Source organism: Vigna radiata, unplaced genomic scaffold (genome assembly GCF_000741045.1).
Source record: "Vigna radiata var. radiata cultivar VC1973A unplaced genomic scaffold, Vradiata_ver6 scaffold_215, whole genome shotgun sequence".
NCBI lineage: Eukaryota > Viridiplantae > Streptophyta > Magnoliopsida > Fabales > Fabaceae > Vigna > Vigna radiata.
In genome coordinates, this window is record NW_014541783.1 from 472,752 (window position 1) to 544,840 (window position 72,089).

The 72,089-nt window shown below is 28.9% G+C and overlaps 5 protein-coding genes across 19 annotated transcripts in view; 2 read left to right on the top strand and 3 right to left on the bottom strand.

The window, feature by feature from the left end:
- LOC106778150 (B3 domain-containing transcription factor NGA1) overlaps positions 1-1,553 on the bottom strand; it is a 2,673-nt gene extending 1,120 nt beyond the window's left edge. The window contains exons 1-3 of one of the 5 annotated variants that reach the window (XM_014666071.2): positions 1,461-1,544; positions 1,176-1,239; positions 1-982 (exon numbers count right to left, since the gene is read on the bottom strand). The exon at positions 1-982 is cut by the window's left edge and continues 1,120 nt beyond it. In XM_014666071.2, coding sequence (XP_014521557.1) covers positions 1-937 — 937 coding nt within the window. In that variant the 5' untranslated portion in view covers positions 938-982; positions 1,176-1,239; positions 1,461-1,544. The other 4 variants (XM_022776066.1, XM_014666072.2, XM_022776067.1 and 1 more) reach the window with 4 other exon arrangements.
- Positions 1,554-34,533: 32,980 nt separating this feature from the next.
- On the bottom strand, positions 34,534-36,670 carry LOC106778166 (soluble inorganic pyrophosphatase 1). Its single transcript, XM_014666094.2, has 9 exons — positions 36,527-36,670; positions 36,194-36,329; positions 36,075-36,103; positions 35,759-35,824; positions 35,520-35,627; positions 35,313-35,378; positions 35,126-35,246; positions 34,853-34,934; positions 34,534-34,690 (listed from the first exon to the last, which is right to left on the bottom strand). The coding sequence occupies exons 2-9, from the start codon at positions 36,318-36,320 to the stop codon at positions 34,648-34,650; spliced, it is 642 nt and encodes a 213-aa protein (XP_014521580.2). The 5' UTR covers positions 36,321-36,329; positions 36,527-36,670; the 3' UTR covers positions 34,534-34,647.
- Positions 36,671-39,491: 2,821 nt separating this feature from the next.
- LOC106778181 (serine/threonine-protein kinase ATG1a) lies at positions 39,492-44,839 on the top strand. 2 transcript variants are annotated; one of them, XM_014666115.2, is made up of 13 exons: positions 39,492-39,905; positions 40,242-40,359; positions 40,661-40,719; positions 41,137-41,201; positions 41,478-41,571; positions 41,662-41,742; positions 41,826-41,937; positions 42,038-42,092; positions 42,203-42,303; positions 42,389-42,753; positions 43,283-43,577; positions 43,669-43,739; positions 43,895-44,839. In XM_014666115.2, exons 1-13 carry the CDS (start codon positions 39,669-39,671, stop codon positions 44,123-44,125), a joined length of 1,884 nt encoding a protein of 627 aa, XP_014521601.1. In that variant the 5' UTR covers positions 39,492-39,668; the 3' UTR covers positions 44,126-44,839. The 2 variants fall into 2 exon arrangements, with proteins under 2 accessions (XP_014521601.1, XP_014521602.1); XM_014666116.2 differs by having other exon boundaries at positions 42,203-42,276.
- A 58-nt stretch (positions 44,840-44,897) lies between these two features.
- LOC106778180 (protein LHY) lies at positions 44,898-54,548 on the bottom strand. Of its 10 annotated transcripts, none has more exons than XM_014666110.2 (9): positions 54,248-54,548; positions 54,008-54,123; positions 53,872-53,897; positions 53,429-53,626; positions 53,231-53,342; positions 53,006-53,067; positions 47,152-47,373; positions 45,622-47,055; positions 44,898-45,544 (listed from the first exon to the last, which is right to left on the bottom strand). In XM_014666110.2, the coding sequence occupies exons 4-9, from the start codon at positions 53,465-53,467 to the stop codon at positions 45,161-45,163; spliced, it is 2,253 nt and encodes a 750-aa protein (XP_014521596.1). In that variant the 5' UTR covers positions 53,468-53,626; positions 53,872-53,897; positions 54,008-54,123; positions 54,248-54,548; the 3' UTR covers positions 44,898-45,160. The 10 variants fall into 10 exon arrangements, with proteins under 10 accessions (XP_014521596.1, XP_014521595.1, XP_022631790.1 ...); XM_014666109.2 differs by having other exon boundaries at positions 54,003-54,123; XM_022776069.1 differs by having other exon boundaries at positions 53,855-53,897; positions 54,003-54,123.
- A 13,846-nt stretch (positions 54,549-68,394) lies between these two features.
- On the top strand, positions 68,395-70,794 carry LOC106778177 (protein DMR6-LIKE OXYGENASE 2). The gene is made up of 4 exons (XM_014666105.2): positions 68,395-68,653; positions 68,737-68,984; positions 69,914-70,235; positions 70,330-70,794. Exons 1-4 carry the CDS (start codon positions 68,420-68,422, stop codon positions 70,570-70,572), a joined length of 1,047 nt encoding a protein of 348 aa, XP_014521591.1. The 5' UTR covers positions 68,395-68,419; the 3' UTR covers positions 70,573-70,794.
- Positions 70,795-72,089: the final 1,295 nt, after the last annotated feature.

Sequence of the window (72,089 nt, forward strand, 5' to 3'; positions counted from 1 at the left end):
AGAGTGTGGCTGAAGGGTCAGGGCCATGGTGGTGATGGTGATCAGGCCTTCTCCTCCAATCTATGTACAACCTATGCCTATACAAATCCCCTACACCACGCTGGAAGGACACAATGTCACCGGCATCAAGCTTCTTCTCCTTCACAAAACGGCTCCACCCTTTGGTCATCACATAGCTCTGGCTGCTGTTCCAATAGGAGTACCTGAACCTCCATGACTTACCATTTCTGTCCTCAAAATTGAGCAGCAGCCCCTTCTCATTGGCTGAGGAATCAAGAGGGAAATACTTCTCAGCATGCTGCTTTGGTATAACCAATCGGTTCAGCTTACCCACATCACTTGGTGTGACAACTTTGTCAAACATGTGCTCCTTCTCAGAAGGCTGCTGCAGGTTGTTAACGTTAGCATCGGCAGAAGAACTACCACTTGCATGATGACCAAACACAGAAGAAGCAGCAGCTCCCGATCCTTGCAAATTCCCCTCATCCTTGCTGCTCCCCAGTGTCAAGTCCATGAAATCTAGCTGCTTTGTTGTGTGGTGATGATGATGATGATGATTATGATGATTGGCGATGATGAAATTGGAACCTGCTGCATCCTGGTGTAACAACCCTAACCCAGATGATGAATTGTGAGATTCAGTGGTCTCTGGAGACTGAAGATGATGATCATGATCATGAATATTCATCCCCAGCCATGGATTTTGTTGGTGAGGAATATTTATTACATGATGATGGTGATGAGGACGTGCAGCAGAAGTAGTAGAAGTATAATTTGATATTGAAGGAGCAGGAGATAAAGACAAAGAGGGAGAAGAAAAGGGGTAGTGGTGCTTACTGCTGCTTTCTTCTCTTGTGACGATTTCTTCTGCTGTCTCCTCTTCCTCTTCCTCCTCTCTGCTATCGGAATACCCTTTCACTTCTTGCATCAACTCCATAAAATTACACACGGACCCCACCTTCAATTCTGCTAATTATAACCTCTGGATCTCACCAAATTAAACAATGTCACCAAATAATTGAAAAAATATGAAATCATAAAACAAGAAGAAGAAGAAGAGGAGGAGGAGAAGGAAGAGAAAGAAAAGAAGTAAAAATAAAAAATAAAAATGCAAAATTTAGAGTCTGAAAATTGACAAGATTATATATATATATATAAGAAATAATTAAAATTACCAAGAAATAAATATATAGTTGAAGAGCTGAGAAGATATTTGAGTAGGCAGATAGATATGTGAGGCTGTGAAGAAAACAAAGAAAAGCAGGTGGTTATTTAGTACTAGAAGAGAATTGTAAGAGTCGGTGCCTTCATATTTGACCATGAGGCATCAAACCCTAAAGAAAGAGAAGGCATGGAGGATTGAAAACGGGGTTATTGTTGACCTAAACAGCTGAATATGTTAGAGAGATGGAGATGGGAAAGAGGGTGATGTGAGTTTTAGCTAACACAAGTGTAGTTACCTCAAAGAAAGCTTCTTTACAAGTAACAAAAGAACCAAATATATTTGTTCCAACCCAGTTTTATTCTTAAACACATCAACAGAGAGAGAGAGAAAGAGAAAAAAAAAAGAGAGAAGAGGAAAGAAAAGAGGGTTACTACACTTACGTGGGGGGCCCATGAATAATGTGCGTATTGGGGTCATGTGAGCAAGTAGTCATTTTCATGATATTTGGGATAACAATAATAATAATCTGTACAATATATGCTTCCGGTTCTACACTAAAAGGCCACTTGTTCCAGAAGCAAAGACCTTCACTTTGTTAAATCTGATCCCACCCCATTTTCTTTTAGTTTCTCAAAATTATTAAATCTGGAAAAGGGAAAGGATTTCTATGACAAGTTGTTGTTATTAGACAGAACACAAGTAGAGGGAGATGCAACACAATGCACTGCCAACGGTGTAGTATAGGAGAGAGAGAGACTCTGTGTACAGTGTTAGGTTGATTTGAGTTTCTCTTTTTTTTGACTTTTGGTGCCATTCATTGTGTGCTATCTCCCTCTCTCTCTCTCTTGCTGGTCCCTCCCAGCCATTATGTTTTCACAATTACAACACTGTCAAACACTACACAATCAAATGTACATATGTTTCTTTCATAACAAAACATCAGTTTAACTCATAACAACGTTGTAATCCTTGTTTTTCATGGTTTTTTAAACAAGAACATGAGTGGTTTCGTTTCTTCATTCTCATTCAATTATCATCTCATTTTCTCAGCTACACATACATATATGATTCCCTCTTCAATATTCCTCAACTGTATAAATTTAAGGGAAAAATAAATATATTCCAGACCAATAACTTCTTCTTCAAAACTTCCAACTCCCGAGCTCAGTCATAATTTAATGTCCCGGATCCCAAAAAACATGCCAAATATCACCTTTTAGTTCTTTCTGGCTTTTAATTATATTACTTCTTCCTCATTGTCATTATCATCACGTATGCATAATTTATTTTCCTTTTCCAATTTCTTCTCTGCTTCATTTTATTACTTCTTCACACCACCTCAACTTTCATTCTTATAAATTCATCTTTATTGTTGTAAGGGAAAGTGGTGAACCAAAACGAACCTACTTCAATTATGAAATATAATTCTTTCTTCAATTATTAATGTTTTTAACTCATAAAAAAATATACAATTTTCATGTCATATTTAATTAATAATTCCACTAATTTTAAATATGACAGTCTATTTATTAATTTAATTTAAAACAAATAAATACCTTTTAAGGCTAAAAACTTATGTTTGTATTTCAAATATTGTCGCATTTGGGCTGCTTTTTATTTTTAGTTTTAGTATGAATATGCTTTGACAAAACAAGAAAGATAATTCATTTGTGTTTCCCTAAACACTAATGATTGAAATATAAAAAAACATGCACATGGGATGATATTTAACTAATAATAAGAAGTAGCAGGTAGCTTGGAGGTTGTACACAACAATTAATTCCTGGTTTTTTTATTTATTGTTGATCAAATTATCTAAATAAGACAAATTTCAATAAGCAGCTTTTGAAAGTTAAAAATTTCCTTAAGAAAATTAATAGCTGGTATTTTCTAAAGAATATGGATAATGTATTTAAGATAGGGAAATAACTACAAAGTTGAAATTGAACCAAGTTCAAGTGTGTAACGTATTAAAACAAGTTCACATAAAATATGCAATTAAACATAACCGATGATTTAGCTCTCCTGCACATGGTTCATCCTTTCTTCCGTACCTATTCATCAATTCAATTACAGTATTAAACAGTGTTTTCAAAAACAAATCACTAACTCATTTAAGATTTAATTATTCAAATACAATAAGTAAATCTGGTCAAGTTTTTATATCAGTAAAAAATACTAATAAAATGGAAAATATAATAACATGATTTAATAAACTTTTACAAAATTTTAATGAAATATCTTATTATATTTGAGTCTAATTTCAAGAATACATTATCCATGAATAACAACACGTTTAAATTTAAAATTTATAAACAAAAATAATTTAGTTTCAATTTTTATCTTTGTAAAAAAAAAATAAAGAATGTAATGAAACCCTTTTTTCACTAATTTTAGATTTTGGCTCTTTCACCAATTTTTCTACATTATTTTTTATGAAATGTTTGAATCGAACACTTGATCAGTTTATTGATTTTCTACTTCGACCAATCGATTCAATTTAATTTTCAGAACAGTATTCTTATATGCATATGGAAGCCAAATAAACGAATTAATTAATTATTTCAGATTTAAGCTTAATATATAATAATATTTGGTACAACGTGTTTAAATTTTCAGTGAAAGATTATTTTGTGTTTAAAGAGGATTAAACGAGTTTTGTTTTATTGTTTAACTAAGAATTGGTTTAGATACCAATCTGTCAATTTAAACTACTATGTTAATTAATGAGACACAAAACATCAACTTGGTTATTTTAATATCAATTTTCACATGATTAAACTTGGTAAATAATAACTCCTTAAACACGTATTAATATCTGTACTTTAAATTTATTATAAATTTATATTATTTTATAATGTCAATAAATATTAAATACTGCTGGTTTGAGGGTAACTTAGCCATGATTGAAGCAATAAATTGTAGATCATTGCTTTATAAATACTTGACGTAGTAAAACAAGATGGTAAGGTTTTATACTCTCTCTAAGTAGAATTTTTACACTTTTGTTTTAATTAAAAAGTTAGTTAACATTATTCAATTTTGCTAATCACATTTATCGAAAACAAACTTGAAATTTGATATTTTCCCTATATCATCTGGAGACATATATAAACTTGGAAGTTTTTTTTTCACCTCTTTGAACATGCACAACACACAAGAAAAAAATAAAAAATAGTATGTAATGTTTTAAACCCTCCTTACATGACCCATCATAATAAACCCATATACCTAAAATATTCAAACATCACCTAAGTCTTTTATACCAAAGCAAATGTAAAATATATGCTTAATTAGTGTCAATCAAAAGCTCAATGAACTACTAGCAAATCACCAGCTACTATCCTTCTATTATCTCATTGTACCTTTATTCCTAGTCCATTAGAGATATAATTAAAATAACAATTCAGACTTATTTTTAATTTTCTTTTATAATTTTATACCTTGAAGAAGTTATTAATACCACTTATTATCGTCATCTTCAATTAAAAAACCTTAATACCTTGAAAGCAGAAAGTAATAGGAAAGTGTAGTGAACAGAAATGATAACGTGGAGAGAAGGTAGCTGGTGTAAAAAAGTATAGTAAAAAAAAAAAGAGTGGGAGTTTAGACATTTCACCTATGGATAGATGTATGTGTGTGTATGGTTATGGTTGTTGAAAGCAGAAAGCAAAGATGTCGTTGTCTGTTTGATGGGTGATTATATTGTTGGGAGAAGCAGTGGATTTGAATACTGTAGACTGTACAATAAATTGAAAATGGTGCTAGCTAGCTCTATACGAAATAGATGGATGGCTATGTTTATGAAAAGTAAGTATCATGTGGTCCAGTGTGTGATCTATGTGCCTATTTCTATGGGTTTGGGCAAAGTCTCCAATCACCATAAATTGCACATTTGCATCTATGATATAGACAAGCAAAAAGATTAACATTGTCATACTCAACTTGTAGGAGAGGTAGAAACATAAATACTATGTCTTTGCAACAACACCATTTCTCATTTACTACCATCTCATTGCCACACTCTTTCAACTACTTCTTCTTCTTCTTCTTCTTCTTCAAATCATATATATATCCTTTTCAAACATCAGTTTAATTTTCACATCAACAAATTATTCTAACTTACTTTATATATACTTCTCAAATACTTATCATCAAAGTCAACAATCTTAATCATAAAACATGACCATCTTACATATATATAATACTATATAGTGTGCTTTACTCTAACAAAACTTTTCAAACATTCTTCTACACATTATATAACAACAACTTTGTATATTAGGATTAGTATTGTTTGATCTTCTATATGGTGGTATCTTTTACATTTTAAAGTTAAATTTCATTGATTATATATATATATATATATATATATATATATATATATATATAGAGAGAGAGAGAGAGAGAGAGAGAGAGAGAAAGTAGTGAAAACATGTGCAAATATGTAAATGTCTATTTTTTTTTTTTCATGATAACAAAAAAAAATATAAATATATTTTTTTTTAATTTTATTGTGGATAGTTTTTATTTATTTTGTAGGTAATCTTTTTATCTAGACAGTTATTTTAGTTTTAAAAGTAGTAAAAAAATTACTTAAAAGATAAAATGGGTAAAATTTATGTATATCAAAAGAATAATTTTCTTTATTAATGTTATATATACACTATCAATAATTAATATAATATCACATCATAAGTTATTCTTCTAAAGCAGGGAAAATAATTTATATTTTTCAAAGGTTTATTCATTACTAATGTAATAAAAATATATATTTAATATGAATTATAATGATTGCATTTAACTATTTAGCATATTCAATACACATGTTGAAATCCTAATATGTACTAAACAACAAACAATATGTACAAAACAGACGTGCCGTTTATTCCTTTAGGGAAAACAACATTTTGAAAACTTGTAAGTAGTCATGTTTATTTTTTTTTCTTTCTTATATTAATATTTTTGTTACATCATCAATCAATAAAAATCAGGTTAAGAATGTAACTTTTTTAAGCAAGTTACATTACAATACTATTTAAGTAAATTCCTCTAAAAATATTTATAGAAAAGTAAAATAAATTCAATTTTCCTCATTAGTTAAAATCTTACTCAAATTTGAAAAAAAAAAAAAAACCTTAATGAAACCTCTCTTATTTAAATTTGATTTAATAACTAATGAACTTAACTTTTCTTCATAAATAATGATAAATAACTTAAATAAATGGTAATCAGTATCTAAAAATAGATTAAAAACAATTTACAGAGAAGATATATATATCGAAACTAAAGTGATAAAAGTGAAGAAAGAAGAGTAATTTCCTGAAATAACACTATCCTTGGTTTGAGAGAAGAGATGTGGAAATGCTATGAAAAGAGCAACACGGAGACTGATTTGAGTTTCCTTTCTTGTTTGTTATTCGTTGGTGGAAAGGTGGACAACGCAATCCGGGAAGCGATTGAAATTCAAATTTACTAACTAATCCGAAGTGTTTGAATGTGAAAGAGGAAATACATGTTTCATACCCGAAACAAATAGGTTAATATGTGACTGTGTCTGTTACAGATTTGAATTAATTGTAGTAATCTACCACAATATTTATTTTACTTTTGTTAGATTCTGCAAACAGTTGGTAACACTTACCAAGAATTTCCGAGGAAATGTCACAAACACATGGTGTGGACAGATAGAAAGAAAAGAACTGCATACCTAGATTCCATTTAAGGCCTAGCTAGGGCAATCGGAAAGAGCAGACTGAGAGAGAGAGAGAAAGAGAAACAAAGGTGGTGCCGCCGCCCTCAACCCTTCTCTTTTTTTTAGCTTCTAACACAAATTTAAAGCCTATAAAGCTCAAAACCCAATCAATAAAATAAAATATCATATCCATTGGGGACCCTCTCTTTCATATTTCAATAAATTACATCCCATGCTTTTCTTTTCTATCATCAAACAGATGCATAAATTCTTAATAAATGTCTCAACAATTCTATCAAATTACTTTTCAGTTCATTTCAGACCAGGAATTATATACATATATGTACCTTTCAGTATATATATATTCACGCAAATCTCTTTAGTATAAGTATGCAGCATGGAGGGAAAAATTATATTGGAATTAGATGTCAAGTTTTATAAAATAGCATATTATTTAAATACAGCAATTGATTTTTTTTTAATGTGAAAGTTGAAGAAAAAAACATGTGAGTATTTAACTTTTTATTTGTTTTTTTTAATTGAGTGATTATATATATTATTGTTATTTTTTATTTTTTCCTTATATATATAATATCAATTAACACTATGGGATTTTAACTTTGAAAATTAATATGACATGTCTTGAATTGAAAGAAAGTATACAAAAATAAATTAAGTATATATACAAAAATGTTCATAAATTAATTTATACTTTAATGCATAATTCTATATAATATTTTTATGTAAAATATAAGAAAATGCTTACATTTTGATTATACATTTATAAATGTTTACTTATGCACATATAAATCAATATTGGATTATATATTTATAATAGTAAAATTTGTTTTGACAAAGAAAATGTTAGTGTGGAGGATGTTGTTTACAAAGTTTCCCTTTTTACATACAATTAACTCAAGATATTTCAGTGAATATATTAACATTTATATTTTTACTTCTTACATATTTCCAATATAATAATTACTAAACTTTATTTTACTGCTTGGACATATGTATTAATTGTTTATTTTACTAATTATTTAATTATGTAGTCACATTTTTTTATATTGCAATACTTATGATGATAAACGAAACTACATGGACAAATAATTTAAATATTTTAGAAATCTTAAAAACATAGTGTATTCAATTTATTTCTTTGTCTCTATATATATATTGTTTGAAAAAAATAGTAGGTGAAACGTCCTTGTTTAGAGTTCTTAATGTCTTAACAAGAAGACATTAAACTCTACCAATCCAATTAGGTTTTCTTGGATAACCTACACCCTCATTCTCCTTGTCATCATCACATTACCAATAATTCAACCTCCTTCTCCAAAATCTGAAAACCTAAACTTCATGAACAACTTCTTCAATTTCAATCTATGTTTGAATCCTTGAATATTTGAATCTTTCTAGAATCTTGATGTCATCCCCATTGTCTAGTGTTTGAGAAGGACCTATAACTTCTATAAGTGAATCATTTTGAGGCTAAGTTGTCGTTAGGCATAGCTAACTTGTAGAATATCTAAAAGTTGAAGCTGTTTAAGGACTATATAACTTACCTTAAAGTTGTCAAAAATCTCAGGAAGTGTTTCCTTCTGAGGTGGTCTCACTTTCTGAGTAATCAATTTCAACAATGCATTAGTAATGCCCTACATGATCTTAGGGTGTCGAAGGAGCATGTTGATCTTATACAACTTCTTCTTTGGTATGACTATCTTATCAATTATTGATTTTGTTGTCCACTTAAAGTAAGAAGGAACATGAAATTGATAAAATGTTCTTTATCTCTATCAATAATTCCAAAATCTCATCTTATTTTTATTTCTTCCTCTCTAATATAGTTTTTATATGAAGAAAGTTCAGAAAAAAACATCGAAAAACAAAATCACAACAGAAACAATATTGCATTTTAAATGATTCATAAAAAAATTATTTAAAAAAGTACTTTTTATAGGAACGAAGTTTACATCATAGTATGACATCAGTAAGTAAGTGTAGACATTCAATTGTATTAAAGTTTCACATTAGTAAGATGTAACTTATTAAAATAACATTATATGCTTAGATAATAGTGGATATGTTTGTAGTTAAATTTGTTTTCTTTTCCTAAATAAAACATGACCTTATAATAACTATTCTTTGGATGATGTTTTCTTTCTAATTAACTATTAACACTAACTGAAAAGAGAACTATAAGTAAAAAGTGTTAAAAAGGAAACTTTACAACATACAAAATAACAATGTATGACAAATGTTTTCTTTCTCAATAATTTATACAATTTGGATTAATTCGTCACTAAATTAAATATACTTCTATTTTGTTTTTACATTTTAGGAAAATAATATAAAATCTTCTTCCCAAACAAAGCATGAAGTGTTTTAAATGTTGAGTGCTTATTATATTACTTATAATATAACTTACCATGTGACAAAGTAAACTTGAAGTATATATCATATTATAAACAAAATTTTACAATAAATTATATTATAATATTCACATGAAATTTTTAAAATATGTATATATCTGATTTAGGAAGAAATTATAATTTTTAAAATAATTTGGGAAAAAATATATATTTAATCCTTTGTAATTTGAGTTACTTGAAATGAATGATTATGCATGGTGTTAAACAAAATTGAGCTGTAAAAATACAGTTTAAGTAGAAAGTTGAAAAATTTGATGCAGAGAGAAAGATTTAGGGTTGGAGGGAGTAATAGTATAATAGATAGTGGTAGATATATTATGAGGGTAGAGTGATATGAATGGTAAGGTGCATTACAGCAACCAGGTAATAAATGGTTCCACAAGAGACGAGAATTGTGTAACACTGGCATGGATGACAATAATTCGAGGTACGGGGCAACTGTTGTCTTCTCAAATATAGCTAGCTTCAGCTATGTGTGTAGCATTTCGAGTTTTTGGACCACCTCCTCCTCTATGTACTCCTTACCTACACCTCAACTCTACAATATTACATACACCCTCAATCCTATAGGATACCCTTACAAACTCAAACTCCACTTATTGCTTCAATAAATCATAAACCTAAACCTAATCTCATATTATCAGTGCTATGATTTCTCAAAAAAAAAAAAGTTTGATTTTTGGCTGAGAAACCTAGGTTTACCAAAAATACAATAAAACTGAGATTGCAGGAAAATGGATGTCAGCCTTAATAATGACAATATACAACATTTTCTTCTGGCTATGTTTAGGTGGGGTGATTAACTGATGGACTTGATATGCCCACATCCACTGATCTACTATAAGGTCTTTAATTATCAAAGTCTAATTCTTTCCCTGACTTCAGGTTTATACCACTCTGTGACAGTAATGTTTTCCGAATCATATGCAAATGACATTTACCAAAATAGATAATATGTATGGAAAGTAGACTTCTGCTGTAGCTATTATATATCCTATCCTATTGCAATCACCACGTGGCTCTTCGTACAGATACATATATAAATGTAAACTATTATTTGTCAGCTGTGAGTTAATGATCATAAAAACTGTACAGTAAATGCTTTTAACAGCTAATGTAAGAATTAGCGATGCAAATTATATTGAATATATGCATAGATAGTACAGGAGTGCATTTATAGAGTTTGATCATCGTTCTATATGGTATATCATTTTCCAAGTTCATGGTCAGGAGGACTTTAGGTGGGGCTTTCAATTTTCAGATTTCCATTCTTGGAGTTTGGAGGACCAGTTTTTTTAACCATCTAGCACTGCATCTGTGAGGGTTTTCAAATTTAAAGGAATATGCAAACAATTAGGAGTTTTCTACAGAGTATATTTCCTGTGAAGTACTTTAGAGACAGTTATGAGTCATTATTATACAACAAAAGAAAACCTCAATAACTCAACATATGTATATGCTTTCGATTTCGTCCTGAATTAATTTCTAGCCCCNTATCTAGTATTGTTGCTCACTGCTTTCTCATCAATTCAATGTTTTATGGTTGACAATTCAAGTAAAATTAAAGCAAACGTATACCTTAGACAAAATTTTATGATCTATCACACCTATACCACACACCCAGTTATGACTTCTTTAATCTTCTTTCAACTATTATTTTCCTTTATAATACTTCATCTACANCTACACCATCTAGCTTTTCTTGTGATTATTATCGATACAATCCATGCATATGTAATTCCAGAACAAAATTTTAGCACTTTATTAATGATTATCAGGATTCGTTTGATCNGGGAATTCTGTATTAATTATTATAAAATTGATTTTATGCGACTTATTATATGGAAAGTTTTACTTTTTTTTTTCTTGATTTCAAAACTTTGTACGAGAAATAGTGATTTTCTCTAATAAAATAAGTATTAATTGCTCTCTTTGAACAAACCCTTTTCATATTTCTCTCTTCTTTTTANACTTATGTTCTTCCTCAAGCTTCGAATGACTTTTAGTACCTCATGAATATGTGCCCTAAGGTAGTCTACTGTTAGGGCTAAGTCAAAGTAGCTCAACTTTTATTTTAAAAAAGGTTAGTGTCCAACTCAATGCAAGTTGGGGATAAACTTCAATTATAGAAAATCAAGAATTTTTTTTTTTTTTATGGTTTTCTCAATAGACTTTTTCAATTTCCAGCTCAGAACTTTTTTAGTTGATAACTTCTATCTCTAGCAATTGGCTATTTCTCCCTCGTGCTTCTTTTTCGTCTTAGGATGTTCTTATCTCGGATCTATGATTCAAAATTTTCAAAATTACCAACATAAGATATATTTTCCTAATTGTATAAAATAATGACAGAATTTTTGTCTGAGAATTTGAAAGGAAGACTTGAGGAGAGTTTGCTTTGTCGGTGACATGAAAGTGTATAATAGTTAACAAGACAAAATTAAGAGATAAGACGTGTTTAATATTTAAAGTTTATTAGTGTTATTACTATATTAATATTTTCACATGGTTAGAAGTTGATGCTTAATACAATTTAAATAATTTTTCATTTTTCATTTTTTTTTCTGCCTTTTAACAATAAAACCGTCGGACAAAGTTCAGAAACAAATTTGTGATTATTGGTCTTAATTACTTGACAAACTTAAAATCAGAACAATTGAAAAAAAAAAAAGAAAAACATCCAAACTTGAGATTAGACAATTATAAATATTGAAGTTTCTTATATTACGTTGTGAATCGTATGGGTAGTGTTTGTTTATAATACATTATGTACTTTATTTTCGTGATCATAGTATAGGAGAATTTATCAAATCTTTATCATTCCTTAACGTAGAAATAGGGTCATATTATTGTTTATGTGTTATGGTATTTTGGATTTATTATTAAGATATTAAAAAGGAAACTAGTAAAACAAGGTAAATTTTGATTATCTCCATAGGTAGCTCATAAAAACAAATCTTCCGAAGGTAATTAATTTCCCTTAATGTATACCTTTTTGTGACTAACATCCTTTTTTTTTCTAATTTAGTTTAATATTTAAAACTTATCTTGTATTTGGATAGAGAATTTTATAATTTTTAAAATATATAGAGGTATTAAATTTGAATTGATTTTATTGTTAAAGTTTTGTTAAGTTTATTGAATTTTAATTTTTTTAATAAAGTAATTTCATTATCACCAAATACAAAAAAGTTATTGAAACATAAAAAAAAATAATTAACAATTAAAAAATATTAATATTGATTTTGCGTGATTTTATTTTTTTTATTAAAATTCATCAAGAATTTTGGCATGTGATATTGACAAGTTTTCTCCATATATGCAAACAAAATTGTTAATTTTTGTCGATCATATATGATTATTTAGACTAGCGTTCATCAAAATTATTTTTAGAACTTTATTAGTTGGAGTTTTTTTAATCAATGTTCAACAAAATAAATCCTCAATTCACATTAAGAAAAGATTATTGTTCACATTAGAAAAATAATTGTGAAAAACTATTGATAAAAAGTAATATTGGGGTTGATGATAGAAAAATAATCAATGTAAATACCAACAAAATAATAACCACCATAGATATTTTGAAAAAATGTAATTCACGTCTACCAAAAAAATAGCCTTTCAGACATTAATAGGGAAAAGTCTTACTAATATCGAGTGTGAAATATTTGGATTTTTAAGAAAAGTAAAAAAAAAAAAAAAAATAATCAATCCTAATAATTTAAATATAAAAAATATTTTGTCAAAATTAATAGAACAAACTAATTGATATAAATAAATAAAAATTATCATCTCAACTAATTGATATTAATCAAATTGACAATATTCAAATTAAAGTCGATTTAAGAAGAGAATATGAAGATAAAACACATCAAATTTAAATTTAATGAATTCCGAATTCTTTTTTAAAAAAAAAATTAAAATTTATAATTTTATATCAAATTCTAAAAGTTTATTTAAAATTGTTTACCAGAAAAACATAATTTCATACTCTTTCTAAAACGAACCTATTCTCTTCATATGCAATTAATAATAACAACTAAATTTGTTTAGTAGATATTATTCGTAATTGTCCTTGTTTTAACATGTAATTCTCACGTTAGATAACCTAATATATATATATATATATATATATATATATATATATATATATATATATATATATATATATATATATATATATATAATCTCTTAGTTTTATAATTCTTTTTTTTCACTGTATAATTTTCTTTTTCTCTTATCCAATTGTTTGATTTATTTTACATTTACAAAATTCACATACATTTTCAAAATATTTTTTCTCTAGTCATACTTATTACACATCATGTTTCTTTTTTTTTAAATGATGTATTATCAATTTTATTAAATCAAATAGATTTTAAATTGATTAATTTTACTCGATTTAAAAAATTTATTTATTATTATTTTTATATGAAAATGTTTATCTCTCAATTTCAAGTGGGCAATAACGTAAATCATATACAAAACTTATTATTTTATTTTCCTTTATCCTTATTTTTATATCATTTGAAAAACTTTTGTTTCACCAAAATAATTTTCATCAGATTTAAACCTTTGAGTCGCCCTCATATTTGTCGGAAAATTTCAACTGGGTCCTCGTTTTTTCAAGTGTCTCAATTGGGTCAATATACTTGTAAAATTGAGCCAATTAAGTCATGTTCGTTAAGTTTTCACAAACAGTGTTAATAGATGCTGACGTGGTGCACATGTAATATGCTGATGTATACATCTTATATTACGTGAAATTTTTTATTTAATTTGTTATTAAATCTTGTATAACAGTTATATGACATGTTATGTTATATTATTTAATTGTTCAGATTATGGATTTCTTCCGATTAAGAGATTTTTAATGAAATAAGGTTAGAGAAAGGGAATTAGGGATTTAATCAGTATGAGAAAATGAATTGAGATCTTAGAAAGGATTCTCTTCAACTCTGATGAACCACTCATTTGCACCGAACACACCCCAACTAGAGGAAGATTCATTGGATGACCAGGTTGGAAAGCTCAAGCTCAAGTCTTGATTAGGGTTCGCGTTCTGCTATGGTTGCAATGGATTGGGACTTTGATTTTGTACTTTCATTGATTAGGGTTCGCGTTCTGCCATGGTTGCATTGTATTTTTTTTTAATGTATATGAAATCATTAATAGAAGATATTTGATTATTTTTACTTTTTTATATTTTTTTTATTATGTAGAATATCGTTTAGATTATAATTTACGCAACTATTTTTATTTTCTAACTAAGTGTGATTTTATCACTAGAATATTATAAATATGAATATTGTTTTCTCCACGTGATTTTATTCAAGTATTGTAATATATTTATAAAAGAAAGATAATTCATTAAAATATAGAGAAAAGAATTAAAGAGACATTTGAATTATTTTTATACATGAAATGTTGTTTACTTTTTATAATTTTTTTTTTTTTTTTAGCTTTATGAAATTTATGTGTACAAAATTAATAGATATTTTAGCTATTGCGAAATTTATTTATGTTTAATTATGTAATACTTTATATAATTCTTTTTTCTCTATCTAATTATTATTTTTTACTATGATTTCAAAATTATGTAGTTATAATTTCTTTTTAAATATTTGAGATTGAAAAAATAAAATTAATGATTTTAATGATGAATATTAAATAATATCACTGAAAATTAATTGATTAATATGATTTTTATTTACTTTATTTGATTTTATATTTTTAGCGTGATTTTTTTAAATAATTAATTGATTTTGAAATAATAAATAAGTAAGTGAATACGAAAAGTTACCTTATGAAAGTAGAAACTAGACACAAATTTTATAACTATTGAATATAAGAATAAAGACAATAATAAACTTTTACTTCAAAGATAAAAATAAGATAATAAAGTGGTCTCCACAATGTTGTCATTCCTAACTAGTAAACTATTTATTCTTGCTATATAAACCTATTTATTTAGGTAAGCAAAATTAGTAACAAACATTACGGTAGAAAATTCACATGAATGCATTCAATCCATTTCTAGGAAAGGGTCTCCCATGATTATTGAGTTGGAATAATCTAAACCTCAAATTTTCAACTTCAATATTGGATTACGAATCGATTTCTTAGTAAACGACAATCATCAGAAATTATTAAGCATTGATTCCATAGCTTAAGATTCATAAGAGAACTCAATTACAAGAGGATTGGAACAAAATTCATCCTAATCTATTGAAAATGAAAAAAGTCGTCAAAAGAGAAAAGAAAACGAATATGAAATAGAGATAAGATAGCCATGAATTCTATATTTGGTCATTTCCTTCAATCTTAAGTGAAGGACAACAATTCTCAACCTTTTCCTTCCTTTCAGTCCTTAAGAAAAAGTAAAAGTATTATCCAATTATATATTACCAGTACAAATATATGTTGTTTTTTCACCTTTCACATCGAATTCGAGGTCGACGTCATATCGGGAGACGTTAAATTGATGTCGAATTTAAAAAATTTGACATTAATCAAATTGAAGTTGAATTTTGTTAATATTCGATGTTAAACAATTTTTTTGTTTTTTTTAATTAATTGTGATCATTTTTTATAATTATACGAGGCCTGAAAAACAGAAAAACAATCAATTTCAATTTTTTGTATTTTATAAAGCATGAACTATAAATGTATAGCATAGTATCAACAACAAACAACAATAACAAACAATAAACAAGTTCAATCAAACAACAACAAACAAATTCAATTAAGTAACAACAACAAACAAGTTCAACAAAAAACAACAAACAAGTTCACCAAATAAGTTCTTCAAAATGAAAACGAAAATTTACCTTCAGTGGGTTCGTCGGAAAAAGTGTTTCCACCAGTGAGAGAGAAAACAGAATGCGCCTATGAAGGACAAGAACACGAAAATAATCGGTCAAAACAAACGAAAATCGTACATAAAGTAATTAATTAACATGCATTTGTATCAAACGAAAGAAAGATTACATGTGATGGTCGTCAAACTTCATTCAAGAAATGTTTGAGAAGAGAAGAAGGTCTCGCACGCTAAGATAAAATGAATGAATTTCCAATCTGCTCAAATTAAAACGGGGAAATTTTGGTTGACAAATAATATGTCAAAGTCCCTACAGATTCGACATATGGGCTTCGACGTATTATTAGTGGTTTAAAAGAAAAAAGAATTAAAAAGGGGTAACTCTTTGGATTCTGGCTGAAAAATAATACGCCAAAGCTCTCTACAAAATTCGACAAGGTTACTTTTTGGCTTTTGGTTGACAAATAATACGTCGAAGTCCCTACAGAACTCGACCTACTATTGGTGGTTTAAAAGAAAGAAGAAAGAGAATGACGTGCTGATTTAAATAATTACCATAATAGAAGGTCGAATTCCATACAATTTGACGTTCTACAATTGCATTTATTTACATAAATGTCACCAATCATTTTTAACTTTGGCTATTAAGTGGTTGGACGTTGAACAAGTCACGTTAACGCTAATTTTGCACTAGTATATATATATATATATATATATATATATATATATATATATATATATATATATATTCATTTTTATTTAATTTTTTTCGAAACCATACCCACCAAACGACTCAACATTACACCTCAAATTCCTAGTCTAATTTGTGTAAGGTGCAATTTTTTTTCTTCTATTGCACTCTACCAAAAAAAAAAAAACTAAATCTCTTTATGTCTTCACAAAATTATGGATATTTTTGTCCTTAAAATTTTGGTTATAATCTATAACATTTTTTATATCTACAACTTGAAATTGGTAAAATAGCATTTATTAATGAATTTAACTGATAGAAAAAATTATTGGTAAAATAGACTTTTCTCAATAATTTTACTAACGAATTTTAGAATCTCAATTATCATAGAAATATTCATTGGTAATTGATTCGTTTGTAAAATTTGTTGATTAAATTCATCGCTAATTCATAACTTTTAGGATTAAATATGTTTTTAATCTCTAAACTTTCACATAAAATTAAAATTTATTTTTATCTCAAACTTTGATAGAATAGGATTCTCAAACTTTAAAATTGCATGGATGTATTCATTCACACAACTTCGTGAAATTTTTTGACATGTTAAATTGCATTTGAAGTTCCGTGTGAACTGTTTAAACCATTTGATACATTCCAACTCAATGTCAGCTTAGAACAACATTAACACGTTAAAAAAATATTAACGTTTTTGGTTTAAAAGAATTATTTCTATTCATTTTTAATATTTGAAGACTAAAACATATCAAAATCTAGGACATGGACTAATTCCAATTTTCATGTCCAAGTTTATAGACAAAAACATATTTAATCTTAATTTTAATATTGGCAAATATTTCTAGTAAATTTCATCAATAAAATAGGTCCTAAAATTACCGCTTTAGCTTGGACCATGTCGAGAAAAAATCCATCAATAAATCCATTTATAATTTATTTTTTAAAATTCATTATTAAATTTGTCAATAATTTTTTTTAAAAAAAAATTAATTGGTAAAATCAACGCTAATTTTCCTACTAAATTTAAAAAATTATTTATTATAAATTAAATGAAGATAAGAAGAAGTGGAATAGGAACGACAACAATGGTGACAATAATAGCGGCAACGTCAACAACAGTGAAAGAGGAAGAGAATGAAGAAGAAGATAAAAAAAAAACGAAAATTAAATCACGATAGATGACATTTTCAAATAGAAAAAATTCATCGATAATGATTCACAATTCGTAGTTATCAATGAACTTTTGACCCGATAGATTTTTTTATTAAATTTGTGAATAAAATTTATTAATTAATATTTTACTGTCATATTATTTGTTATCATTAAATAATTAAGATTTTTACTTTATGGATGGATTTTGAGATTACTAACATATTTTGATTATTGATAAAACCAGATTTTCTTGTAATATAATACTGACATGTTTCTTTTTGTAATTAGAGTTAATCATAGTTCTTCTTTAGTCATCATCATTAAGATTGTTTTTTCTTATATATATGATAACGTATTTCTGAGTTCAGGATTTTCTTTCCAAATTCAACACTATGTTTTAATTATTTCCAAACATAATTTATCTTTAGTTGATGTTCGTCAGCCAGAGTTGTTTTTGGCTATCATTAATTAAAATGTAATTAAGGTTATTTTTCGATCAACAACATTAATCTTATCTTGATTAATATTGACACGATTATTTTTCAGCCAATACCAAGTATTTATTTTTCTTCACGCTAATAGGATTATTTTTGGACTAATGTAAGTTAATGCTTTTGATTAATATTAATGTAAATTATTTTCTAGTTGATATTAGATTACTTGTGTATCGTGAAGGTTAAAGGTATTCCTTAATTTATGTTTTTCAAAAAAATAAAAAAAAAATCATTTAAGATTATTTTTCGAAAAATGTCAACTATATTTTTTTGGTTGAAATTTTAGTTATTTTTTCAATATTTGCAAAGTTTATAAACTTTTTTATTTGATATTTCTGCATTAGTGATAATTAAAATAATTTGTTTAAAAATAAAATAAAATAAAATAAATATAATTTATTTTACTCAAATAAAATATTTAAAAAATAAATAACTTAAAATAAAACAATTCAGAATGTATTTCAATGTTATAAAAAAATATAATATTCCTTATCCAAATTCAAGGAAATCTTTACGTAAAGGAGCATCAAAATCAAAGATGAGTTAACAATGGAATTTGAAGAAGTATTGCATCAAAGAGTATTTAAATAAAGAATCATTCCACAACATTTCATCGAATGGAAGGCGAATCACTACACTTATTGAGTGATATTTGCCATACCAAAGTGAACTCTATCATAATCCTTGATACATTTTTCTTCTTAATTTAAATGTGATCTTCTTATGAAAAAAACAAATATATATATATATATATATATATATATATATATATATATATATATATATATATATATAACACAATTTGAAGCCACCATAGGAGAGCCTTAAAATAATTACGACAAGAAAAGAATTCAAAAGAAATTGATATTTTACGAAAGAAGAGTCGTAGAAAGAATCAAGATAGTAGAAACTTCTAAATTATTTCAAGAAAAATGAAGTTAATTAGGTGTTATAATTGGAAGATTTATATTGAAATAATTTGATTAAGAATAGATATGTTAACTTAGTTATAAAGAATTTATAAAATTAAAGGGTTCACACAAGCTTACGAGATCTAAAAGATTCATTGATTAACTTAAATGAGTCAGCTCAAGATTAAAATAAAGAGAGTTTGATTGGATTTGAGTTGACTTAGCTTTTTTTTTTTGTGAATCAACTCAGTTGAATCCTTCAAACAAACCAACTCAGATTGACTCTTGAATCCACTGCTCATCTTGACCTTTAGTTCAGGTCAACTTAATTCGATATTCAGTCTAAACTGACTTGATTTGACACTCAACTTGAAGTGACATTATTCAACTTTCGGACCAGACGAACTCTTTTATCTATCTGAACCAACTCATCTCAAACTTATATATCGAACGACTTGTCTCAACTTTCGATTCGAGTCAACATGTCTCAACCTTTTACCTACCCAACTCATCTAATTCTTACTCTAAAGTCCAACTCAACCTTTCTTAAGTTTTAGTTTGATAAAAAAAAAAATTACAAGAAAAAATGCAACAAAAAAAAAATGCTAACATATCACCTTTTATTTAAAGGATCACACATTCCATTCCATGAGAGAGATTAAAATAATTTTAAAACAAAATGGTTTTTTTTAAAAAAACCTATATTTATTAAATCAACCTTAAAATCCTTAAAAATACTATATTTATTGTTGGAAACATCACTAATTTTTTTCTACAAATGTTCCTATACATATTGTCTAGAGATGCAGAAACAATCACTAAAACAAATGTATTTTAACAATCACCAATTTGAGTCACTAAAAAGTTTAAATTAGTTGCAAAAATATTCAATAACCGAAATAGCAACAAAAAAATGTCAGTAAAAACTCTGTTCACAAAGTCATTAGCGACCATTTTTAATTCGGTTTCTATAAAAACCTCCAATCGCTAATTGATTATTAAAATAGTTGGTCACGCTTAGCTTTAAGAGACAATTTTAACGACCAAAAAATAATTGTTAACTCAACATCTAACCAGAGAAATTTTATTAGATTAAAAAAAATAGTCACTAATATGATTGTTAATGGAAATACATTTTGTTAAATGTTAAAAAGAATTAACCGTTAATTCAATCATTGATGAAATTCTTTTATCAAATCTTTTAAAAAAAAATTGATCGCTAATTAAAAATATATTAAATTAAAAAAAAAGGTAGATAAAAGTACTTTTTTAATAGTTAACAGGAGTAATCCCCCTAAATGGAAGGAAAACAATTACACAGATTCACCCTTATACAAGATTAGCATACAAACGAATGATCGATCATTTTTTCTTATAAATTAGCTTAAATCTTCACCTTAAAATAAATATATAGTTTGTTTTATCCACAAAGTCCATCTAACATGATATTATATAAGAATTCCCATACAATTTTCTTAATTATCTCCTTTCCAAAAATAAAATGTTCACAAAAATGCATTTATAGGTTCCAAGTGTAAATTTAAGAGCGATAAGAAGAGTACTTTAATCTTGCATCTGTGTAGGATTTAGTCACAAATATAAATTTTTCAGTTGAATATATAATTTTAGTTTCTAAATTTGCACACAAAATTAGAATTTATTTATATTTTAAACTTTAATATGTTTTAATTTTCAAACTTAAAAATTAAATAAGTATAATATGGAACATAGAACTAATTATAACAATTCTATATAAACTATAGCATATAATAATACATGTAAAAATTCATAACAAAAATCTAACACAACATATATTGTGGAGTTGGTTTCCAATTCACAAATCACGGTTCTTTTCAAATTTGGCCGAACAATTTTTAAAGTAGGGTAATCATGGTTGACGTGGAATCACAAAAATAAAAAATTCAAGTACAAAATACATTTTAACATTCAAATTAATAAAATATCTATAAAAATGTATTGTGAGTAAAAGTGATAATAAAATAGATTGTACTTCATATTATATAAACGTATATTTGTAACTTTTTTTAATCTTATGGATATTAGGTATATATTAACAGATAAATAGCAACAGATTATGTTTCCATATACATGTGAATATTATATTTTCTTTATTTTAGAGTAGTTAAAATATTATTTGGTCTTATATTTGTATCCTATTTCAACATGCTAACATACATAAATAATTATAATAATGGATAGAATAACTACATATATATCAAAGTTAAAGGCAAACCTTTTACAATGTGAATATTCTAAGGAGCCATTTAGTGGATAAGGTTTCTCCAATCTTCGGCCAATGGTTTTGAGCGGTACACAACGGATATAGAGGTTTGGTGTTTTATAATTCTTTTGTTAAAACAGTATTAATGGTATAATTTTTAAGAATATAAGGAACGAAAAACTAAATTAACATTTAGTTTTACAATTTAGAAATTAGTTTTATGAGATTTAATTAATTAAGATATAATTTATATATAGAAAATTATTGTATTAAAAAGTTTGGCATCGAATTTTAATTTTGGATAAGTGAAGAGTACAGGTCCCTGAGTTGCTCCATTGATGGGTCACTACATACATTCAATCTAATTTACAAGCTTTTTACCTAACATTTATAGCTAAATGTTGAACTCTACTCCACATGGTGGTCCATCTCTTTTTTATCCATACCTTCAGACCCCAATTTTTTCAAGTAAGAAACCAATCCCAGCCATGAATTAATTACCTAAAATAATAGTCATTGAGCCAATACAAAGCTTAAATCCTACAGACATGTATCTGTAATTAAACATCTGCACATGAAATATTCAAACAAAAGTTCTGGTGTCAATTTCCACACAAGCTAGAAAGGGATAGAAAGAGAAAGAACATAGAAAATAAAACAAATATTTTCACAGGAATTGAAGTTTAGCATCTTAATGTGGGCATGCATGAGGAAGTGAGAGAGAGGGACAGAAGTAAAATTAGGATATAAACAAAATGATGACGATGAGATGATGATGATGATGAAACATATAAATCCATGTATATGAAAAATAGGCATGTTGAGAGAGAAAGGATAAAACGATCTGTGAGATGTGTGAGATGTGAGATGGAGTTGATCGATCATAAGAGGATATAGATAGATAGATAGATATAGATAGCCCTACCAAAATAGCCATTAGGCAATGCATACAGATGGGACAAAATGATCTGATGAGGGAGAGTTTATCAAAAGGACAAAACATCATTCATCTATCACAGACTCGATGATCCAAAAAATCTGCCACCACCATGGGATAAAGGGAGACCACAGAAATAGAGGGTGGGACCATATGTAAGGGAACGGGGACACATTCAAATCAACCAGATTGCTGAGAAAAGGAACTTTATTCAGTGGTGGTGAGCTCACCCAATAATTCTATTTGAAGACCATGTATAACTAAATGTAAGAGACACATCAAGTGTATGTATATATATATAAAAAAAAGGGTATATAGGTTAAGCATGCAGCTAGGTAGGTAGCTGTTTAAGCATATGTTATCACAGTTTGAAGCAATAGAGAAAGAAAAGATGAACCCTAATGAAAATGAGATGAGTGAAATGGAAAAGTAAATAAGAAAAGAAATGAAGAAGAGCAGAGAGGGTCTGAGAAAACCGTTGGGCTATGTTGGTGTTAGGTCGCTGTCGAAGCATGAATTGCGTAGGGTGTAGGAAGATTAGCCTTTGTAGAGGGTAGAGGGGTTATTGGTGTAGTTTCATTTATTCATGTATTGTAAACATGTCTTGGCTTTTGTTTCTCGCTTTTGTTGCTTTCCAGTACTGCAAAAATTGTATGAGTATAATTATGATGGAGTTATCTGCCATATGCCCCCCTTTCCCTTTTCTCTCCTTCCACCGTTTCCTGCATTAACTTCTCTCATCCATACATCAATTTTCACCTTTCTCTCCCTGTCACTCTCTTCACTTTTTATACTATCACTAACAACTCAAACACCTCCACTTCTTCTATTCTATGCAATCTCTCTCTTCCATTTCTCTTCTCAAATAACACTAACTATTCATACCTTATATAATCAACACATTCTTCTATTCTTGCATTATGTCTATAGTTTAACTTCTTTAACTATTTCTATGTTTTTTCAATTTTTCAGAATACCTTTTTTTTTCTTAATTAAATAGACTAGGTCAATGGCAAGTTGTGTCAACAAAAGGTCAAAACCATGTGATAAGCAAACTTTATCAAGAAATAGGGCATGAGACACTTTGATACACATGAAAAATGTCCTGTAAAATCTAAAAAAGAAAAAACGTTTTAAACACAATTAATTTGTTTTTAGTCAAGGTCCACAGTTTAATATTTATTAAGTCTCAATCATCATTAAAATAAAATACCTTCAAATTATAAATGATACCAAAACTCACCAACATCACATCAATTTCCTTCCTAACAAGTACTATATAGCTAAGTAATCCGTTCAATTGTGTTCAAAATCTTGTTTTTTTCACTATGCAAGATCTGAGTATCTTGTAATTATCTCCTTTAAGGATTAAGATTATACATGTATAATACTTTTCGTCCACCTACTTAAATGGTTAATCTATTAGGAATAATTGTGAGAATGATGCAACCAGTTTGAGGACTAAATAACTCTTTCTTAAAAAGTAACACAATAGGTTGTAAACTCTCTAGTATATATAATAATGAATTTGTTAAACTATATATGGAATGATTTAACTATAGAAATGTTTCTTGAATCATTCTTGCTAGCCCATTAATTAAACAATACCTAGAATAACACTAAAAGACATATGGACGAATCATTCTTTCCCACCCATTAATGAAACAAAACATAAAAAAAGACAAAATGTACAGACATGAATTCTACTTATAGTCTCATTTTCCATGTAAAATGAGTGAAAGTTTTAAACTAATTTACAAAAGATCTCCTACATAACAATATATATATATATATATATATATATATATATATATATATATATATATATATATATATATATTAGTTTTTAAATTCTGCACAAACTAATAACTTGTTAAAGTTAATTTTAAATTTCTTTAACTTTTTTAGAAGAAATTTATAGAAAGTCTTTCAATACATCATTTATTCTGCAGTGAGTTTTTTCTTTTGTTTTTTCTATATATGTTACATACTATTTTTTAAATTTCTTTAGAAAAAAAATATAATAAGCTCAAACCCTTTAACTTCTGTGACATACATATGCACAATAGGGAGCTTACTTGAGATCATAGTAGGTAGGCATAAAATCCAGAGTTTTTTTATTTATCTGTTAATTAATTTTATTTAATTTTTATATTGTTCTTCAATTCCAATTTGTGTTGATGATTTATTTCATTAAAAACTCAATGCAATTAAATTGAAAAAAGTAATGAAAAATAAAACTAAGACAAAAGAAACGCATTAATAATCCTAATATAAATTCAATAAATAGAATAAAAGTAACAACAACAAATAAGAAGAAAAATATATTAACCACAATTAAGAAAAAAAGATTGGTACACAGACCACACATAAGATTCAATGAATGAAATTTGCCAAAATCTTAAAAAAAACTCTAAAATAGAAGAAAATAATAACAAACAATGAGTACAATAAATAATTGAGAAATCACAAAAAATTACAAGAAAAAATAGGAATCAAAATTTATTATAAAAGAATAAAGATAATTAATCATTTTCTTTTTCCTAAACAAAATTATAATTTATTAAAAAAAATTTAACTCATTAAATATTATTTATCAACAAAAATTAAGACAGCTAATAATTTAATTAATTTTTATCTTCAAACATAAAGTTGTAATTAATTTAATAATAATAATATATTAGTACTTAAAAAAAATTAAGCTCGTTTATTTCTTAAACATAATTATATATATATAAAGTTTGTGTAAGTTTAGTTAAATAAATTAAAGTAAACCCAAAGTGAAATGTTATTTTAAAATTTGAGCTCAATTTAGGTCAAATTTATTCAACAGGCTTATAGGTTAATTGATTAGGTAGTTGTTCGATAGCACATATAAATGTATACAACATTTGTATAACTTCATTTGGAACTAGAAAGCTTCTCATTGAACTAGTAATTTTAAGAATAAAACTGTACTTCTTTTTCTCTCCCATATTTAAAATTGAATCATAGAAGAACACATAAGTCAACACATTTTATTGTATTTAGATAAATTGTTTCATTAATAAAATTATGCAAAGATTATCTTATATAGTTTATCTAAATTATTATTTAATTTATAAATAAGTTAATTTTATTTTATAAAAGAACATATTTAAATTTTTTCTGAACATAATTTAAAAAAGTGATCCAAAGAAAGCCTATAAGATCCTTATTGCAATTTAATAATAACAATCTTTTTAAAAGTGATGGTGAGAATAGAATGTGTGAAAGGTGTGAGTAGTTGAATTTTATGAAACATTATGTACCTAGCTATCTAACTAGATACTGCTCCTATGGTTGCCGTCCTAGTATGATTTTGGTAAAGATGATAATATTCATATATTAATAAATATATAATGATGGTCCAAAACTCTCTAATGTCAGATAATGGTGGTCCAACAGATGCGTATAATAATGTCATACCCAGATGTGACCCTATAAATAAATTATTGCACTCAACAATTTTCTTTCTTTAATTAAATTTGGCCCCCATCATTATTAATCTATATTTCTACCACATATATCATACCTAAATTATATACCTAACTATCTCAAACATAACTTAATATTATTTAAACACTTCTAATCACTCTCATTCTACAATATCATTTCACCCAAATCTTTTATCAACAATAGTCTATATGATTCATAAAAATACAATAAATGATACAAACATTTCTAAAAATAATAAATGAGTTAAACTAAGTCCAATAACATTATATTATATTCATAATTTTATATTAAATTTCTCAAACAATCAAATCTAACAATAATATATATATATAAATTTATTGCTGAAAAAATAATAAATTAATTACCTTAAATTTTGTTAACCCTCCTATATAAAATAAATAGCTTATATTTTAGAAAGTGTTAATTTTCTATTTATATCACATTTAAAAGATGGGATGTAACCCATCAGTTTACAAGACTTTGGAAATCAAAGACTGAAAATAGTTAGGCATATTTTAAACGAGGGAAAAGTCTACTGAAGCCAACACTAAAGGAGAAAAAAATATATTCAGAAAACTAAAAAGCTAAGAATAAATACAATAGAACAGAAAATGTAATAGCTTAAGTTTATTGTTTTTAAATGCTTTAAATATTTATAACATATCATTAATAATACTCACGATTTTTTTTTGTTTAAGCATATGAAAAATAAAAGATGACAGAATGATCCAAAACTCATATATTTTTTATTATTTTATTATATTTCAAATTTCCATGAATATTTTGTTGATATTCAGATATATCAGAAAACTCATACAGGTAGCAAAGTAACCTCCTATCAATGAAAATTGTAGTAAATAACTACTTGTATCCTTCCTCATATATATATATATATATATATATATATATATATATATATATATATATATATATATATATATATATATATATATATATATAATATAATGAGTTACATGAGTAAGATCCAAATAAATTAAATAATAAAATGTTGCGTGTTAAGGAAATTATGAAGAAATATGTTTAGAAGATACATGATTTTACAAAATAAAATTTATTTATTTATAATGTTAATAATGTTTTATTAATTTAGTAAAATTTGAAATTAGTCAATTTTAAAATTTTAATTTAATTTAGTTCTTAACTTTAAAAATATATAAATTTAATTTTTTTAACCAAATTTTGTTAATTTATTTCACATTTTAAATATATCTTATTATAATATTTGAATTTTTTATATTGTTTATATTATTCCATACATTTGTTTTTCAATATTAATTGAAAAATATGTTTAAAACTTTAAATAAATTTAATAAAACTTGATTAAAAAAATAAAATTTATAAAATTCTAAAAATAAGAAATTAACTAATCTAAAATATTGAAAAATGATTAATTTTAATTTTTATAAAAAATTAAAAGAGAAAACATATTTAGTTCTTTATTTATATAAATAAGGGTGAGATTTTTCATTATTATAAACAACGTATAAAGAGTCACAAAACATGAATTTTCAGTCCAGTTGCCAAATGTGACTGTCCCTATAAATGGATCAATCATTGGAATTCAGAGCAGAGAAATTTATATTCCACAATTTCACATAGAAAGAAAAAAAAAACTATGTAAAAGAAAAGAAGTTAGGATAAGATTATCCTTTTGGAATAAATAAATAGAATGCAGATAAAGTCTCAATCAAATTGAAGCAGTTAGTTACACATGAATTTGATATAAAAACATATGTATGTTGTGTTGGTAAGACTTTGATTCCGTGTTGGCAAGATTTTTGCAATGCAAGAGAGAAAGAATGAAGTGTTCCCACACAAGTGATTTCAGATGCCAATAATAAATAAACAATAAATAATAATGATAATAATAATAAATAATAATAATAATAATAATAATAATAATAATTGGGAGAGATAAAGTTGCCTATGATACATGGCACCAAAATGAAAAAGGATAAAATCTAAAAAAACAAATTTGACTTTTCAAAGTTTTTAGTTCCTCTTGATGGGAATATTGTCAGACTGAGGCAGCACATGAACAAATGCGGGTTACATAACTTTCGGACATAGAAATAAATTTATAATAATAAGAGTAACCTCAATTTTTCCACATCACCAATTAATTAATTAATTAATTAATTAATTAATTATATATATATATATATATATATATATATATATATAACATTCTTAATTATTGTCTAAAATACATAAATAGTTTAAAGAATATTTCTGAGATACATCTTACATTTATGTCATAAAGTATACAACATTTTTAAAATTACAGATATTATTTTGTTGGTCACTTCTTTTTATATTTTCCATTCATGTGGACTCAAATAATTTAATAGAAACTTATCTTTTATATATATATATGGAAACCTCCCTAACTCGATATGCAAAAATAGTAAAAGAGCATAAATAAAGAAAGGGAGGGTGAGAGAAACATGTGAGTAATGCGTGGTTGAAGATTGAACTTGTGAAATGGTATATAAGGTTACGTGTACGGTTGAAATTGAAAGATGAAAATTAGGTAAGGAAAGTGTGAAGACACATAGGAGAGTGCGTGTGAACCGCCGACCACCTGATTATCTAATCACTCTTACTTTATTCCCATTTTATCCCAGAAGATCAAATCTGAATGCGTGATTCACATGTCATGCACTTTCAAAATATATATGCCTCTCTTTCTCCATCACATAACCTCACTCAAAAATTTCACTTTCTATCTTTTTCCATACATACATCTTTCTATCTTTTATTTCTAAATAAATAATTATATTATATTTTTTAATTTTAAAATTTATATTTTACTTTTAAACTAAAAAAAATTATTTCATGAAACATGCAGACAAATTTAATGCAATTTTCATGCATCATTTTTCAAGAATAATATTTTATTTAGTTTTAATTTCAGTAAAAATCCAAATTAATTATTCTTTCAAATTATTATGAACTAATTTAGTCTCTCATTTAGAATGGTGTGAATTTTATTTTTTTAAATAAATTTTGTTAAGTTTATTTTGACATTAAAAAAAAAAGCATTCTTATTCTATGTCACTTATTTTTTTTCTCTTTTCTTTACTTATGAAGTTACCTATTCTTTGCACTCTTTTTTTCCTGCTTATTATATGTATGTTTTGTCTTTTAATGGAAGAAAATGTATTGTTATTGTTATTCTTTTAGGTTTTGAAGCACTTTAACTTTAACATGTGACATGTGATTAATTGAATATCTTCTCAATATCCATAAAATTGATGTTGTTCCAGGGAACTTCTTTTCCAACTATAAACCAATACACTGAACTGGCATCTTCCATATATAGTGTTAGCTTCCTTATAGAATTTCTGACAAAAATACTCTTTGATTTTATTCATCCCTTTTAAGAACTATTATTTGTGTTTATACATACAAATGCATCTACATTCTACTTTTCAAAATCGAATCACATTGTCTTTGTCTAATTCAAATCTCAATTATTAAGAATCAATTAATTAGGGATGTCAAACATAATACAAACTTAGTGCAAAAATAGGTTTGTTTTTTTTTTTCTCAAATTGAATATAAATATATTTTTTAAAATGCATTAAACACATCATTAATGAGGCTTATAGATAGGTATAACACCGTTTTATTTCTTATAAAATACATAACTTAGTCATTTAAGTAATTTTTTTATATCTTGATTTCTTAAATTTTATGATATGTTAACTCATCACTTTCTTTTTTTATTCTATACCTTATGTTTTTGTGTTGGTTAATTATCATTTTTGTATTTTATTAAAATATAAATCCATGCATTGTGATGTATTTGATATATTTGCCAAAAATTTATATTTGATTTTTACTTAATATCAAAAAGTTGTGAAATTATATATTTTACTATTACTTTAAATATACACCACGGTTAAATCATTAAATTTTGAACAAATACCTTAATTAATTCAATAATCAATCTGGTTTTTGAAATGTTCATGTATAAACGCACTAAGTATGCCATAACTTATTATAAAAGTTATTTATTGATAAAGTTAAAATTATTGAATATGCATAAATGTATGTCACATTTGTTTATAAAAAATCATTTATTGATAAATAAAAATATTTAATGTCAAAATTATTTTCAGTAAGATAGTTTGTGTAATAATTATTAGAACAATATAGTTTGTGTAATAATTTCAACCATTACCGTGATATTTTGATGTTCTTCTCCGCTAAACTTTTCAGGAATTTTGTTCTAGGGGAATTAATTAATTAACAAACAAAAGGCAGGCCCAGAACCAATTATTTTTTTAATTTTTAGAATAATGCCCATACAATCACTTCTTTCTGCAGCCCCATAGTTTACATGTACATCTTCATGGGGTGGTGAAAAGACCCAATTATCTTCATTCTGATCGTTATTTCCTTTCATTATTTATTGTATCATGGATAAACTTAAGGAAGAAAATATCACAGAGGTACACATCAAAAGTTATCTTTTACTTATGTATTATATAATTCAGAAATAAGCTTTTGTATAATTTTTTTTTTCAAATTACATAATTCAGAAAAAAATTAAATTATGCAATTACGAAATTAAAAATGGCTTATAAATCTTATAACCCAAATATAAGAAAAACTTTCAAATTATATAATGTGGAAGACATTTATTTTTAAGAACCAAGTGAGAGTTTTCCTCCAATGAAGGTGCAGAAGAAAAACATAAAACATGGGGAGGTGCAAGAAGAAATGGCCTGCCTATTCCCGCAATAGAACATACTGGGCCGCCATTATGAAGAATTTAGATGGCATGTGACGGCTTTCTTCTTGCACCTCCGGTTTTTCTTCTTCTATCTCCAAATTTTTTTAAATCTCTCAGTTGATTTTGAACTTTTTGACTAACATAATATATATATATACCCTTTGCACATAAGCACCGCAACACTAGCACACATTCCTCTCCCCACAATGCACCCCACCTTCAAAGCAAATACTATATTTATAAATGGGTTAAATATGTTTTCAGTCTCTATACTTTGGGACTATTTTAGTTTTAGTCCATCTTTCAAATTAAGATACAATTTAGTCTTACAACTTTAGAAAACTCTGGTTTTAGTCCTTTTTACTAATTTTTTTAAACTTTATTTGTTGTTTCAAATGCGTTTCTCAGTTAACATTGAAGCAAAAATGTGTCAAACAGTGTAAACAATCCAAATGCTATAATGAAATGTGCTTGAAACAGCAAATAAAGTTAAAAAAATTTGGTAAAAAAGACTAAAACCAGAGTTTTCTAAAGTTAAAGGACTAAATTGTATCTTAGTTTGAAAGAGGGACTAAAACCAAAATCGCCCCAAAATATAGGAACTAAAAACATATTTAACCCTTTATAAATTTATAAATGTTTACTTGAACAATATGTCAAAATCTGTAGTTGAACACATAGGTAGGAAACAAATTTGGGATTTAGAATTATAAATTTGAGAATTAATGTTACAAATTTAGAATAGGGTTCAGAAGTTAAGAAAATACAGAATTTCAAAATACGATTAGAAAACGTACTAGACTTGAAAGTTTAGTTTTTATTAAATTTCAAAATTTGAATAAGAAATATATCAAATTTTGAAATTTAATTAAAAAGTATATTGAATTTCAAAATCATAATAATAAATGTACTATAAATTTAAAGTTCAATTAAAGAGTTTACTATATTTCAAAATCTATTAAGAAGTTTACTGGATTTCGAAATTCAATATACTTAATCATATTTTGAAATCTAGTATATTTTCTAACGAGATTTCGAAATTATATATATATATATATATATATATATATATATATATATATATATTTATAATTATTATTTTAATTTTCTTTTAATTTATTTTTAAGGGCTTTTAGTTTGGTTAGGTTTTTCTTTTTCTTGTTTTTTTATTTTTCTATTTAAATTTAATGGTTTTAATCTTTGTTTGATATTGTTTTTAAAAGTAGCAAAAACACAATGTGTCTTTAGAAATTAAGTTGAGAATTCTATACAAGGTGAAACAAAAAAGAAACCTACAATATTTGTTCGCAGAAAGAGTCATGATGGTGAAGTTGGAGAAGATACAATAGTAGTTGGTTTTGATGTTCGGGAGGATGTTACTACTCAATACTTCTTTGTTAATGAGTTATGCTTATCACATTGCATATGCATTGTGGGAAGGTCGCGCAAGGACTACATCTGAGCTCAGGCAATGTCATGGTCTCGCATAAAACTGAGTTGGTTAAGAAACACATTTAATGACTATTGTGAGAACCAATACTGAGAGTATGTGGCACAACCTATTTGTTACATCATGTTGGATGCATAATTTTTTAAATAAAACTGCTACATACATTTGTCTCCTACTTAATGCTCTTTAGAGATTTGTAATCACGTGATAGATATGTTTGGGGAGTTTCTCCACTTGTTCACTTGTACAAGAAGCTTGAAGATGCTACCTTTGTATAAACTAAACAATTAACTAGATATCTGACTATTTTACAAGTATAAATATACCTTGTACTTCGTTTTCCTTTATTATTTCATTATTAAAATACATTTTTATTTTTTTGTAGAGTTTGATATATGAGCCCTGTATGGATCACATCGAATTACTCACTCGCATCTAGCAATTTATATGTTCTCTAGCTTCATCGTGGTGGGTGAGATTATGCACCGTCATTTGTCCGGATGTGTGTTAAAGAAATTTGGGTATGAGCAACCTATCTTGCGGTCACCAAATGTTGCTCCAAAGGTTGACTTAATAATCATTGATAATTATTGGTTATGCTTCTTCGAGCATGTGTTGGTGAATTTCACAACAACCTCCTCTTCATCTGCATGTATTGAGGAATATCTCTGATGGTTCAAAAGGGTATCTCATCCTTATTTTATTTGTGTTGTTGAGGACGACCGACCGAATTTTATACCTCAACTTCGTCAGCATCTCCCATATGACATTCCAATTTATAGGAGATCAGAGTCAAAATTTGGTTTATTGGTATGTAACCAAATAATGTTTATGTTTCTATGTTGTGAAATAATGCTAATTAATTTGTTGTTGTCGGCATTGAAGAATATTATTAGATACGTTGTAACAATCTTATAGAGAATGATTGATTGTCGTGACATAGATGAGAACATTGTAAGCTGGGTCGAACTAATAAGACATTTCAAATAGCTCGCGAAACGTCCGAAGAACATGCCTTAAACCACAATGAATATATTTTTTTTTTAAATAATGATGAATAAAAATGAAGATAGTTTGGTGAACAAAAATGAATAAAATCGTTGAAAAAGAAGAACAAGTTGAATGTTATTGAAAGAAAAAGAAAATTGAAGTTGAAAAAAAAAGAAAAGAAAACGCCTTGCTTCTTCTGAGTATGAAAATGATTTGAAGGAGCATTGTCTCAATATATATACTATTTCGCACAATAAATATATTCGATAAACAGTAATTATTAATTATCTAATTAATTTAATATTTTAGAAAGAAAATTTAGAGGTGCAGTAAGAAAGTCCGTGGCATATGTGTTCAGGCCCATTATGGAAGCTGAAGGCTAACGTTACTTAGATGAGCATTATTTTTTCACATAATATGAAACCCAACCAATGAGATGGTCTGCAAAAAATATTTTTTCTGTCTATACTAATTGTATTTGAAAACAATAAAATATTTTCAGTAATTATATATTTTTAAAATAAAACAGTGTTGCTGTTTATATATTAATTTAAGATTAGAAAAAAAAAACTCGGCTTGTTTAGAGTAGAGTATGCGTTTGGATGAACTTTTTTCATTAATTGTTTTTAGAAAGAAAAAAAAAATGGTTTGGATGAAATGTTTCACTAATATTTATTATGAAAAATAAATTAACAGCCTTATTGTGTCATGAAAACTATCTTGCTTTGAGAAAGTACAAAAGCATAGTAACATGAATTTTCTATTAATTTATTTACTTACTACTACTTTTCAGTGCAAAAAGCCTATTTTTTATTTGAGAACAAGATAAAGGTCCTAACCAACCTCAACCTCATCAAAGCAAAACAAAATAAAATCAAACTTAAAATTTACTATTTAAGTCAGAATATACCGAAGTTTATTTTAGGTTGGATTTATTATTTAATTTGTTATCCGATTATTTAGTAATATTTAGTTTTCCATTTCATATGTACATATGTCTCAACCTATATTAAAAGTTGCATATCTATTAAAGAAAAAATTTAATTTATAATAACTTTATATTACAAAACTTATAATCAAATTTTAAAATTAAGTTAAATTTAAAGTTTACCTTTTAATATTATCTATAGAACCTGACCTAATAACTTATTATCAAAATATTATTTAGAAATTGAATAATATAAGAAATATATATATATATATATATATATATATATATATATATATATATATATATATATATATATAACAAGTGGAATTCTACACAGATTGTGACTTCTTCATTTGGTAAAACAAACAAAACAAGTATTATAGTATCCAACTCAGTACAAAATACAATAAAGCTTCATGAAAATATATGGAAAAACCATCTAGAGTGTGGTTTATTCTAGCTTGTAGAGAATAGTATTTTGGTTTATCGCCTCAAAGTAAGCAGAATATACTCGGCGTAAAGATCCCTGCAACACATCAGAGACAAAGTATAGTAATAGAGAAGATAAATTAAATGATGTAGATGAATCAGATAAGCATGGTTGAGTAACTGATGTATAAGGTATACAATATTTTGTTATTGGAGACCATGAATTATGCCTCAAAACCAATTTTAACTAGATACTGACATTGAGAATTGGATGGCTTCAACAGCAGTAGATGCAGGTAAAAAGTCATTAACTGCTACCTCCTTGTTCTCATTCTTCTTGTCTTTAACAATATGTTAAGAAATTAATGCACTTAATTCTTTTATGGAAATGCAAATTCAGCTTAAAGAATTTGCACATAATTTTCTGCTTTAAGCTTTTAATTTCAAAAGGAAAAACTGAATAGAACTGTTTGATAAAAAGTTAAAGAATGAAAAGATGAAGTAAAGGTAGAGAAAGATTTTTTAAGGATACAATCTTCAAAGAAACGTCTAATCTCAGAGAGGCGATGAGGTGCAAGTTCTTTCAAGTCAGTGTAGTGTTTATACTCAGGATCATCAGCACATACAGCAATAATTTTATCATCCTTCTCTCCCTGTAATTGGATCAACCTGTTATTCTTCAAATGGTTTAAACAAACCAAAAGGACAACAAATTATACCTGATCAATCATAGGCATGAGTCCAATGGCCCTGGCTCTTAGGAAACAACCAGGAAGAACTGGCTCCTACCAATCAAAAACCTTGTTGCTATATATAACTCAAACATTCTCATCAAACTATAACTACTATATCTAAGAACATAATATATATATATGGCTAAAGCAGCATTTCAGTTTGTGACGTCTTTTGAATGGATATGAATTTACCTGCATCAGAACCAAGACATCAAGTGGATCATTGTCTTCACATAGAGTTCTTGGGATGAAACCGTAGTTATGAGGATAAACAACTGATGAGTACAATATTCGATCAACCTGATAATTGTTTAGATGGTGAGAATATGAAGATACAGCAGAAACAAATGCCAGATTTCTCTGTAAAATCCTTTTTAGATCACAACACCACATACTTCCATTTCAAAACCAAAAAGGAAATCGATTCATACCTTGATTAATCCAGTTTTCTTGTCAAGTTCGTATTTGACCTTGCTTCCTTTAGTGATCTCCACAACCTATAAATACCATCTAAGCTAGTAAGCATTGAATACAAGCATCAACAACATATGTAGTTTTTCATGAATGTTGTCATTGGAAAACATAAACCAATGCAGATTTCAAAAATACTATAATGCATAGATAGATCAATCTTTTAAGGGTGTAAAGGTGTTAAGAGTTACAGGATTTACAGCAATCAGTGTGGTGTTTATGAATCAAGAAAATAATGCAGAATTGTGGACCTTGTTTTCCATTATCAGAACTTACACAATTAAAAATCATAGGTGCCCCAGGTCCTGCAAATGAAACCTAAGAACATAAACTACTCTTCTTCTGTGGTGTAATATAATATAACATCAAACCAAACCAATCCCTGAACAAGATACCAATTTCAAGATCATGCCAAGGGTGAGCAGCAACTGATCTCCTAGACAAAGATGACAGAATCCTTTCATTTAATTTAGGAGCTGAACGAGTTTCACGACCTTCTTCACCATTCTCCTCAGTACTCATCTTCAAAGACTAAACACAGCAAAGTCATGTTCATAACATTAACAATAAGTGGCAATAGAAACTAAACATCTGCATACTTTATTGAAAATATGAATCTACCCTAAATGGCCACGAAACTCAGAAAAGAAGCATGATATCTTATATGCACATTAATTAACAAAATAAATTATATAATTATAAAGTTTAGAACAGAAGAAGTAACATACCTTGAACAATATAGTATATGAAAATAGTGTTGAAAGAAGATAAAAGAGATCTGAGAAAGAAGATGATGATTTGTTGTGTGTATATATAGAGAGGTCAAGGGAAGAAGAAGACTGTGTTTGCACGAGAGACAACTATGCTTACCATTCCACCTGTTCTTTGGAACTTTCAAAAGACAATTTCTAGCCAATTAAAAACCAAAACAAAACAGAACACATGTACTCTTATTTTATTAATTTTTTCATATGTTTTTATATGATGTCTGAAGAGAAATAATTAAAAAAAAAACATGTTAAAATATAAAAGTCGTTTAATGTTTTTTTTAAAGTAATTACAGTCTTTAAAAAATTAATAATTATGTTATTCAAATGGTAACAAACTTTACATACTAGTAAGTTACAGAAAAAAAAATTAATTATGAAATGATTATAAAAGGATGAAAAGCTATTTTAATTCCAGCCTTCAGAATTTCTAGCAAGACTTGTTGCTTTTCTGTTTTAATTTTAAAATCTTAGTCACATGACTTTGTCAAGATATGTGAGACATAAAGCAATCTTGAATTATTGTTTTGTTTATTTTAATCACAACATATTATTTTTGAAACAAATTTGAAATAGAAACATATCTATTTGATGACAATAATAACTATAACTAATAGTTGATAAAGGATGACGAATTTTTTAAATTATCCAAAAATAGGAGAAGAATAATTTTTTATTGTTTAAGAAAGGCGAAAATATTTGAGAAGAATGTTACATAAATTAACTATAAAAAAAAGTTTTCTAAAGATAACATTGACTTTAAAGCACCTGAACTTTGGTTTTATGCTTATCCATTGCAATTTAAACTAAAACTTTACACATGTACATATTAAATTGTTTATATCATTGTATTTATTTAAAAATTAAATTTTGTATCATTCAATGTCTTTCATTATTTTGATTTATATATGTTTATATGGTTGAATTTATAACTACTCTACAATCACTCCACTTGAAAAACAAAATGTTAATTGAATTTGATAATGTCTAAAATTAAATATAAAATGAATGTGTCAACAATGTGTTAAGTAGAAAACCTAGTATATAGTTTTAGGTTGACTTGGAGATTCATGGGTGGGAATTTAATTCCTCTAAATGATATAATAAACCTTAAAACATAAAGTATATTTTGTAATTGTTAATTTAAAAATATTAAATATGTTTTTAGTTTCAATAAAAATTAAAATTAATTTATTTTTAAAACTTTAACTCAACTTAATAAAATTTAATTGTTTTAACTAAATTTTATTAATCAATATACTAAACAATTTAAGTATTACTACATTTTTTAAAATTATTTTAAAAATTAAAATAATAAATCACTCAAATATTATCGTAATATTTAAAATATAAAATAATTTAACAAAGATTAAAAAATTAAATTCATGTATTTTTAAAATTGAAACTAAATTAAACTAAAATTTTAAAAATAAACTAATTTTAATTTTTATTTAAATTAAGAAATAAAAACATATTTAATTTTTAAAAAATTATAAAACTAATAAATTTCTTGGTCAAGGATGTGGTAAAACAATGAAATTGCAGTGATAATAATTTATTCTTGTTAATTGAATTTGAACAATGATAATCTTTTTTTACTTAGTAAGTAATATTCAATTATATTTCTTTCTCCATTTAATATTTACTATATTAAATATGAAATGATTGAAGAGATAAGGTTAACAAAATAAATATATTTGAACTAAGACATGCATTTTTATTGACATGAAGTTAATTTAAATTTAGGTTAAAACTACAATATTTTGAAATTTAGTTCACTAAAAAAGAAAATTGTTTAAGAAGAGAATAATAACCAAAACTCATTATTACTATTAATTAATGTAGGTTTATATATATATATATATATATATATATATATATTATTTTATTTATTACGATAATGTATTTATTACTATTAATTAATGTAAGTTCATATGTATAAATTTTTTATTTTATTTATTATAATAATGTATTTATGTGAATGTATTAGATTATTTAATATTATTAAAAAATCATTTATATTGCATTAACAATATATTTATGTAGTTATTTGTTACTTATCAAACTAATTATAATTGGATTAAATATTTATAGTCCTAATTATCTTTTTTGTTTCTTAAAATCTAAATAATTTTTATTGAAAACATTTTACAACTGAATAATAAATAACTATAAAAACAAGTATAATATACTGTGCAATTTAGTTCAAATGAGTTTTCAACCCAAAAATCATGATTTTAGAAATATGAAACTATACTTTTATTTATATTAATTTATAATAATATGTATCATAATTTTAAGTGCATTTCTTAATTGAAATTGAAGGAGGTTCTTAAAAAAATTAAACAGTCTGTCAAACTAGATAATATATAATTTGATTAAGAGAAAATAAATTATAAACCAATTCCAAATGTTCTCTAAAACTTCTAAATAATAACTAACCCAGACAGTTAAAATTCAGAAACAGAATTCAAAGTTATTAATTTCAAATAAATATAAATTAAATATTAATTTTATCAGAACATGAATTATCATTTTTTTTAAAAATAATATATAGTAAAAACAGTATGTGGTGTACATAAATTATTTTTCTACTTTAATAAAGACTCACTTACATTAGAAAAAATAACAGGATGTAATTATATTATTTTATATAATAAAAACATTGAATAAACTAATATATATATATATATATATATATATATATATATAATATAAGATTTGACTTTGGTCACACTATTTTCCAATTTAATTTAACATATAGGAAAGGAAAATAATCTGTGGAAACAGATTTTCAAAATTGCTCTTAGTCTGAAAACAAAAAGCAACTTTATATGTATAGAAAAATAGAAACAAAATATCAAATCAAATTAACAAAACCTGAAATCAAATCTTATATCAGGAGAAAAAGTTGGAAAAAAAAAAAAAGAAGTCTTATAAATAATAAAGAGTCGAGGTTGGTTTTTCCATTGACATTCTCTGATTTCACTGGGCAGCCTCATCTTCTCCACCCAAATGTTCAAGTTGGAATCTTTGGAGCTATTTCGAAGCTGCTATGACTCTATATAAGTATTTTGTTGAATAAAAAGTTCTAGGGGTGACGATGATAACCATGGAACCTAGAGTGATAGGGGATTACATAATGGGTCCTCCAATCGGGTCGGGTTCCTTTGCCGTGGTATGGCGTTCAAGGCACCGAGTTTCCGGTTTGGAAGTTGCGATTAAGGAGATTGATCAGAGACAACTCAGTCCTAAAGTCCAAGAACATCTTTTCAAAGAGATTTCGATTCTTAGTACCATCAAGCACCCCAACATAGTTAGACTCTTCGAGACAATTCAGGTAAGTTTTGATTTCTTAGTCAGTTGAGAATTATGCACAAACAAAGACTGAGTCTAATGGAAGAGACAAGTTTCTGGAATGAAGTGACTCACTGTTGGGAGAGATGCTCACAATTTGTATGAGACTATTTTGAATAGAATTATCTCTGCATAAAAAATAAAAAAGTAACTTTTTTTTTGTCTGTAATATTGTTGTTTGAAATAATGTGGGATTTACTTGTGTTGAAAATATGTCTATATTTAGTATTGTTCAATATATGGAATAGAACTGAGTTCAAAGTTGGAATATTCTTGTTTTGAAAGAAGAATGAGTGTGTCTTTGTTGTTGTGGTTTAAGACCAATGACAGGATTTACCTTGTTTTGGAGTATTGTGCTGGTGGGGACCTTGCTGTTTACATTCAACGCCATGGCAAGGTTTCTGAGACGGTTGCACGCCATTTCATGAGACAATTGGGTTAGTGATTGTTTTTCAATCATTTGATCTTTTCTATACTAATTCTTTCCGGTGGACTATTTTGGCTGTTTGCTATTTCTTTTGTGACATATCTTACTATGGATTATTTCATTTTGCTTATTAATATAGGTGTTTCCAATTTCATTTTGTTTATTAATATAGGTTTTTCCAATTTTTGTACTTTCTTAATGGTTATGTTTTTTTGCTTGTACTAAACTTGGTGATCTGTTTTATCATGCTATTCATTCAATGGTAAGCAATGGGTAAATTTCTATAGTTTATAATCTGGGTGTTCTTGTAGCTGCCGGGTTACAGGTGCTTCAGGAAAAGAACCTCATTCACAGAGATTTAAAACCACAGGTATCTCACTGTATTTTGTGATGTTGTAAAAGTAGTTACTAATATATGTTTGCCTTGGTGTATTTTAATTTATTGTCACTGTTAATTATTGTATTACTTGCTGGGAACTCTTGTTTTTCCCTTTACCTATGAGGTTTTAATAATTTTTACATGAAATCATCAATTTATCATAGCTTCATACCTGTAGCGAAAAGTACACAGTAAATAACAAACGGACGAGTACATACAAGTAGAGAAGGGAAAACTTTTGAAACTTGTGAAACCACTTAGTTCAGAAATCATATATCGGTATGTAATATGTTACAAATTATAAATCTATATAATTAACTACTTTTGAACTCATAATTGGTTTATGTATTATTGCACACATATCAATTCATTTGTCATGTCTTTATTTTTCCCCTCCTAAATATGCAGAATTTACTATTGGCAACCACTGCAGCCACACCAATTATGAAAATAGGAGATTTTGGTTTTGCAAGGTATGATGGTTTCTCGGATGTTAAACAATGGAAACAAAATTTTTCCCTCTGTTGCTGTTATAATCCGGAACAACTCAATACTTCTTTTTTTCCTTTTCTGATGTTTTATTTATTGCTCATCAACTCTGTATAATATCTCTGTTTTAGTTTTATATGTAAAGTATTCAAATGTTTGTCATATTTGGTAATTGTTTTTCTTCAATCTGGTTGAAGCAATAAGGTAAAAAAACATGAATTTCTTGCAAAGGGTAGTTTCCTGATGTATCATTGTTCTAGGTCTCTCACACCCCAGAGTTTGGCTGATACACTATGTGGTTCACCTTATTACATGGCTCCAGAGATTATTGAGAATCAAAAGTATGATGCCAAGGTGACGAAAGATATAACTGGAATCAAATTCTAATTGCTAACATCTGTTATTGTTTTGTTCATAAAGATATGAATCATATTGTGGATGCAGGCTGATTTATGGAGTGTTGGAGCAATTTTGTATCAACTAGTGATTGGGAGGCTACCATTTGATGGAAATACTCAATATCAGGTTTTGAGAAGGAACAATCAGTATTTCTTTTGGTAAATAGTCATGTGTCTTTCTTTTTTTCTTATCATAATTTTTTGTTACAGCTTTTTCAAAATATTTTGGCATCCACTGAACTGTACTTTCCACCAGAGGCATTAGAAGAGCTACATTCTGATTGCTTGGATCTTTGCAGAAACCTCTTACGTCAAAATCCAGGTATTCATTGTAACTTCATGTCATGGACATACATGTATTTTTAATAACAATTGGTTAGAGCTTATTCTAGAAAACTTTAATGTTATGCTGTAATATGCAGATGAGAGATTAACATTCAAGGCATTCTTCAACCACAATTTTCTTCAGAATTCCAGGTCATTATTCTTTAATTTCTTTTTTTTTTCTTCTTCAGTTCTTGTATCCTGTTGCATTTCTCTCAATACATAGCTATTTGTAGTGATTTCTTGTCATTCATAATTTATAGGTCAACCGTAGGAAAATTGACTGTTCATCAATCAGGTGGCTCTCTGTCCGAGATGTCTCCAACTATTGCAAGTGGTAAGATGGGGAAGGCTGTTGATGCTGGTACTCATTTGTCATATCCTGTATGCTGTATTCTCATATTTACATTGTTTTCTTTACAGTTTCTAATACTTGCTTTTGTATTCAGATTCCCGTTTAATGCAGTCTGTAGAGAAAGACTATGTACTTGTTCATTCCCATTTTGCATCATTGGAGGCTTTTTCTGACTACTTTGATGCATCTGTTCAAGATGGTTCCTTATACAGTATTTCTCAAACTCATTCAAAGATTGCTAATCCGGATATTGGAGTTCCAAAACAAACAACGGATCTGACGTCTTCCTCCAGTAGAGGATTAGAGAATCTAGAAAGCAATAAACTTGAGGCATGTGTGGCATCATGTGAATTTACTGCTTTAAGGGAAGAGCATGAAATTTCCTCACTGCAACCTTCAAACAGGTTAAAATTGTTGCATGAGTATGGGAAGATCCTTAAAGAACTTTCGCAACAACAGGTCAGTTTATGTTCAGTAAACCCAAGGTCACCACATTAATATTTTCAGATAATAGTTTGAAATTTTAAATGAAAAAAAAAAGGTTGTTATTGACTTTTTCTCTTGATGGCATGATCCCATATCTAACTATTGAGTTCTTATATTCCTTTGAATTGTTTCAGTTCTTTTCTCTGCCAGTGTCATATGAATTGTTTCAGCATTACATATCAGAATGATAACCAGCCATGTTTGAATGAATTCTTTTTCATAGTTAATTTGTAGTTTTCCTATTGGATTCTATTAGCTTGCAAATTGGTTGAATGCTCCTTAGGGTCTGTTTGGATGAACTTGTAAACAAAAATTAGAAGTAAAAAGTGAAATTGACTTCTCTTTATATTAAAATTATATCATGAATTAAATAATTTGTAGAAATTCTCTCGTAGTTTCTAAAATTTTTTATTTAACTTGTACATAAGGTAAATTTAGCTCATGGAAAAGCCAATCTTAATGTTCCATAATCAATCTAAATTTTAATGGTTATTTGGTGCAGTATGATAAAGGACTGTATCTAGAGTCACTTGCAGTTGAGTTGGTGATTCTGGCGATATGGAAGAAGGCTTTAGAAATCTGTAACTCTTGGATGGCCTCCCTTACTACTAGTGGGTTGCCTGAAAGCAGTTCAACTAACGAATCTATATCTTCAAGTAATGTGGAGTTACCACAGACTTCAGAACTGAAAATAAATTTTAGTGATCCTCCATCTGTCTCCATGTGGGCCAAACATGAGTTTGTTCTTGCTGTTGATCGTGCTGAAAAACTATCATGTCGTGTTCAAAATATGGATGGTAGGATTTCTTTATGTTTCTGAACTTAAAATCCTTTCATGTCGTCTAAAGATATAATAATGTTAACTATTTACTCCCAAAAACATTGCAGGAGCTGCTGAGATGCCAGATGCAATGGAAATTATATTCCAAACCGCTCTTTCAATCGGGACAAGTGGTGCGGTAAGTAGCCTAATATTCTTCACTTTTAGATTTCCTTCCAAACTTGCAATCTTCCTCAAAGAGCATATACACGTAAAAATGTGATCTTTATAAAATAATCAGCACTTGCCTGAGTAGGTAAATGAATATTTTTTCTTTTTTGCCATTTTTTTTAGGTAGATGAATATATGGAGAACAGAGATAGGGCTAGTGCATCTTACTCAAGAGCGATGCTGCTACTTTCATTTTTGGTGAGAGAAGCAGAGAACCTTCCACTGAACCCACCATTTTCACTCATTGCTACTAATAAAGAGAGAATCTTACAATACATTTACACATTACAGTCTCGTAAGAAATCTTCGTCGGAGTCCTCTTCAAATAAACTACTTTCACTTACATCAAAGTAGATGTAACGAGGGTTGTTATATAACTAACTATCATGGCCATGTAAAGGGGACTTGCCTTTGCTGCATGATTTTATGTATATAATGATAATTCTTTGACATGGGAATTTGTAAATATTGTATAGCTCATAGTTCTATACAATTTTGAAAACACTATCACCAATGAATTGAAATTTCTTGGGGAAAATTATATTTAGATTTCACTTAGAAAAATTTCCCTCTTGCAAATCTGATGAACGAGTTGTTTTAAAAACATTTCAAAAATATGACGAGCAGGTTTTTTTAAAGAAAATTTTGTTTTATTAGTGTAATAAATCATGTCTAGCTTCTTTGTCTTTGTTCCACACCATGAACTTTCTATAATTGGTTTCTTAACGTACAAAATGCAAAAGGAAGAAATTGTTGGTAGAGGAAATACAGCCAGCTTAGTAACCACAAGCAATTTAGATTTATTATTTCGATATCGCAGGTTTTCGTTTCAACATAGAATTTGATGAAAGAAATATTACGAAACATACTGATAAAAAGATAGAAAATTAAGATTGAGAATTTGCTAACATCTTTGAGGAGCAAAAAAACTTCGAAGTCTAAAACGGAAAAAAGAAAATCACTTCAGTCACATTCATCGTAATGCATCTACCACATCGACATGCAGGCATTCTGAAAACATTATGGTTAAATCTGAGCTGGTTTTAAAGAAAAATAAAATACTTCATAGATAGATGCAAAACAATTCAAGTAAAACGTGGAAAGTGGCTGAATGAAGGAGCATAAATTACTTAATGTTCAGGCTCAAACAATACTTAATGTTTCTTATCTAAAGTCTATTTAGCAGAGTTTAACAGCATTAACACCAATCCAAGATAGTAAAAGAGCGTACACAGTAATTTAATATGGTACACACATCTACACGACAAGTTTCGTGAGCTGCAGAATTAGAAATAAACAATATAGGTACACCGTTGAGGGGGATTAAGAAATGATATGCAAAAACCAAAGGTTGCCTTTATGTTATTGCATGCATGCATGTACCAAACCTCAAGTCGAAGTATCCCCTTCCAAACGTATTCTTTTACAACCTTTCTCTTCACCTTGATTGCTCGCTCCAATCCTATTTTCCTTGGCCTCCATGGAACATCTTTTGTAGGGTTTAAAGCCTGTTCGACGAGTCTTAAGCTTTCCTTGTCCAAGCCCTAAGGTTAACAGTCCCACGTTATTTTCTACAAATGGCGGATTTTTCTGCATTGGTTTATAGTTAGAACTGCATTTCTTGCTGTCAAGGTCTTCATTTCTGTCATCTATGGTTTGCTGGTTATCATTGGTGATGATGCCCATTTGGTCCTTATTCTTTAAAGCATGAGGAGGTGAAAAGCTTTGAGGCAACACCTCTCTGGAGAACAAAGCCTGAAAGGCTAGTTTCCCCTGAAAACAAGTAGAATGAGAAGAGTTGCAACATATAAAAATATTGTATCAAGATTTCATTAAGGTAACTGGGATACCTCTTCAGAGACCTCTTTCCAAGAATCAGTAAGGTTGCAAATGCTTCTACGACGATTACTAAACTCAAGGGCTAAATGGTTAGCATCGGGTGTTTCAGGCTCTTCCTTCCCTTTCTCATCCTTCCCTAGTGCATCAGTTTCCACATCGCTGCTTGAGGCTGTGTTGGAACCACACGAGGAACGGTCAACCTGTTTTCTGCCTTTCGTTTTGTTGGAATCAAGGTGCTCAGAAATTATTTCGTTCGTCTCATGATCGGTAGCCTTTGGTGAAGTATTTAACTTGGCATCTCCACTCTCAGAATCTGATGAAATGACAGCTAGTGATTTTGAAGCTGAATGTTGAGCTTGAGGAGCTTCCGAGTATTCTGGATGCATCATCTGATCATGCAGAGGAGGATTTTGTAGAGTACTCTTTTCTTGGTCTGCCTTTAGAGATGGTGTTTCAGCAGTATTCATTGATGCGACTGGAGTCACAGATGCAGGAGGACAAGCAAAAGCAGTATGAAGAGGAGCACACAAAGGAAGCAGTCCATGAGCTGCCCACCACGCAGTTGCAGCAGCCACAGTAGCAGCTGCAATAGCTGCAACGCTTGGAGGGGAACCAATTTGTCTAGATGTGAAACCTCCTTGAGAGCACCTAGGAGAATCTGCTGAAGTCTCTGGATTTGCATAGGGCCAAAATGTAGCAGCGAAACTTGCTGCAGCATGGGCTGCTGGGTTTTGCAGCAAGGTAGAGACAATAAGATTAGAAAATGTGGAAGACATGTGAAGAAATGATTGGTAATCGTCCTGGTTGTGTTGGGTGAAGGGAGGATACGGAAGAAATGATTGATGAGCAGAAGATCGTGCTGTGTTATTTTGACTTTCTCTTGTGTTCGATGGTGCTGAATTGGTGAAAAGATGTGGTTGCCCATTAGCCCCTCCTATTGGCTGAAACATGCAGTCTCGAAACAGCATATCTTGTGATGGATTTTGAGTACATGTTCCAAGGTTCCCGTCAACAACGTGCACAGTTACATGTCTAGGGTAATTCTGATTATTGCCTTGCATTCCTTCTATTGTTAATGCACTATCGAGACCATCTGTTTTCTCATTTTGAACCAATTTCATTTGTAAAGCATCAGAATTCTCTAACGTGGAGTTTTTACTAGTTCCATTTGCCTGTTTTCCATCATTGATCTCCAAATTCCCATTTTCAAGTTCAACAGTCAGAAATGATTCAGTTTTTTCATCTCGAGTTATCACCTCTTTCGCTGAAGTTGTAATCTCCTTGAATACGCATGAATTTCCCAGCGGCACTGACATAGATATTGAACTCCTGTTTGCTGAAGATAGAGAGGAACATGGTACCTCCTGGATAACTGTAAATACTTTTGAGCAGTTCTCATCCTTATTTTCCTTTACTGTTGTTGGCCCCTCGTCTAAATCATAAATCTAATAGAATAAGGAAAAGGCTGAATTATGTTACTGACCAAGGAAGCTGAAAAAAAAAATGTGTGAAATTGAAATCTATATATAAAAAATATTAACCTCCGGAAGTGGTTCTTTTTCCAAGTCCAGTGCTTGGTTGTCATGTGAAGATTCGACTAAATTGAGCTTTCCATCCTTTGCTCCACTATGTAATGTTGCAGTACCAATTCTGGTCTTCCGAGGATAGGGATTGCTTGGTTTTCTTTTGGGCCGTGGAGGGGGAATATCTATATCAAGAGCTTGTCCAATTGGAACACCCTTTACAAGGGCTTCTTTCTCCAACTGGAAGTAAAAGTCCAAATGGTATTCTCAGCAAGTGAAGTTTCATATAAACCATTAAAAGCATTTACTGGAGTGTGATAGCGTTTGTTCTAAAGAATTTTCAAAATACTCTTTGTATAATAGAAACGCATCAGTTTATTCAAGCACGAAAGCTTAGATAGGAAAGCATCCAGAAATATTGTTCAACGAAGTTGAGGACAAAAAATCAGCTGTGGATGTAATCAAGATGCATATGGATTTGATGGCCGCAAACTGATTGTAGTTTAAATAAAAAGATGTATGTCAACATTAGTGTAATCCAAACATGTAGGAAGCTGTCGGCATTACAAAATCATAGCCCTATGAAAGTCCATGGTGGTAACAGTTCCCAAAATTTGCAGAAGGCAGCACTGTTAACTTGTGTGCGAACAGAACTTGACAGGTTTAGCTTGAATACTAACTTCAGATCTTAGGAACCTATTTTCATTTTCAAAGAAATTAATTTCCTATGTTCAAAATCAAAGTTCTTTTCTATTATGTTGGTGTTTAGAACTCCAGAGGAATCAGAGCCTTGGTGATTCTTAAACCACTACAAAATATCTGCATAGGAAGTTGGAGATGGTGTCAAACCATCTATATACGAAATTTCTGTTTCGAATTCCAAGATAAATAAATAGTTCTACCTCTGGTTTAATTACAGTGGCCCTGGCTAATGAGACCAAAACCCAGTCCCAAGGGGTTGGTACAACCAATACGCTTCCTTCCCTTTTCCTTCACTATTTGCTTTACGTTCATACTTAAAGTTCCATATTTAGTTTTCTTTTCCTTTGATTTTTAACTTTTTTCAATGGGATATATAATCTCTTTTCACTAATTTTTTTAGCAACTGGTGTATAGGATGATAATTGACACCGGATGTGAGTCCACTGCCCACGAAAGCCCTCTAACTATTCTCATGCAAGCCTTGCCAAACGAGAAATTGTTATCAAAGCCTATATCCCCACCTTGAGGTTGGACTTCATAGATGCCTAATCCTGTAAAATTAACGTTTCAGATGTCCTATCCCGAAGATATTATGGGAGTTTTAAGACTCATGATCCACATCAGTTAGGTAATGGTCAAAGACAAGTATTCTTCATAAGTGATTTGAGTAATCCGCACTTCTTCAGTTAGGCCTAGTTCATTATTCATAAAACAAAATCTAATGCACTTTATTTATCTATTGTAAAGTATGAAGAATAGGCTTGAATTGGCTAACGAAAGAGGCTGTGTGTTTCTCACGTAGCACATAAATATGCATATTAATGGCCTCTCTTGTCACACTTAAACTGATCACTCTTGTTTCTGTGGTGATCCACTATACTACCAGAGGACAGCAATGTATATGTGAAAGTAATATTCTATAAAATTATGTTTAAGCATTGGACTGGTTCTTTCGGCCATACAAAAAGGTATTTGAAGAAGTTTCTCTGTTCGAATGAAATTTATAGATTTCAGATTAGGTACAACAATCTTTATTTATAGACCTGTTATCGGGCCATTAAAGTACACATTTCTTCGACATCAATCGACTCTTCCCTTTCTTTAAAAGTGTGTGTGCATATTCCATTAATCTTTATATGCTTTAGCAGTTTTTCAGGAGATAAAATACTCTTTTTCCATTTATCACTTCTGCACATAAACATGTTTTATTCATAATATGATGTCAAAGCTTGGTTTTGTTAATTCTTGAGCCCCACAAATAAGCATTCAAATTAAGCATTCTGGTTTTATTTATCGGGNTTGAGCTGCATAATGGTAATTAAATATGATGTCAAAGCTTGGTTTTGTTAATTCTTGAGCCCCACAAATAAGCATTCAAATTAAGCTTTCTGGTTTTTTTTATCGGGGTTGAGCTCATATATGAATTTGTACTAAACACTGTTCAATTCCATGTCAGTTCAGGCGTGAGTATTTGACTATAGGGGCACTTTAAACTGTTTACGCATGCCCCTGCGCTCAATCGCACACATTTAGTTGTATTTTTTCTGCCAGTCGGTCTAGTAGTCATAGCTTTGAGCAGTTTTATTCTGTGACAATAGCACAGTGAAATATTCACTAAAATAACCACAGTTAAATGGAAAAAAGAGCACAAATGATTGATGGGTTTCGGATGTTAGCATAACTGACATGTCAAAGTTTATAATGATGCTTAATATGATCTTATTTGAAAAAAAATGGAGGCTGGTTTGACCAAGATAATCAAATTGATCATCTTGCCAAACCAGCCCCCATATTGAAATGTGGAAATTCTTTTCCAAGGGAGAGGGATATAGAGCATTTACACATTTATTGTCCATCTTTGAACTAATAATAAGCAATAATATTTAGCTTTTAGCACTCAAATTATATAGACATTAAGCTCTTCCACAAATTAGCATGAGCAATATTGATATTCCGATAAATCGGATTGCTTAGCTATAAGATTGAAGACACTAATATAGAGGTCGTCTGGTCTTTCTGTATGACAACGCACGACAGCATCCCATAGCTAGACCTCCAGCCATCCTTTATTTCGAAGAATAAACTTTTCTAATCATATATAGATCAATATCATGATGTATAACCTAACAACCCTAATTTCCTTAAAATCATCAAGTTCTTGAAGAATCCTTATAAATTAGGAAGGCAAATAATTGTTCTAGTGAATCTAATCTATGTGGCTGTTACTCCCATGATCCATAATCAAAAATTCTACTCCACTATCAACACATCATATTAGAGTTCCGTTCCAGTATCAAACAATTTACTGTGTCACGAAACTTCCCAGTTCCCAAAGTGGGTACTGCACTCTTGTCATGGTGATCAATCAACCTGTGTATTTCCTCTAAAATGTGTTCCTGAAAAAGAAAACCACCACCGTCTGCACCTATAGAAAGAAAATATCTTGCGAACTTCATATATAGAGACTCGAGTGACTCACAAAACTTCATCAAACAGATATATAGCTCTTGTCATCCACCTCAAAGTAAAAACAAAATTTTATCTCATACACATTGCTTTCTAAAGAGCAACACTGATGTATTTGACACACCATGGACTACCAACCACTATCTTCCCCCCACCCTCAAATTTTTGCACTCACTAACCGTGTCCCTTTCCAGTTCGTACCACTGAGCCACTTCCCTAAATATGGCTTGTCTAAACCTCTATACCATTTAGCTCTGGAATCTGCAATCTACATTGTGAATTTTGTAAGCAAATCTCGTATTATTGTAACATACTCCAGTGTTGAAGGCTCATCGCCTCTCGAAGGTTTAGGTGAGGGTAACTATGCAGCCCTCCCCTTACATATATCCAAGCAGAATGCTTCTACATTGAAGCCCGTGAGTAACTAGTCACCAATACCATAGTGCAAGGCTCACCCTCTCACAACATTTTACTAAAAGGGATTCTTTTGAATAAAGCAACGTTCCTAAATTACAAACAGTCTGAAAAATTTTTCCCAAATGTTTCACAGCTGAATTTGATTAAGGGTAATATACATTTCAACAAGTAGGCAAATTGGCCAGAATATCACAGTCTACCTTCCTTCAGTTCTGCTTCAATTCCACAAATTGACCAATATCTATTCAACCACTAATTGATGGTATTGCAAGTTGCCAAAAATTTTCAGGAAGCCCTAAAGATGCCAAGCATGAGTCAATTGAATTAGATTTTACATTCCTAATGTTGGGCATAACAAATCCATCCAAAGAAATAAAGTGAACACTAAACAGGAAAACACAAGAACCCTAAAGGCCTAATCCAACGAAATACCAAACTTAATTCTGTCTTGCCTTATGACTGAATCAAACTTTGCAAGTATCGGCATAAGTGCTTGTAGGCTACGATGCTTCTTCACCACAACACAAGTATATGTTAGTTTTTCTTTTGCCATTTTTCAGAAGCAATTATCCCCAAAACTTAAATTGTCAGGTTAAGGTGACCTTGTGTTACATTTCTAACATGATCCTCACCCAGGAACCTTTCGGTCATGAAGAACGGATAATGAACAACTCCGTATACCTTGTGCTGAACTTTAACTATTTCTAAATAAGAATGGAGTCCAAAAGGATCAAACTCCCAACCACAAGGTTATAGAACCTCTAATGCCATGTTAAGAACCATATCCAATGGCATCATGTAATCCATATGTTAGAAGTAGACTTTAAGCCTAACTCAACTCCACAAAACCGGCTTGTAAGGTGAGATTTGCACCTATTTATATACTATGAATTGGCCTTATCTCTAGTCGATGTGGGGCTTCCAACACATCCCCCCCCCCCTCCCTTACGCCGAGGTATATACATCTTGAGCGTGGGACTAGACATTAATGGGTGATCCAATAGCAACCCGATAGCGGGTGAAACAATATGCACAACAAACAACAAATATCGCTAGGATAGGCTTTTAACGATGACTTTGATACCATGTTAGAAGTGGACTTTAAGCCTACCTCAATCCCACAAAATCGGCTTGTAAGGTGAGGTTTGCACCCACTTATATACTATAAATTGGCCTTATCTCTAGTCAATGTGAGACTTCCAACACCATATAATCCACATCCGTTAGGTAATGGACCTCTCTTGAATTACACTTATCTTTGAAACATGTCGAATTGTGCATGTAATCTGTTAGAATAATTACTAATAGGTATCATCATTTAGGCTAGTCTGCTAAGTCATTAATGAGTTGTACCTAGTTTTGTACCTAGAAGTCTAGTACAGACTCTTGGTATTCCATGTACTCTTGTGTTTTCATTATAAATAGAAGATAATGAGAGAGATCATATAAGCCCTCAAGAATATATTTTTATCAGTCTTTAATCTCAAGTTAATCCATATATCATGATAATCGACCTTACCTAGCTATGCTTGACAAAATGTGTCCTTTAGAGTAATGGTTCTACAGACCCCATTCTTCTCCACTAGGAACCTCTATAGTTCATTGTCTCTATATTGTTACCATGAAACTTGGCCATGACAGTCAAGTTAACTTACTACATGTATGTTTAGTAGCCAAAGATCAAACACAAAACTTTGGCCAAGACTTGATACTTTCTTTGGCTAAAATGACCTTTATCCAAATTTATTGTCCAAAACTGTCATTCACGTCTGCCTTTATATTAACATAATGTAAATAATGTTTTCTTTCGTAGTGATCTCACAAAGGAAGTTTACTTTCAGCAAATTTCACTAATGGGATTAAGAATATATTTAACTGTTGAAGCCTAAAGTTTGAACCACGCAGAGACCCACCCAACGTTGTGCTTAATTTAAAAGAATGATGGCCAACAAGAATCAAACTCTAGACAATTTAAATCACTACTATATAAGCACAGGAGGAAAACCTGAAACAGAGGAGACCATTATAGAACAGAAAATAATGTTATAGAACACTGCTTTCTTGGTGCAAGCTAAAGTATGCATCTGCTTAGGGTCTATTTGGGATGGTTGCGAGATCAGGAAAATCAGTTAATCATGACTATCGAGGATCTCTGTGTTTAAATCAATCCAAGCTCTAGAGATGTTCTAGTGACAATTTTGTTATGATTTTCTTCATTTAGGAGTTCTATTCGATTGGAGAGTATGCGATGTGATTGATAAAGAAAAGTGAGAAGGTACCCATTGACCTTTGTGAAAAACTTCTGTGCGTGGCTCCTGATTTGCACGGCAGTCTTTGTTCCTATATGCTCTGTATAGCAGAAGTGAAACACCAAGAGGGGAACAAGTCATGGAAGAAAGAAAAAAAAAGTTCCAGTCAAGAATATGGAGATTGTTTCATGCCATTTTCACTAATCTTTAGAAAGGAAGAAGGAAGGAAGATATTGAGGCAAACATGATAAACAGACAATCACCTTCTATGCGCTGCCATGCTCGTCCGTGCAGCTTCAAAGCTTCTAGAAACCTATTATGCTCCTCCTCTGTCCATCGTTCCCTTTGCTTTGTGATTGTATATGGTTTTCTCGTCTACAAAAGGCAGTTAAGCACTCAGAACACAATACCAAACTTTCCCGTACACAAGAAACTTCCACATATATCAAAATAACTCCTACCTTTACAACTACCTCTTCTCCAGAGGAGTACGCGTCCATTACAGGACGTGAGCAGCTACCGCTGCTTCAGATCTTCCCTGACAAGGAGTGGATACAGGGAATAGCGCCTTTCATTTTTTGTGACACGAAAAACAGTAAAGAGTAAAGCCGTTGTGGTGAAAGTGAGCAGACTCTGAAGAAGGTATTGTGGTGATGTTACTGCAAAAGAAACAAAGCGAGAATAATAGGAAGAGATCCGTCTCTGTTTTGTATCAGATGGAATAAGCATTCCAATTCAAATGTCACGCGTAAAATGGTACTACATAGAAGATGAAGAAAGAAAAATATTCAACAAATTTCAAGTATCACCCAAGGGGGAGAGAGAGATAGATATAGAGAGACAGCGAGAGAGACGCTTCTGCTCTGAATGAATAAAAGAAAATTTACTTAATCAGAATCCTCACCAAAACGAACTCGACAGCGCCAAAACCTTTCAAACGCGGAAAAGAGAGGGAAACTACAATTAGTATAGAAACAAAAAGAAAATCACAACATCATCAATAACAACTATTTCTATCTTCACTTTCACAGATACTTTACTAATCACTGCAAATTTCGATTCCTCCTGTTTGGTTGCCGAGAAAATATATTCACAAAGCAACTCAAAACCATCGAAATTCAACTCAACAGCGTCGCGCTGAGAGTACTGACAGCACCTGTTACATCCAAATCCAGATGAGGTAAATCCGTTCGCAGCAGTCCGGTTCAATTTTCTCGGAAACCAAACAGAACAAATAAAATAAACTAAAACAAAACAAAATAAAAAAGGAAAACGAATACCTCGGAACGAAACCATGACATTGAAGAAGAACAAGAAGAAGAACAAGAACCTCTCACGTGAGCGATCATCACCGGACACTCGTCGGAGGGCTCATTTTCCGGCAATGGCGAATCGAATAGAGTTCAGATCGGAAACCGAAAAGGAGAAAAACGAAAATTGAAAAATAGCGTGATGGAAGCAATCAGAAGAAGAAGAAGAAGAAGAGAGGTTTTGCTGAAACGAAAACAAAAACAGAACCCGAAATTGCTACACGCACACTCACCCCGAAAGTGTTTAAGCGCCAGGAGCAATCTCAGCCACTATAATTTTGTGTGGATTTATTATTTTCTTCCGAAAATTAACGACTCCTTATTTTTTTGAGACTGAGAAGACTCTGCTTATGGGAAAGCGACAAGTGGCGCCAAACTACTGGTTCTTGGTGCTGATGCTTACCTTTGCACTTTTCCTAATTTTTTTCACTTTCTTTCTCTATTTATTTTATCGGGGTGCAGCTTTTAATATTTTTCCCTAGCTCGAATCTCATCCACAAACTTCATGGCTGAGGTTTTAGGTCCGTAAAAGCGTCGCCAGCTTGTGATGGTGGGGCCTGCAGTGACGTGGCCAGGCCAACTGCTCACACCCGGTCACCCGGTTGCATGACGCTTGGGCCACTTCCTCTTAGTGGTGGTATATTCGACCAGCGTGGCACCTCACTTTCTAGTGACCGGCACGTGGCGTTATATTGGAGGAAGCTCCCCGTGCCTGTGGTGGACTCATCATGCATTTGAGATGCACTGTGATCAGGTGCGAACCTGAACTTCTACCATTCTTGCAGTGTTTTTGTTTTCCAATTTGGAAAAAAGCCTCTCGTGTGGTGTTAATTATCCTTATTATCTCAAATAATGTTTTATATATTTTATATTGGATGTATATTAAAAACTGAAACTCTATTTTTTTTTTAAATAATATGAGTAAATGTTGAACAAAGACACATATTACTGTGTTTATATATTAATTTAGGAAGAATTTTTCTCCTTTATGCTGAATTTGTTCATATTGAATCACACTGGTGTGTTTGCGTAAAAGCATTTGGTTTTTGCAAACAATTTATTTATAATAGTATATAAAATATTTATCTTCCAATTCACTAAAATTCCATATTAAATTTATATTATGTTTTGAAGATATATTGTATAAATAATTATGATTTGTTAGTTAGAAATTAATCAAATAAAATCTCGGTTTATTTGAGATTTTTTCTTTTAGTTATGAGTTCAAGAGTAACTTCTTATTTATTGTATTTTTGGTTTTGTCTTATGATTGGTTACTTAATAGCATGATGTTTTCCATTCAATGATAGATCAGTTTTTTTTCAAATTATCTTTCTCACGCAATCACTTTATGGTTAAAGTTATCATTTGGTATCAGAGTTATGGAGAAACAACAATCTTTTCGAATTTAAACAACAACAATGGCTATATACATTGCTTTTATCTAATCACTTTAACTTTTAACATTTCATACACGTTGTGAAGTCAATTGACCTCAGTGTTGTTAGAAGTGAGTTAAGTCCCACATCGACTAGAGATAAGGTCAATTTATAATATATAAGTGGGGTGCAAACCTCACCTTACAAGCCGGTTTTGTAGAGTCGAGTTAGGCCTAAAACTCGCTTCTAACATGGTATCAGAGCTATGGTTAGAGCCTATCCTAGCGATATTTGTTGGGCAGATTGTTCCACCCGCTATTGGGCCGTTATCGGACAAGTGGGGTGTAGTAATGATTTTTTGGTCCCTTAGAGGTTTTGGAACGAATTGAACAAGTTGCTTACAAATTAGAGTTTCCTTCAACTGTCAAAATCCTAATGACTTTCACATCAGCTTTCTCAGACCACATAAGGGTAATCTCCCAATAACAACTTTAAAATATCCCCTAAAATTCAATGGTAATTAGCCCATATTAGAACACATAGTTATTCTGAACACTAAGCCAGATTCTGACTTAGTCTTGGTGCAAAGGAGGTGTCTTCCACCAGAAAATGCTATGTGGGAACCATACGGAGTTATGAAAGATCAATTCCACCTTGAGGACAAGGTGCTTCTCCATTTGGAGGGTGATGAAAGAATCATATTGGTCTCTTATAGTACTTTAATCCCATTGATTATACGCAAGGTGAGTATAATCCAAGTACTACCCCATATGTTGAACACAACCTAGGTAATGTTCAACATATGTTTTCATTGATAGTCTTAAGAGAATTATGCATTAGTTAATTTATCTTAAAAATTTTGTTACCAAGTGACGTGTCACCTTTAGCTAAAAAGGGGAAAACTCATTATATCTATGTTTTCATTGATAGTCTTAAGAGAATTATGCATTAGTTAATTTATCTTAAAAATTTTGTTACCAAGTGACGTGTCACCTTTAGCTAAAAAGGGGAAAACTCATTATATCCCAGGAATAGTAGCTTTTAATTAGTAATGCTTATATAAATTAGTTTGTGTTAAGCAATGGAGGCAATAAAGAAATTATTACGTATTCTCTCCTTATATTCTTTTTATTTGTGCTGTTTTTCTATATTATTTCCATCTCTCTGTTTTTATGGATAGTATATATTGTTGATAAATATTAAATATTTTTTCCGTGTAAATAGGTTTTTAAATTTTTTTTTTGTATTTCTTTTACTATTTTAAAATTATTTTCAAATAATTACTTATGTAAATTCAAACATTTTATTATTTTAGTCTAATTCTCTTTCCAATTTTCAATTTGGCTAGAAAATGCACAAAAAATATATTTCAAGAAAAAAAAAATAAGGAGTTTTTCAAAACGTGAAGAGAAAAAAAAAAGATTTTTTTTTTTATTTGTATTTCGAGATTTATTTTCTAGAGAAAAAAATGAGACTAGTTTCTTTTTTAAAATAAAAATCTAAAATACATTTTATTTTATTTTACCTTTTTATAACTAGTGGTGTTGGGAATAGCCATCAAGATTGATGGCTCGAGAACTAGGGCCTAAACCTAAGTAACTCGTCAGCCCAACTCATATGTGGACTAGAATTATCAATTATGGGGGCCAGCCTATTAAATAATTTTAATTATATAAAAAGAAGATAATTCAGTATATTTTTATTAAATTTATGTTTTATTAAAAAGGTTTGATTATAAAAAATTAATCATTCTAACCATGTATAACTTAATTGCGTAGAATCTGAGTATTTTTTTTTATACAAGATAAAAAAGTAAACATATTTTAACTTAATTAAATATTTCTATCACTCAAATTGAAGAAGTGATGCATATGCAGATCCCAGGTTTCCATTCTAAAATCTCGTAATTTTGAATTTTTATTTCTAGGATTCTCTTAAAGAAAATCAAGAAAAAAATATATTAATTAATAACAAAAGCAAAAAAACTTTAAAATAATTGATTTTAAAAAAAAATAGACTTCCAAAAAGGACTTTTCACTGTAGTTAAATTTGATCAAACTAGATAAAAAAAAAAGTAATTTTAGCTAAAATGACAAATTTGATTACATGTTAATCATGAGTGTTTATCATTGAAAGTTGCCAAGCTACATGTTAATCATAAGTGTTTAGTAAATATGTCTGTTAAAGGGACTAGTAAATGTAAAATGACAAAAATTACAAATTAAATATAATTTTACAACAAATTCAATTTAATTTTAAAATTCTATTTTTGAGGATATATTATTTAGCTTTAATAGTTTTATTTTATATTGTATTGTTCTATTATTAGTGTCATACAATATACTAAAATATTTTTAATTAAATTTCAACTTAATTAAGTTTTGAATAATTGAATTCTGTTAATTTTTTCTGTTTAAGTATTTAAAGCTTTTATATTTTTTAATTAAATTCTTACCATTTAATTTTTTATTAATTGAGTGAGAGATCACTGTTTTCCTTTTAAGCTAAAACTCTAATTTGATAAACACTACATAATCATGAAAGGATAAGCATAAAGAGTTAAAATTTAATGCTTTAAAGAACTCTATTACGGTCAGAAAAACACAACAAAATGTGTTGAATTTATCACATTTTCGGCAACTACTTTTTTAGATACCAAAATTTTAACACTTTAAGAAAACATTTTTGGAAGTATTTGAATTTTAACTTTTTAAAAAAATATATATATTTTTGAGAATATACGGAATCCAAAATGCATTTTTTATTGTTAAATTCAATAATCTATTGTCAAAATTTATTGTTAAAACGGATTAGAACTCGCAGGTCAATTCGGTCTACCACGGGTTCAGATCGGGTTGGGTTTGAAAAAAAATAAATTTTTTGATAAGGGTCGATTTTCAACTTGGTTCACTTAGAACCCGGCTCACCCATGTTGAATCCGTGGTGAGTCAGATTGGCTCACCAACCCACCTAGTGTAATTTAATTATTTATTATTTTGTGTTTCAATATTATTACTTAACATTTTCTTTATTGAATTGTAAATGAGAATAAAGAAAATGACATTTCAAGAGAGCAAAATATTATAAATTTATCTATTTAAGACTCTAATCTTATAAATGGATAAATGACACAAAAACTTTCAATATTATAAACTTAATTATTCCCTTTTGTATTACAGTTGAGTTGTATGTTAATTTTTTTTTATTTTGAATTGTCTTTTGGAGTTTAACATCATTTTAACATGAAATTATTACATTTGAATTACAAAAATTGTAAAAAAATTGTAATTAAGTGAACCATTAAGTCAACCCTTTTAACCCACCAACTCGTGGTGGGACGGACTACATTCAAATTTTTTCCGCTCACTAATAAATAAAGGACGATGCTCCCTCCACTCCCACCACTTCTCCCTCCACCTCCCCAATTTATTTTATTTCTAAAATTATACTTTTGTTAATTTTTTTTTACTTTTACCTTACTTATTCACTATTTATTCTCTCCCTCACACAACTGCACCCTCCACCCCCACATCTCTCACTCACGGATTCTCACTTCTCTTCCGATTTCCGTTTGAGCTTTTCTTCTTTTTTTCTCTTTCTTTTTCATCCATCGTCGTTGGAAGGAAAGCGTCAACGTTGAGTTACGCAAAAGGAGTTACCACAACACAAAATAGTTGTCAAACAAACCGAGCTAATCTGATATCTACTGCCCCATGGTGTGTGAAAAAAACCTGTGTTAATTTCTTTTGATATGTTCCAAGGTGTTGCTGACTTCGTAGGTTTCTTCATGTCGTACTAGGTTCATGTTCCCATATCCTTTCCAATGGGGTCCACCTACATTTTCTACTGGCCATTCATTTGCCATTATGTCAGCAGTTATTGTCTCCATAGTAGAGGTATCTATTCTCATTCCTGATTTTATTTTGTTTTTAGGATTGACTTGGTCTGTATAGCTTTTTTTATTTATCTATATGTTCTATCCCAGTGCATGTTTGCTGTTACTACAGATTGACATTTTGAAATTGACCTAGGGGTCTTAGATCCCCAAAAGCCTCACAACAATGAGTAAAGAAGCAAAACACTGATACAATCACCATATAGTCTCATGATATTATTATGAATTTTCAACAATGTATTGACCTCTTGACTTTCACTTCTTCTTGGTGCATACATGGCAGCTTCTCGACTAGCAATTGCTACTCCCCCTCCTACTTATGTATTGAGTCGAGGCATTGGTTGGTAGGTCAATCACTATACACTAGTCATTTATGGTTATTGGATTGCCTGACTTATGCTTGTGTGTTGATTGAATAGTTCTAAAACTTCAATCTTGTGAGCAGTTATTAAAAGTTTAATATTATAGTAAAATTTATATGACTGATAGCTTGAGGTGATATTTCTTTTAATCATGTCTTACTAGATGGTGTCTATGGATCAGTCACTGGTTCCACTGTTTCTGTGTAAGTCTTAGTCTACATTGAGTTTTACCTGCAATTGTGTAAGATCACGTATCTTTCTATTGTAGCTTGATGAGCATCATGGCTGATTTTTCTAGGGAAAATGTGGGTCTCCTGGACTAACCCAAGTTGGAAGTCGCAAAGTTGTTCAGATTTCTTCTAGCTTCATGATATTCTTCTCTATTTTAGGTTGGTAGAGACAAATCAAAGATTAGCCTGGCTTACTCTGGAAGTAAACCACCACTCCTCCGACGCTAAGCGACACCACGTCGGCCACAACAACGTCGAACGTGACGAGGATGTTGGAGCCGTAACACCCGCCCATCAGCAGACTTTATAAATCGTGCTTTTGGCATCATGCCGATGGCGACAATGTTGCTTTCCTTCCAGCAGCGATGGACGAAAAAGAAAGAGAAAAAAAAAAAAAAGCTCAAATGGAAATGGGAAGAGAAGTGAAAATCCGTGAGATGTGGGGTGGAGGGTGCAACTGTGGGGGAGAGAATAACAAGTGAACAAGTGAGGTAAAAGTAAAAAATTTTAACAGAAGTATAATTTTAGAAATAAAATAAATTAGGGAAGTAGAGGGAGAAGTAGTGGGGGCGGAGGGAGCAACGCTCATAAATATGTCGGATTCGGTTAGCTCACTAAGTAGTCAACCCCATAATAAACCAAGTGGCCGTTTTGACAACACTAAATTATATAGTTTAAAATATATTTATAGATTTTGTTATTTAAAAATATATTATTAAATACATAAATTAAATAGATTTATTATATAATATGGAAATATTTTGGGGATGTACTATTTCATTTTCATAGTTAAAAACCACTAAAATAAAATATTATATATTCGATAAATACAAAGCAAGAGAAATAAACATATTACTAATTTATTACTGTCATTCCAAAAGGATATTGAAATAAAAGTAGTGTATATGCAGAGAAAAATGTACTATAAAGAAAGTCCAACAAATTTGATTTTTCAAACAAGATATTACAAAAATTAAAGTTTTAGTTTAAGAGTTATAAAATATTATTCATCAAACAAGATATTATACAGTTGCATCAACATCTTATTCATGAATTATTCATAAAATAACTTAACACATGTTTTTATCTGTTGATACTATTAAAGATGATTATTATAAAAAAAAAAATAGAATACAAAAATCACAAACACAAAAAAGGTAAAGTAATTTACAAAAAGAACATACATATAACAAACAAACATATTTCATAACAAACCCATACAATTCAAATAATTGATGTGAAATAAAACCTATAACTAAAAACTTTTATAAACTCAATTATTTATATACATGTATTGATATTACATTCAATGGATACATGTATTTGTAATAGCTTCTACTTTTCCATAAAGTCAAGAAAAATGTTAGATCTCTTGTTACTTTAACCACGTAACTTATTATATTTTATATGAGTTTGAATAGTTACTTGAATTCATACATCAATGCATACAATAAAGAAAACAGATATTCACGATAAAATTCTGAGTCATAACAAATCATATCTTTACTACAACCCTTGGAAATTAATCCACATCAGTAATTAAAAAAAAAAAACACCCAGCAAAAATAGGAATTTCATAGCAAACATAAACACCGTACTTCTATTGCCCAATAATACTAATGACGAGCCTAGTGTCAATGTTCAAGAAGCCTAAAATCCAATTAATACACGTTAATTTGATTTTTTTTTTTACTATGACATAGGACTGTCAACAAATATTAAAAGTTTAAAATAACATATGTTAAATGTTTGTTTTTTTTTTGTGAATTAAAATAGTTACGAATAAAAAGTGTGATTAAAATAATTTTTATTAAATATAATCTAATTATATTCAGTATAAGTATGCAATTTGGTTTGAAGATGACAAACATTTAAAACTTACTACCAAAATAACTTTAATACTCTTTACGCTGATGCATATATTTATACTCAACCGCGTTTTCTATAACTTCATCGCTTCGTGAAAACAAAATGGTTGGATTCAAATATTACACCGACAAGTTGAAAAAAAAAAGGTTGAGTTGAAAGATAACTCCGACAAGTTGAACAAGAATGCAGGAGAGTTGAATTTATAATCTGTTTGCTGGTAACGTTTCCTTTGAAATAAAAACGAGATGAGCTGTTTCTTAATTAAAAAATGAGCGTTTTAAACACGTCAATTTGCGTTGAAAATCGTACATGAACCAAATTTTTCTCAGAAAAAGAACGACAATTTTAAGTGCAGAAGAAAGCCAGAATGGTACTACCGATCACCCCAAATGAAAATCTATATGTTACTGTGTACCAAACGAATGAGTTGCTTTTTTTCGAAGATTTAACGTTTTCTTTTTCTGAATTCTTAAACGAGAATGTAATATATAAAATGAAAGAGTAAGATATTGACAATATATAAATAAAATTTTCCCACTAATTACGTATGTTTAATGACAGGATTATTGGATGAAATGTATGGATGTGAGGTTAGTTATAAATTTTTCTCAGAAAAAAAGTGATTGATTGAATTAAAAACAGAAGTTTGAATCGTGCTCTATATGGGACCTATTCAATTTTTAGATGATAAGTTTTTTCCTTTCGTGTTTTGCTTGTTTTCGTAACTAAAGAAAGTTTCAATACAGAGATGTAGGATATATATATATTATAGTGGGTGACGAAGGTGAGTGAGGTCATCAATTATGCAGTGAATATGTTTCTTTTCTTTGTTTGCGAAAACTGGAAAATATCAGTGATAGTTGATGTGTGGTCCATCTCCATATCCATGGCCAATATTGCAGTGAAGTTTGGCAAATGTTATTTGGCAGAGATAAGTTAGGTGTATGTTGGTAAACTACAAAAGAAGTTGGATCTGCAGATTTCAAGTCTCCACTATCTGATTTTTTATTCATGGCATGCATGTGAGATTTGTATAAGACAGCATCTTGCAGATGTTTGCTAACAATAATTAATGAATCATTCACATTATAAAAACAATTGTATTGAAATGCATCTCTTCTTAGTTATGAACATGGATTTACTTTTTTTTGAAAAATATCAAGTTAAGAATATATTATTATAAACATCACAGTTTTGTGATCTGTTCTATATCGACAAAACTTTTGATTCACTTCTCAATATTATTTTTAACTTTTCAAAAGTATCAGGTTAAGAATACATAATCATATATATATATATATATATATATATGAAAGTCTTACATTATAATTTATTTTTATGAAAAACTATAAATACATATTATATACTTACAAGTTTTTTTTTTCTTAATACTTAATTCCTATACTTTAATTAGTATGATGATCATATTAATTGGAGTGTTATCATATGAAAATACACTTTTAAAGAAAAAATAGATTCGTATGTGTAGAATTCCAAATCTACTTAAAATGATTACATGATCCACAAAGAGAATAATCTACAAATTTTTCACAAATAATGTGGATATTTAGAACAATGATATAAACATAAAGATAATTTTAGGAAATAGGATAACTCAAACTTTACTCTTTATTATGTTGTCTTTTCGAAATTGTTTTTTTATTATTCTAGTTAAATAAATCCTTATTTTTTTTTAAGGAAAATATAGATACGTGTATGGATTTTTTTTTTAATTAAAAAAGTGAAAAGAAAAAACTAAAATAAAGGAAACATATCACGAAGCACTTTCACAAAACTCTTTTACGTTTATTAATTTTGAATTTTTGTGTATGGTATAAGTTTGTATTGAAAGGGAAGCGTATTTTTATATTTGTTATGATGACGAGTTAAACAAATAATGATCAAGCTCAACAAATAATCTATCAAACTAAATAAACAATGGTTGAGTTATTTCAAGCTATACAAACAATATCTTAACTCAACAAATATATTTCGAGCTAAACTAATAATGTTTAAGCTGGAAAGAAATGATATCGCGACACGACAATCCGATAACCTAATAGTTCGACAACACAGTAATTGAACATCTTAGTAAAAAGTTAACAACTCGACAACTCCAAACTCGGTCGGCAAATTTGCAACTCGACAACATGATAACACAATAACTTCGCATCTTGGTGACATGTTGGCAACTTGGCAACTCTGAACCCGATTGACAAGTCTACAATCTGACAAAGATGACAACCCAGAAATCGACAGAATGAGCTTAACCTAGCAACTAAAAGAATATACTATGAAATAAGGATCATAAAAAATGTTTTGATCAATTACCATACTTACATAATCGGTTAAAACAAATCAAACTTTCACAATTCATAATTGAATGTGATTAATCAATTATAAGAAATTCTCATAATCCATTAATAACATCAACAAGAGATTTTTCCTATAAATACAAGCTCTTCCTCGATTCAAAATCATGAAATCATATATACAAATATTGATTCTATGAAATATAAGAGATTCTGAATTATTATAGAGAGCAAGAATTAAGTATTTAGAAAATTCATCACGAATTAAACAACATGACTTTAATTCTATGGTCTCTTTTGCTCGACATAAAATTAATTAGTCAAATCTAAACTCCAGGTGTACAATATCATTTACTTTTTGCATTGTTTATTCTTTATAGTCTTTTTAATTATGCAAGTAGGTGTTTTTATGTAGGAAAATGTATCTTTAACAATTTTTTTTGACAATTTTTTTACAATCACTTATGTGATAGCTTGTGATTAGTTCGTTTCAAATATACAAACCAATAAAATAGTGACACATAATCTATTGCCAAAACATTATTAAAATATCATGGTCCTTTGATATAATTGTGTATAACATTACATCTAAATATTGTTTCTTAATTTCGTAAAACTTAAAATTATTAAAGTGAATTTCAGTAAACTTTAAGAATATAGTGAAAGATCTTTCAAATTCAAATTATTTGAAAGAAAAATAAATATAAATTCAAGTTAAATTGAATGAGTACAATATTTGTATTTTTTTCTCTTATTTTTCATCAATCTTACATTTCTTTAATAATTTGAAAAGGTTCAAAATTCAACACTGTTTTAAAAAGTTAAAATAGTGTGAAATCAATCAACCTCGAAAATATTAATTACAATTGATTTAACAATTTAACGTCAATACAAACAACATAATATACGTAAAAAACATATACTCGACATAAATTCATGTCAAAATACATTATTTCCAGCAAAATTTCCGTCGGATTAACGTAACTTACATTAAATAGTCATACTCCGACATAAAATTGCATTGAATAAACAAAAATATAAAAAGATTTATGTCAAATCATATATCATATCAAATATGATTCTACACAAATGTGTTTTTTTTTAAAGAATTAAATTATTTTAGATTTGTATCCAAAACTTGTACATTAAAAAATTTGCATTTAATAAGATTAGTTTCAGCATAAGCTTAATTACAGCATAATTTTACATCGGACCTGACATAATCAACCGTAAAATAATTTTTTAATTTCATTTCGTTTTCTATACGTGTATTATTTATTGGTCACCATAAATAAATTATTTTTATGCAAGTGAAGTGAGTTATTTTTAGGTTATTTGGCATACTAAATTAAAAGAAAATATATGATATTGGTATAAACATTTTTAAATATCATACAAATGATAATAGTTTTGTCTTGAAACGTGGCTATTGTTACCCCCTCAACCATTCGATATGACATGCTTCCACTTCCACCCACACAAATACTTCTTTTTACTTGTACTTTAGCACAAACTAAACGTGTGAAAAAGAAGATGCACTCATTAACCTTCTTTTCACCTATTTCAAATACCAAAAAGACTAATTTGATAAAGGATAATAATATTTAGATAATATTTTTTTAATATTTAAACATCATCTACGTGTTATTCTGTGATTGGTTCATGATAATATTTATGATTATTATAATTGATTATAGAATAATTTTGGATGAATCACATAATAACACGTAAATGATATTCAAATATTGTTAAAAAAAGTTATCTAAATATCATTATCCTTTGATAAATTTTTAAATGTTTTACGATTTTACGATAAACTAATTGAGTAAAGAGGCAAAAAGATATTTAAAATTAAAATATTAAATGTATTTTTCCACAAATAAATAGCATGTAAAGAATATATATATATATATATATATATATATATATATATATATATACACACTCAAGCTATATTCCTCCTAATGTTAATAATCATTTCGTTGTCATGGTTAACTACTAAAATACATTAACTAAACTAAACTATATTAAAACTGAATTAAATTCTACAAAATATTTTAATGAAATTGAAAAGAGTTGTTTAGATAGATGAAACCACAAAATATCATTTTGGAGCATATTTTTCGATTTTGTAAGTTATAGTTAAGTGATAAGAGTAATTTAATTTTCAAAAATTAAAATTAAATTCAATTAGTTTTTGAATTTGTTTGAAATTTTCACGTAATTAAATTGAGTTCAGTATGGATTTAATTCGGTTTAATCTTATATAAGCAAGTAAATGATAAATTTATATTTGGTATAAGAAAACACTACAAAAGTTTTCAATTTTTTTATAAGTATAAATATGTAAATTAGATGTCTAAAATCTAGAAAATATATTTCAAAATACTATAGAAAAAAAAATGAGATAAATGAGGAATTTTGAGATTTTGGTCTCGTTATCTCCTTTGGATATTGCCCATCAAATTCCTCTCCTCACCCCTAATGATTTACATTTTTATTGCATCTTGAGCTGATTTCTCTATCAAAAAGAATTTGAAGCTTTTTTCTATTAAATTTTTTATCTCAAAATCAAGGACTATTTTTTCTCTAGTCAAATATATAGTACAAGAAGTGGCCACACACAAAAATTTGGATTAAAAATTAATTTTTAGCTATTTTTAATGATGTTTACAAGATTGAATGAATAATAAAAACACAAAAATGCTCCAAAATAGATACAATATTAAGGTTTATATACGTTTTTTATACTAATTTTTGTCACAATATTTTTAACTGGTGTTCTAATTTTTTTTCTCAAATTTTAAAAAATTAATATAATTTTATTATTTCCGTTAATAGCGTACCAACGTTAAATATGTTACATTTCAGATTGTATTTTTTTATTGAAATTAAAAATGTAAAGTTAAATTAATTTGATGATTTAAGTATAAGTTCTAGGAAAATGATTTTAATATGTATATATAGACAGAAATGAAGCTTAATTATTAATTTAATTTAATTTTGAAAATAGATAATATTATTTAATTAAAATAATTTAAATTAATTTAAATTTTCAAATATTAAAATTAAATTAAATACAAGACATTTGATAAAAATAATTTGATACGTGACAAAAAAATATAAACAAAAAAAAAATTAGAACTTATTCAAATATGATTTTAATGTTAATCTAAAAAAACATAATTAAATATTTTTTAAAATTAAAAAATTAACTACACTAAATAAAATTTATAGATCTAATTAAAATTTTCAAATAAATTAGAAGACTATGAATAAAATTAAGTAAAAAAAATATTACGTGGACAACGGCATGGATAAATCCTTTCTCTCTCCTCTTTAATTTGTTTAATTAGTAATTACAACTTAATAATTCTGTCATGTGTTGTATTCTTATATTAAACTTTGCCTCTTTCTTATACTAATCCTTCCCATACCTATTTGTAGTCTTGCCATTTATATAAATTGCCGTGTCGTATATGACCATTTATTTTGTAGTTAATTGCAATAGAAGAGTTATTCAATAATCATTAATAAATATGACACTAAAAAATAATATATCTGAATTGTTCATTAATGTGAGATTCACATGTTATACCTGTTTGAGAGGGATACGTATAGAATAAAATCTGCATATATAAAATTATAGTTATTAATTTTAATCTTTTAAAAAATTAACTTATAGAATGAAATTTATATTATTATTTTTATATTTCTTTCATTGTCATTAAATATATATTTTAATAATATTAAATAATTTAATAATTAGTGATACAATATATTTAATAAATAATAAATATTACAATAAATTAAAGTATATATATATATATATATATATATATATATATATATATTTGAACTAACTGTTAATAAATAAATATTAAATGTAATTCTCGAAAATCATCATGAAATAATTTGTTTATTGCAACGTTATGTTCCATACATAAAAAATTATGACGTCAGGCGATTGAGTCATGCAGACTGACGTTGGTATGAAGAAAGATTGATTAGCCCAATGCACATTATAAATTCAGGTTCCAACCCAATCAGTTGTCATGTCCAAAGCAGCAGAGCCAAACCTAACATAGCATAGCAATGGCCACCACCACCGCCATAGCCACTAAGCCACTCTTAACCGACCTAGTCTCCACCATCGATCGTGTTCCCTCCAACTTCATCAGACCGCTCGCCGACCGTCCAAACCTTCACCAACTTCACTCTTCCTCGCCTTCCATTCCCATCATCGACCTTCACGACTTTGACGGCCCCGATCGTTCCAGAATCGTCCAACGCATTGCACATGCTTGCCAGCACTATGGCTTCTTTCAAGTATACCAAACTACATCTTATAAATACTATTGTTATTAATTATAGTTTGTTGGTTGATCTTTGATTAATTAATTGTTTTGAAGATTGTGAATCATGGGATTCCGGAGGAGGTGGTGAGGAAGATGGTGAATGTGTCGAAGGAGTTCTTTGCGTTGCCGGAGAGTGAAAGGCTGAAGAATTACTCCGACGACCCTTCCAAGACAACAAGGCTTTCCACCAGTTTCAATGTCAAGACTGAGAAAGTTTCCAACTGGAGAGACTTCTTGAGACTTCACTGCCACCCCCTTGAGGATTACATTCTGGAATGGCCTTCCAACCCTCCATCTTTCAGGTCTAATAACAAACTACTTCATATCCTCTTTTAACGCAAACCACCAGTTTAGAACAACTCACCCACTGGATATAATCTGATTTGATCATGATTGATGTCGATTTAATCTGTAAAATTAGGTGAAAAGTACTAAATAATTGTGATTATTTTGGGTTTTCTACCAAACTAGGCTAATTCAAAAAAAAATTACAAGGCAAAAAAAATTTACAATAACGAAATTAAACAAGTCGTAAGTCAGACCACTTCAAATCAAATGAAGAAATCTTGTCTCTTTTGCACGATTGCATCATGTAACAATGATAAGAAGTCGTCCATCATCTCAAAAACGATTTTTAATTGACGTGGCAATAAAAACTTGTGGTAGATCGGCGTTCGACCTGGTGGGTGATAGGTCTAGTGTTTGGCTTGGTAGAGGTTGGCGTGGTGGTATCAGGAAACCGTATAGTATTAGTCAAGTTGTATAAAGTAAAAGGCTTTTTAACAATTTTTTTTTATAACTTTTTGACAATGGATATGTTGGAGTTTGTGATTGATTTATTTCAAATATTTTTTTAGAATAAATTTAAACATACCAATAAAATGATGATACATGTCCTATTATAAAAAAATTGTTAAAATATCATTATCTTAAAAACAAAGTCAACAAAACACAAATACCAACCTTTATTCACACTATACAAGACTGACCGACTACCAGAACGAGTGACTGACTGATTACCATCCTATAGACCGACCCTCAGGACGACTGAGCACCGGATTTTAATGCCACATAAATTAAAAGTCGTTTGAGTGGATGACTTCAATTCTAATCACGACTTATCTATAGTTTGAATTTTTTTTTGGTATACGTCCATAATTTATTCCTCAAATCTACCTAGATTTGTACAAAACTCGATTATTTTCTTAACCTTAGAAGGGTGTTGTTTCAGGGAAGATGTTGCCGAGTACAGTAGAAAAATGAGGGGTTTATCGCTGAAGTTGCTTGAGGGAATATCAGAGAGTTTGGGGTTGGAGAGAGATTACATAGAGAAAGCATTAGGGAAACATGGGCAGCACATGGCTGTGAATTACTACCCTCCATGTCCTGAGCCAGAGTTAACGTATGGGTTGCCACCTCATGCTGATCCAAATGCCATCACTATTCTGCTCCAGAATGAGGTTCCTGGCTTGCAAGTCCTCCATCAAGGCAACTGGTTATCCGTCAATCCTGTTCCCAACACCTTCATAGTCAATATCGGTGACCAAATTCAGGTAGACCACAGCTTAATCCTATTTAAAAGAGAATATGAAAGAGACTCTTGTGTGATTATAAATACTTACATGTTGTTGATGCGTTTTGGAAAAGGTGATAAGCAACGACAGATACAAGAGTGTGTTGCATAGAGCATTGGTGAATTTTGAGAAGGAAAGAATGTCCATTCCCACATTCTACTGTCCTTCACCAGATGCAATCATAAAACCAGCACCTCAACTCGTTGACAATGATCATCCTGCGCAGTACAAAGACTTCACATACAGAGAATACTATGAAAAGTTCTGGAACAGAGGACTTTCAAAGGAAACCTGCGTCGACATGTTCAAAGCTTGAAAATTAAGACTTCTTCAATCTTTCTTGCTTACCGAAAGTATCTCCTTTTGAATTAGACACCATTCAGCTTTTAATTTGGATTAAACTTTTGAACATTTTGGAACTTTTAGGGAGACTTTGTGCATACAAAAGTAAAAAAGTCCTCTTATGATGTGCCCTTATTGATTATTAGTGCACATGGCAATTTTTAGTTTGTATTTTTATTGGGAGAAATAAATAAAAGATCACTTATTCTTGTTTTAGTTTAGAAATATAATATTTTTTAAAATATATGTACAAATTAGAAAAGTATTGTGTTCCGGCATGATACTGGTGACGTGACCTAAGGATTACTACAATGGAATGAACAAATATTGATTATCTGTCATTCGTATCTTTTTAAAAAAAATATGTGAGTTTTCTTTTTTTAATGCGAAAAATATTAAAAGTTAATGAATATTTAAAAAATAAAATTTCGTATGGTATTTATTTTTAGTAAAATGTTTGTGCAAATTTTATGAATTTATAATAAATATTTTATCAGATTTTTAAAAAAATTTAACATCTATTTCGATGATGAATTTATCCATAGATTTTTAAAAAAATAATTATTAACAAATTTATTAATAAAATTTTAAAATATTTAATTGCAAAAAAAATTTAGAAAATAAACCATTATCAAGAACTTAAAAAAAATAATTACACACGATCATAACACAAAATAATCAAAATTTAAAACAAGAACTTTAATGTTTATTTTATATCCAAATATTTATCAATGAAATAGTAATAAGAAAGTATAAACTATTAATAAATTTTACTGACTAATTTTTATTATAAATTCGTCATTAAGAATAATAAAAATTATAATTTATTAATAAATTTATTGACAGATTCATTATATATTTAAAATTTTAAAATCTAACAGTAAATTTTGTTTTATATTATAATGGTCAGTCACTCTTTTTCATCAATTTGATAAACATAGTGTACTAAGTCATCCTAAAAGAAAATATAAATTAAATACTTTTAATAGGATGGAAATGAAGAAAATAAATAAATGAAATATATGATTAAACTTAAAATAAAATAAATGTGTTTTGGTTGAAAGGAGCAGAGAGTCATCCTCTCCTGAGTGGCTATCATAGCTCAAGTGATATATGTTTCTTAAAAATGTCTCAATTTAATTAAGATAGAAAAAAGTATCTTTACTTGATATATTTGTAGACTTATAACAAGTTCATTAATTAATCATTAATTTTGTATAATTTTAGACAATCAAACATATTAATTAATCATTGATATTGTATATTTGTAAAGCATAAGACAATCAGATTCATTAATTAACCATTAATATTTATTAATATATTTATTAATTGGCCATAACTGATGTTTTAACTAAAATGGTTGACGACTATACCTCATTAGTACAAAATGATTTATTTTTTTAAAAAGAAAGGAAATAATATGTTATATTGGAGATTTTCAATCATGTTTATGAATTATGTTTGAACTACTTAATATTTAATTTAATGTTT

Coding starts and splice junctions, on each gene's coding strand:
- LOC106778177 (XM_014666105.2), top strand. CDS start 68,420: ATGGCCACCACCACCGCCATAGCCACTAAGCCACTCTTAACCGACCTA. Junction 68,654..68,736: donor AGCACTATGGCTTCTTTCAA/GTATACCAAACT, acceptor ATTGTTTTGAAG/ATTGTGAATCATGGGATTCC. Junction 68,985..69,913: donor TCCAACCCTCCATCTTTCAG/GTCTAATAACAA, acceptor GTGTTGTTTCAG/GGAAGATGTTGCCGAGTACA.
- LOC106778166 (XM_014666094.2), bottom strand. CDS start 36,320: ATGAGTACTGAGGAGAATGGTGAAGAAGGTCGTGAAACTCGTTCAGCT. Junction 36,104..36,193: donor TTGGCATGATCTTGAAATTG/GTATCTTGTTCA, acceptor TTTCATTTGCAG/GACCTGGGGCACCTATGATT. Junction 34,691..34,852: donor GAAGCCATCCAATTCTCAAT/GTCAGTATCTAG, acceptor GATGTGTTGCAG/GGATCTTTACGCCGAGTATA.
- LOC106778180 (XM_014666114.2), bottom strand. CDS start 53,467: ATGGACGCGTACTCCTCTGGAGAAGAGGTAGTTGTAAAG. Junction 53,343..53,428: donor GAGAAGAGGTAGTTGTAAAG/GTAGGAGTTATT, acceptor TGCCTTTTGTAG/ACGAGAAAACCATATACAAT. Junction 47,056..47,151: donor AAAAAGAACCACTTCCGGAG/GTTAATATTTTT, acceptor TTATTCTATTAG/ATTTATGATTTAGACGAGGG.
- LOC106778181 (XM_014666115.2), top strand. CDS start 39,669: ATGATAACCATGGAACCTAGAGTGATAGGGGATTACATAATGGGTCCT. Junction 40,720..41,136: donor ACAGAGATTTAAAACCACAG/GTATCTCACTGT, acceptor CTAAATATGCAG/AATTTACTATTGGCAACCAC. Junction 42,093..42,202: donor AATTTTCTTCAGAATTCCAG/GTCATTATTCTT, acceptor CATAATTTATAG/GTCAACCGTAGGAAAATTGA.